Source organism: Bidens hawaiensis, unplaced genomic scaffold, assembly GCF_021521415.1.
Source record: "Bidens hawaiensis isolate Kalapana, Puna unplaced genomic scaffold, B.hawaiensis_p1.1 tig00045421_1, whole genome shotgun sequence".
Lineage (NCBI taxonomy): Eukaryota > Viridiplantae > Streptophyta > Magnoliopsida > Asterales > Asteraceae > Bidens > Bidens hawaiensis.
The window spans coordinates 18,271-90,359 of record NW_027498084.1 but is presented as its reverse complement, the minus strand read 5'-3'; the positions used below and the strand labels follow the sequence as shown (position 1 = coordinate 90,359).

Below are 72,089 nucleotides of genomic sequence, written 5' to 3'. Positions count from 1 at the left end.
CCGCCGACATATTTTGGGTTCTCTTTCAGTTGCTCCAGCGGTAGCCTATCGTTACCGTAAAAACCATACCGGATTAGGCCAATACCAACCGAATTTCTTTCGCACCATTGCCATAGCACCGGTTCACACCCAACCGTTCATATTACTTTTGTAATAATCTAATATTTCTAATTATTTATAAGGTTAAAATTGATTACATTTCCCCTAAAATATTGTATAAATCCATTTAACCCTCTTACTTTTTAGCTTATACTTATAAGAAAAAACTTTGCTCACGCCAATTTTGATCACAAGGTAGAATTAGACAAGGCAAAGATTAATAACGTGTCAAATGCTCATATAATACAGTTTTATATTACAAAACCATATTTCAAAACAATTTGATCATGCCTAAAACTAAATTCTTAAACAAGATTGATGCAACATATAGTTACGGTTCTTAAATGACAGCTTAAAATATCTACGACTCGAGTCTCCTCGGGTCACGGGGAAAGAGTGCTACTTATGTTGTCAAGGCCACAAAAGAGCATCACAACCCGCTCTAATCTAGCGCCAAACCCGCCATGTAGTAGTTTACCATACTCGAACGAATCAATGAATGTTGACATTGTGTTGACATCAATCCCGCAGTCTATAGCCCATGCCTTCAAAAGTTCATATTCGTGCACACGTTGGGTTCCTGAAATGATCTCCTCTCCTGAACATAATGCAACAAATAATTATATATGCATGTACACTACTAAAACTTCAAATAACATGTAATTAACTACACTTTAAAACTTCAAATAACATGTAATTAACTACACGGTAGCTTGCCTCTAATGAAAACATCAAATGAGTTGCTATAAGTATCGTTGTCAGCACAAGGCATTGTATCAAACATCCTGACTGCAAGAGGATATCAGTCAATCGGTGTAGCATGAAAAAATCAGTTTTATACATACAATAAATTAAACATGTTAACAATAAAAACATCATCATCTTCATCATCATTATCGTACTCAGTAAATCTCACCAATAGTGTCACACCCCAGACCACGGCCTAGGTGTGCGACACTTATGTTGGTACCACATTTGTAAATAAATCAGAGTTAGCGGATTAAAAGCGTATAAGTATCGTTGTCAGCACAAGGCATTGTATCAAACATCCTGACTGCAAGAGGATATCGGTCAATCGGTGTAGCATGAAAAAATCAGTTTTATACGTACAATAAATTAAACATTTTAACAATAAAAACATCATCATCTTCATCATCATTATCGTACTCAGTAAATCTCACCAATAGTGTCACACCCCAGACCACGGCCTAGGTGTGCGACACTTATGTTGATGCCACATTTGTAAATAAATCAGAGTTAGCGGATTAAAAGTGGAAGTCTTATATTTATGTGGAATAAAATATTATATTTACATTCAAAAGACGGGATGTAAAACTTCCCGTTTAGTGTTTACAAATTTTTTTTATGTTCCATTACAAAACCACCATTTAAGTTTTTAAAGTTTAACAAAAGATCCGAGCCATCGGATAATATTGAGCACTTCGAGCTTTCAAGCCCTAATCTTGATTACCTGTAAAATGTTTAGAAAATACGTCGGCAACATATGCTGGTAAATATGCTGACGCTAAAATATTTTCTTTTACTAGATTACCCCTCGAGACATAACTTCGGTCCGGCCCATCGTGGCTTAGGAATAATCAAGCTTATTAAACAAACACAATTATAAACTCAAGTCTCTACACAAAACACACTAGCAAACACCGTAGCGTTTGACATTACTTAGGTACCATACGTATGCAAATGGCCATTCTTACTCGGACGTAACTTTGGTCCGGCCCATCGTGGCGGAGGTAATAACCAAGTGTGGCGCGGTGTGCCCACTGACTTTATTACCACATATGTAAGGATCCAAACAAACGTACACGACAGTCTGAGAGCTAGCGCTTACTTTTGTTTATAACCTTTTAGAGACACATAGTCTCATGTAATTTCTTTTTATTTAATTATTTTGACTCGATTAAACAAGTTTGTAAAGTTAGGGCGTATTCACCTTTTTGATTTGGATCAGCTTCAATACACTGTCCGTGGGTCTTTCCCGTTGCTATCTCGCACTTATAGTACGAGTATAACCTTTTTGTTAGTCGGATATACAATTCGGATTAAGACCTTTAGTCTCTTTTATAATCTTTATCTCGATTATATTTTATTTACTTTAAAACCTCTATTAAAAAGTATTCTTTCTTTCTCTTCTTTTATAAATTAAAAGTCTTTCTTTTAACTTATTTACTTTTTTTATAAGATAAACCTTTAAGTAAATTTTATTTTATTTTTCATTAAAATCCTACGTTTCTTCTTCTCTAAGAAACATATTCTTTTTTTTTCTTTATTATTTAAGAATATATTCATAATTACTTAAATAATATTCTATAACAAAATTATATAATATAATCACACACACACACACACATATATATATATATATTCATATTCCTTTATTTTCATTTCTTTGTTATATTTCTTTTATTTATCGAGATATCGAGTATTTCCTCGACTTTGGGTTTTAAGCCTTAATAATTTATTATTATTTCATTCAGGCATTATGCCTACCTTGGTCGGCTTATGAAAAGCCCACACAATCGAGCAACACTTCAATACCGCTTCATCTTCTTTATCTTCTTGATCAACCCTTCCTTTCAACACTTTTTCCTTTGCACGCAAAACGATGCACTCCAATCTTTCCCACACTTTGGCATGCTTTACGAGACGGGTTGTCGGGATGGCAACACCTTCTTTGTTGGAACGCCATCGGTACGTGGCACGAATATCGAGGAAACGGGCACGAAAATCGAGGAAATATGGACACGTTTTACGAGGTGATCAAGGGTATGATATATGAATCTTAGAGAGATGTTAGAGAGATATATGTAGGTGAATTTTGGTGTTCAAAATGAGAGAGCCCGGCCTTGCTATTTATAGGAAATTTCAGAGGGGGCATCGCAATACGCGTTGACTTTAGGCTAGCCTGTTGCGTATCGCGACGTAGGATGTCCTCGTCACCAGTAGTTATGCCACGTGGCGGACGTGGTGCCATGTGGCGACACATAGTGCCACCGGTTGACATGTGGCAACACGTGTCACGACTGTCAGACCACGTCATCGCGATACGCGATGACGTTGGCTCCTCGGCGATCGCGTATCGTCATGAGGCCATATATTGGGTTTGTAACCAAGTCCTTCGCGATACGTGATTGGATTATCTCTTGTTTCGTCGCGTATCGCTATGGAACAGAAAGACAGATTTTCATTTTGAACTTTGGAGTTTATAATTTAACATTTTTGGTCCTTTAACTTTTGAAACTTGGCATTTTAAACCCAAAACTTTCACGATGTTACATCTCCCCATCTTGGAATTAATCTCGTCCGCGAGATTCGCTCTTAGAACAAGTGGGGGTACTTTTTCTTCATTTCGGATTCAAGTTCCCAAGTGCATTCGGGGGCCTCTTCGTGAGTCCCACTTTACTTTCACTATTTTCAACGTTCGTCTCTTCAATTTCTTTGTTTTCGAATCTTCGATTTGAATTGGTCGTTCAACGAATCTTAAGTTTTTATTTATTCCGACGTCTTTTAGAGGCATTGATAAAGATTCATCGGCTAAACACTTTCGCATATTAGAGACGTGGAATACATCGTGTATCCCTAGCATTTCTTCAGGTGGTTGCAAACAATATGGAACAGTCCCGATTCGCTCAAGTATCTCAAATGGTCCTACGAATCGAGGGCTAAGTTTTCCTTTCTTACCGAAGAGAACTAAGCCTTTCCATAGCGAGGCTTTCAATAACACTTTGTCACCGACGGACTTCAGCATAACTCTTTTGGCGATCACGCGAAGTTTTAAGCCGTTCGCGAATTTGTAAGATTTTGTAGGTGGTTTCTTGGACTATCTCGGGTCCAGACAATTGATTGTCTCCGGTTTCATTCCAGCACACGGGCGTTCTACATTTTCGACCATACAACGCTTCGAATGGTGCGGCTTGAATACTCGTGTGATAGCTATTGTTATACGAGAATTCCATTAGGGGAATATGGTCATCCCAACTTCCACCTAAATCTATCACACAAGCGCAGAACATATCTTCAAGTGTTTGAATTGTCCTTTCGCTTTGCTCATCGGTTTGAGGATGATAGGCGGTGCTAAGGTTTAACTTTGTGCCTAACGCTTGTTGGAAGCTTTTCCAGAAGTGAGACGTGAATCGGCTGTCTCGATCAGAAATTATAGACAACGGTACTCCATGCAAAGTAACGATGTTGTTCACATAAATACGCGTTAATCTATCCATTGAGTACGATTCATTGATGGGTATGAAGTGTGAGGATTTCGTTAGTCTATCCACAATAACCCAAATAACATTATGTTGACGAGTTGTTTTCGTGAGTTTTGTGATGAAGTCCATGGTCATTAACTCCCACTTCCAAAACAGGAAGTTCGAGTTGCTGAAGCAATCCAGATGGCTTTTGGTGTTCAACATTAACCTTCAAACAAGTTAAACATTTCGCAACATGTGAAGCGATATCCTTTTTCATCCCATTCCACCAGTAGTTCGGTTTGAGATCTTGGTACATTTTGTCACTACCTGGGTGCATCATGTACTTGGACTTGTGAGCTTCGCTCAGGATCTTTTCACGCAAGTCCCCAACGATTGATACCCAAATCCGGTTTCCCATTCTAAGTATACCATCGTTACCTTTGACTAGCGAGTCAATGGAGCCGTTACGTTTTTCATCGAAGATCTTGTTTTGTTTTCATTAATAGCTTGGAGTTGGGCATATTTAATTTTTCAATAAGATCAACTTGGAGCTCTAGTCGTAGAGCTCGAACTCTTTTTGGTTTTTCATGTTCTTTACGACTCAAGGCATCTGCTACAACGTTGGCCTTACATTCGTGATAGACGATCTCATAGTCGTAGTCATTCAAAGTTTCTATCCAGCGTCTTTGGCGCATGTTAAGCTATTTTTGCTTTAAAATATGCTTAAGACTCTTGTGATCGGTAAACACGACAAACTTGACTCCATAGAGATAGTGCCTCCATATCTTTAATGCAAAGATTATGGCGCCTAATTCTAGATCGTGATTTGTGTAGTTCTTTTCGTGTACTTGAGTTGACGAGAGGCGTAGGCAATTACTTTCTTGCATTGCATTAGTACGCATCCTAATCCGGAATGGGACGCGTCACTAAAGACTACAAAATCCTCAGTACCTTCTGGCAAGGCCAGTATAGGTGCTTGGGTGAGTTTCTGTTTAAGTATATCGAACGCCTCTTGTTGTTTGATTCCCCATTCATACTTGACATTCTTACGAGTCAAAGAGGTTAGGGGAACATCGATTCAAGAGAAGTTTTCAATGAACCTTCGATAATAGCCGGCCAAACCTAAGAAGCTTCGAATCTCGGTTGGCGACTTTGGAATCTCCCAGTTAGAGATAGCTTCAATCTTAGCGGGGTCCACTTGAATACCATTCACGTTTATGATGTGTCCAAGAAATTGTACTTCGGGAAGCCAGAATTCGCATTTCGAGAACTTGGCGTACAACTTCTCGGTTCTTAGTAATTCAAGTAAGGTTCGGAGGTGAGTTTCATGATCATCCTTAGAATTAGAATAAATAAGTATGTCGTCAATTAACACGATAACAAATTTATCCAATTAAGGCTTACAAATTCGATTCATCGTATCCATGAACGCGGCTGGGGCATTAGTGAGACCAAACGGCATGATCGTGAACTCATAATGTGCATACCTTGTTCGGAATGTGGTTTTCGCGATGTCTTCAGATTGAACCTTAAGTTGGTGATAGCCGGAACAAAGATCGATTTTTGAGAAATGGCTTGCGCCTTGAAGTTGGTCGAAAAGAACATCGATTCGAGGTAGTGGATAACGGTTCTTGATGGTGACTTTGTTCAATGCTTGGTAGTCGATGCACATCCTCATGGATCCATCTTTCTTATTGACGAATAGAATTGGTGCTCCCCATGGTGACGAACTTGGTTGGATAAAACCCTTTTCGAGTAGTTCGTCCAATTGTTTCTTGAGTTATTTCATCTCAGTTGGAGCTAGACGGTATGGAGCCTTGGCAATCGGTGCAGTTCCAGTTATATAATTAATCATAAACTCGACTTCTCTATCGGAAGGGATTCCAGGAAGTTCGTCGGGAAAGACATTAGTGAACTCGGAGACAATAGGCACGTCATTTATCTCCTTAGGTTTGGATTCTTCGGTGGCATAGGCCATGAATGCTAAGCATCCTTGATTTAAACATTTGTTAGCCCTAATCATGGAGATTATGCTAACTTGGCCAGCGTCTTTGTCCTCTTCAATTCGAATGGTTTATCATGGGCTCGAAGTTCGACGATTTTGCTATTGCAAATGATACGTGCATGGTTGTCTGATAACCAATCCATACCAAGTACAATGTCAAAACCAACAAGAGTCATTGGCAACAACTGAATGGGCAGAATATAACCAGCTAATAGGATTTTTCTGTTTTCAAGGGCATCGGAGATTTTAACGATTTCACCACTAGCGGTCTCGACGCTTAGAGTTTTATTTAGTTTTGTTAATGGTTCATTTATAAGACTACAAAAACTATATTCTATAAAACTTAAGTTGGCACCAAAATCAAAAAAAACTCTAGCATACATGTCGTTGACTAGGAACGTACCGGCGATGGTTTCCGGCCGCCTTTTTGGCGTCGAGCATGAAGACTCTTGCGTTATTTTTCTTGGCTTGACCACTACCACCCACACCACCACCAGCGGATTTGTTCTTTGGGCATTCAAAGCTTAGATGCCCCATCTCCTCGCAGTTAAAGCAAGTCATTGTCTTTTTCCAACAATCGACCGTTACGTGGCCGGGTTTGTGACATGAGTCACAAACGATTGTGGTTGAGGACGGAGCAAAGTGGCATCGTCCCCTATGGTATTTCTTGCAAGTATAACATTGTAGGATATTGAAATTAGATCCAGACTTGCGTTGATCATTGCATTTTCCCTTGAAGTGGGCATTTCCTCCTTTCTTGGGGTCGTGAAATGGTACGACCGTTTTGTCTTCTTCATTATTGCGGACAAGGCCGCCCATTAGGTAATTAGCCAATTCTATTGCGGAGTCGGTGCTTTGTGGAAGGTGTGGCCTTACCATATCGCGGCTTTCTCGTGGCAGTCCCCATGTATAACGAGTAACCTTGCTGGATTCAGGAGTGACCAGCTGGGGAACTAAACGGCAGTACTCATGGAATTCCGTGTTATACTCAAGGAGGTTGGTTCCTAAGACCCTATGATTTAAGAATTTTGTTTGGATTTGGTCGGTCTCATGCATTGGGCAAAACTTTGCCATCATCATCTCCTTAAATTCTTCCAATGATAAGTTGTACAACATTTGTCTTCCCTTGCTCATTATCGGAGTATTCCACCATTCTAAGACTTCGCTCTTGAACATTTGGGCCGAATATTGAATCTTCTCTTGATTGGAACACTTGCTTATGATTACAATCGACTCCATCTCTTCGAGCCATCTTACAGTCGTAATGGCGCCCTTATTGCCATAGAATTCCTTTGGTCCAAAATACTTAAAATCTTTAAACGAACAACCTTCTATTTTCATTTTCTTAAACTCTTGTCTAATACCATTATTAGCATTTGATTCACGAACACTCTCTTCAACATGGGATGGTCTCGGACGAGATTTGACGGACTTGCGAGAGGGTTCAATAGATTGAGATATCCTAGACTGAGTTCTAGATCGAGATTCATTCCTAACAGCATCTTTTATCATTTGTTGTATTTGATTCATGTATATTTCGGGTATTCTCTCTTCTTGTTCTTTTTCTTTATCTTTCTTATTTTCTGCTTCCTTTCGGGAAGCTTCAGCATTATTTTGGTTTGACATTATTCTGAAATTTAAACAATATTCTTTTCTTAAACACACATTTTATTCATTACATATATAATATATATATATATCATAAATGATATATATTTAACATTACGTTACAAACTTATATACATCTTCATTTGATGTATATACGTTCTTAAGAACGGTTTAACGCTCTTTATTCAATCACAAGACACACACACCATAACACATATTACAAACAACACTACAACACATCATATCTATTCTTGATTCACTTCGGGTTCTCAATTCTTCATGTATTTCTTCACCATCTTAGCCATTTTGTTGCATTTCCGATAAAGCTTATCTCACATCTTCTTCTTCTTTGCTCCTTCGACAGCTACCTTCTTTCTTAAATCATCGGTCTCATGCAAGGATCGGCCCAAATGCTCCTCTTGAGACTGAGGAATCTCATTTGGGTATCCGTATCTGGGCGGCGGATCGCGATACCCCATCATGACTATATCGTAGTGGTTCGTTGGGTTTGGGTATGGCGATGTTGTCACGTCGGATGGATAGTTGAAGAATGCCTCAACAACTTCATTTTGTTCCCTGATCTCGTTCGCTTGTTCTTCGGCTGACAGGATCTCGCCTTGATACGATGGAAAACTTGATGATGCTTTGTTCTTGAGTTCTTGCAAGTATTGTACATAAGCGTCCATGGAGCCATAGCTGGGACTTTTGGTAAAGAAGGGTAGTATGGATCTTTGACCAGGCGGGCAATCACAATCGGTTGGTTCTTCCATAGGTGTTGTTTCCTCTTCAGGTTCTTCCTCAGGATCTTCTTTGGGGTCTTCTAGATCCTCTTCTAGATCCTCTTCATCCTCAGGGGTCATTTCCTCCATCAATTTCGCAGTTCGTGCAATATCGGATGTAGACGATAAGTTTCATACGGCATCATCACCCTCATCCTTGGCTTTCGAGCTGGCCCACCATAGGTGTTGGGTTGGGATTCCACAGCGTCGAAAGTAGATGTTCCGGTATGCCATCTTCTTTGGTCGGAATGGCATTGCATCCAGTCGGATTCCGGTTCCTCCTTGATTTGTTTGTTGGAGAGGAATGCATATGACAGGTGATGATTCGGTGGTTGATACGTTGGGACTTCAGATAGGTGATACTCCGGGAGGTTTGACTTATGGTACGTCAGAATGTTGGACGGATGGTATATCGGAATATCGGATTGGTGGTGCATTGGTATACTTGAGGGATGGTAGCTTGAGTGCCTTAGAGGATCATTCCTTGGTGGGTCATCGGGTATGTTGATTGGCATTTGCTCGGTACTGGGAAAGTGAACTCGTTTTGGTCGGTCAAGTGGATGATCTTGGTAAAATACGTTTTCATAATAGTCTTCACTCATGCCGTCCTTCGTTAAGGGTTCGGGGTTTTCGGCTCTCTTTGCGTTGCTTACAAAGCTTTCCATCATTTTCTTGAAAGACATCTAAGGGTGGTTTAGATTGAGGAAGGGAAAAAAGGTTATCTTATCCCTAATTATAAAGTAAACACATAATAAAAATATTTATCAAGTTTACTTGGATCGAAGCTTAGGTATTATTATTTAATACCTAGTTAGCTAAGATCGATGACTCTGATACCAACACTTGTCACACCCCAGACCATGGCCTAGGTGTGCGACACTTATGTTGGTACCACATTTATAAATAAATCAGAGTTAGTGGATTAAAAGCGGAAGTCTTATATTTATGTGGATTAAAATATTATATTTACATTCAAAAGACGGGATGTAAAACTTCCCGTTTAGTGTTTACAATTTTTTTTATGTTCCATTACAAAACCACCATTTAAGTTTTTAAAGTTTGACAAAAGATCTAAGCCATCTGATAATCTTGAGCACTTCGAGCTTCCAAACCCTAATCTTGATTACCTGCAAAATGTTTAGAAAATATGTCAGCAACATATGCTGGTGAATATGTTGACGCTAAAATATTTTCTTTTACTTGATTACCCCTCGAGACATAACTTCGGTCCGGCCCATCGTGGCTTAGGAATAATCAAGCTTATTAAACAAACACAATTATAAACTCAAGTGTTTACACAAAACACCCCAGCAAACACCGCAACATTCGAGATTACTTAGGTACCATACGTATACAAATGGTCATTCTCACTCGGACATAACTTTGGTCCGGCCCATCGTGGCGGAGGTTATAACGAAGTGTGGCGCGGTGTGCCTACCGATTTTATTACCACATATGTAAGGATCCAAACAAACGTACACGACAGTCTGAGGTCTAGCGCTTACTCTTGTTTATAACGTTTTAGAGACACATAGTCTAATGTAATTTCTTTTTATTTAATTCTTTTGACTCGATTAGACAAGTTTGTAAAGTTAGGGCGTATTCACCTTTGAATCAGCTTCAATACACTGTCCAAGGGTCTTTCTCGTTGCTATCTAGCACCTATAGTACGAGTATAACCTTTTTGTTAGTCGGATATACAATCCGGCTTAAAACCTTTAGTCTCTTTTATAATCTTTACCTCGATTATATTTTCTTCACTTTAAAACATCAGTTAAAAAGTATTCTTTATTTCTTTTCTTTTATAAATTAAAAGTCTTTCTTTTAACTTATTTATTTTTCTTTTTCTTTTATAAGATAAACCTTTTAGTAAATCTTATTTTATTTTTCTTTAAGATCCTACGTTTCTTCTTCTCTAAAAAACGTATTCTTTTATTTTCTTTATTATTTAAGAATATTCATAATTACTTAAATAATATTCTATAACAAAGAATTATATTATATAATATAATCACACACACATATATATATATATATATATATATATATATTCATATTCCTTTCTTTTCCTTTCTTTGTTATATTTTCTTTTATTTATCGAGGTATCGGGTATTTCCTCGACTTTGGGTTTTAAGCCTTGATAATTTATTATTATTTCATTCGGGCATTATGCCTACCTAGGTCGGCTTATGAAAACCCTACACAATCGAGCAGCACTTCAACGCCGCTTCATCTTCTTTATCTTCTTGATCAACCCTTCCTTTCGACACTTTTTCCTTGGCACGCAAAACGATGCACTCCAATCTTTCCCACACGTCGGCACGCTTTATGAGGCGGGTTGTCGGGATGGCAACACCTTCTTGTTGGAACTTCGTCGCTATGTGGCACAAACATCGAGTAAATGGGGCACGGAAATCGAGGAATATGGACACGTTTTACGAGGTGATCGAAGGTATGATTTATGAATCTTAGAGAGATGTTAGAGAGAGATATGTTGGTGAATTTTGGTGTGCAAAATGAGAGAGCCCGACCATGCTATTTATAGGCAATTTCAGAGGTGGCATCGCGATACGTGATGGCTTTAGGCTAGCCCGTCGTGTATCGCGACGTAGGCTGTCCTCGTCACCATTAGCTATGCCATGTGGCGGACGTGGTGCCACGTGGCGACACATAGTGCCACCGGTTGACACGTGTCACGACTGTCAGACAACGTCATCGCAATTCGCGATGACGTTGGCTCCTCGGCGATCGCGTATCGCCATGAGGCCATATATTGGGTTTGTAACCAAGCCCTTCGTGATACGCGATTGGCTTGTCTCTTGTCTCGTCGCGTATCGCTATGGAACAGAAAGACAGATTTTCATTTTAAACCTTGGAGTTTATAATTTGACATTTTTGATCATTTAACTTTTGAAACTTGGCATTTTCAACCCGAAACTTTCACGATGTTAAAAATAGCAAAGCTATGGTGGGATCTGAGGAGGGTAAGATATAGATAGCCTTATCTCTACCCCAATGGAATAGAGAAGCTGCTTCAAGTGAAACCCCGGCTCGATAGTGGTTTTGCATCAAGCCTTGGACATAAGGCATATAACACTCAACCATCGGGATCTGGCCGATTGGTGCATGGACTCTTGTCTTTCGGCTATCAGCACCACCACATGATGCCTGATTAACCTTCCGTCATTTTTAACACTATTTTTTTGAAAGTAGTAAAATAACGTCAAAGTTAGTGCAATTTCATTTTTGTTCAACCAAGAGCACACACATATATACATTATATGCACGCACCGCTAAATATACCGAGTAAAGAATGGGACAAAAATAATAAAAGGACCAAGTCAACTCTCACACACTTTCCGATACGAGTCGTCCTAATGTTCTTTCTGACCCTATGTTGAGGTCCCCCAGAGGATCAACCTCCACGCCTGCTTCCTATTGTCATTTATCAAAAATGAAACAATATAAATGTTATTAAGTAAATAAATCAAGACTACAACATCGAATTATTGTGGCACAAATCAGTTGCTAGATTAATAAAGGGTGTTATTCTTCACCTAACTTCAGCATTTGAATCCCTTCTTCAAATGTAAGTCGTACGGTCTTCTGTAAGTACTGCATACTTAATAACATCAACAAATAAACATATGTATAATATAATATCATCTACACAATTAACATATGTCACACTCCAACCTAACGGTGGTACATGTCGGGGCACAACATAATTTATATCATAGCTTAAAAGACACTAAATAATTATAGTGACAATAACTAATTAATTTATTCAAATCATCATAAGCAAGAGTTCCACAAAACAAAATATTTCAAAACATTACATCAAATTCAAAACCAACATTAATCTTTGTTTTTTCAAAATCCTAAGGTCCATTCTAAGCCTTCAACTTCAATTTATTGCAAACAACTACCTATGATATGCGTAAAAATAGTATAAATTTGTCAACAGCAATGTGTTAAGTGAGTAACCACGATTTAATATATATAATAGATAACCCAAAAATAGACAATTCCTTGCGACATTTAAATCACAACAACTAGTATAGAACACAATAAAACTTCTCATGTCCCTCTTGACACTAGATTCGGTCGTTAAGTTACTCCGACAATTTGAGTTGCAAGATATATAAAGTTTGTCATTTCCCCTTGAAACTAGATTCGGTCAAGTTACTCCGACGACGTATGATCATACTATGAGGATGAAGACGAGGATGAGATACCGACCAACCATAAAAATTGTAAACACATAGTCATTTAGCATTTAGCAACTAATCGAGCAGTATCACAACTACGCAAATATTGGAATTGTGTTTGAGTATGTACTTATGTAATTAATAATAGATAGGGTATTTGTACGCACAAAACCCCCAAAACAAAATTAGGAAAAAATGGGAGTGTCATTACTCACTTAGGATAGTAGGTGAGTTAAAGAAGATTAGAATGTGAAAATATGCTAGCCTAAAAATAGAATGTCCTAAAAATACAATATGATGAAATATATTAAAAATCGAGAACATACAAAATAAAATTACTTTAAAACGCAAATTATAGCTCCCTTTATTGAGAAAACGAGAGTTAAGCGAGCCAACGGACTTGAAAATAAAATATTCTGGAAAAATCAAGAAAATTCACCCTCGAAAACCGAGCTTAACCGAACAAGATTTATTGATTAATTCCTCCCATAACTGTAGTTTACTCCAGTTATTGAGAAAACTATAGTTAAACGAGTGTCGGTTCATTATTGACCCGAATGTCGATATGAGACCGGATTAGGGTCGGTTTGGTTCAAAATTATGAAATAAGACTAAAACATAAAAGGGTTAGAGTCTAGTTTGGGACGGTTTATGGTGAAATCAACAAGTCCCAAACTAACTTTAATATAAACCCCTAAACGGGCCGGAATGTAACTTTAACCATAAACCCTAAATCGAACTTTGATTGAGGGTTTTCGTTTAAAACACAAAAATGAACATTTTTGATGTTCAACAATTACCCGAAAATAGATGGAACAAGCAGAAACTGAAAGTCAAGGTCTTGAATACTTGAAAGTCAAACTTCATAATCTTAAGAAAATAACAACAAATGGCCTGAATTTAGAGTTAATTGTGACATTCGTCATTTTTGGTTTAAATCGTATTTGTGTTTGTATGGAAAACCTGACCCGTTTTGGTATTTTGGATCATTCGTTATTAATAAAATATTGGGTTTTATGTTCATTTATGTTACACAGTTGTTATATCAAGAAATCACCTTTTTCGGTACCTTAAAACACCTTTTTATGGCTAAAAAAGACTTAAAACAAACTTCATGGACCTAAATCGTTTTTTGTTTGTTTTGCACCTTGTTTGACCATTTAAACCAATCAAATGCATGCATAACTCTTATGGATTGCTTTTTCCACTATAAAAACAAGTCCAATGCACCCATTTGGTTTGCTCTTTCTCCTCAAAACTCTCTCAATCTAGATCTAAGTATTCATCTTTCAAACTCTTGATAGTTTGACTTCTCAAGGTTAAACTAATGCTAATATTTGTTTATAGCTAATTCTTGTTAATTAAATCTTGTTATTATAGCTTGTTTAAAACATACTTCCCTTGTTTCTTTGGCTTTCCCTTCTCCGGACATGGTCGGTTTAGGTGTATTGCTAGGCAAGGCTTCATGAAGGACTATTATAGTCCTTGTTAACACCTTAAATTATGTTTAAGCTTACTATTATTGTTTAGTTCCTAGTTATTTTAGTTTCCAAATCATTTTTATAGTTCAATGGTATTTGGGTATGTGGCAACCATCCTCGGTTTCATTCCGAGTCAAGGACCGAACCAAAACCGAAATTTTGTTTAAATATTTTATTATTAACATGTTGTATATAAAACTTGAGTATTATCATTTCTAAGTTTATTAATATGAGTTCTATGGTATTGAGTTTGTGGTAACCATCCTCGGTCTTATTCCAAGTCAAGGACCGAACCAAGACCGAACTAAACCGGGTTCACTCGCTTAAGACACACTAGTTGTGTTGTGGGCCACCAAATCTCATATTTTTCTTTAAAACTATATTATAAACTAATTTTAATTGTTTTCTCAAAATACTTGGTAAGTCGGATCCAACTTGATCTTATAGCAAGTTTGGACCGACAAGGCTTAACACTCGCTTAACGGACGTCGAGGTTCTTCCTAATAGAACTACACACTTTGTTAAGTTTCTTTTGATTTCATTGAGTTATCTCATAAAATTTTTCACTTTGGAATCTCGGCTTCGGGCTTGACCAATTATCAAGACTCGAACCGACAAATCCAAACACTCGTAAAATCTCGTCTTAGTATCTATTAACAAAGGGTCTTGCAATATCATAATTAAACCCAAATATTTACTTAACAAAGGTTAAGTAAAACAAATGAATAGAATGTCGAGACCAGATTTCAAGTAAACTTACTTTTCTGAAACCATTACTTTAATTCTTATGTATTTACACTTTAACCCTCAAACTTTAATTATTTATCTTACTTGTCACGTTATTTTACTTTAAAGCTTTTAAGACGATCTACTAAATCAAGACCCTTTTTAATCTAGGTCTTGCTCGTTGAACTTACCTTTCCATTTTATACCAAACTAATCCTTCAAGTTACTAATTTCACGTGAATACATTTCATCCCCCGTTTTCATTTATATACTTTGGGGGTAACATGCATACTTATTCAAAACAAGAATGATTTATAATACTTGATCCTCAAACCACAAACTCTAGGGTGTATGATACTTAGATTAGTTGCTCTATTGTGTGTTATATGTTTCATATGTTTTAGGTGCATGAGTGTTTATTTTGATGTTGTTGAGCCTCAATAAGTATGATCATACGCACCCCTAACTATCTTAGCCTTGTACTAGTTTAATATGGCCTCATTATCCGAGTATGTCGGTTGTTACCGATTAGAAAGGATCCTCATTTATTTATGATTTATATACCGCAATTGTTGCTTTTATTTATTGTTTCATATACGAGTTATGGATTTTGCCTCATATTATATATACTCAAAACTATGAAATTTCTCACCAACATTCGTGTTGACAAATTATATTTTATGCATTGTTACATGTTTGATTATTGGTTGATTTGAGTTTGAATGCGCTATTTTATTTGAGACCATTTATGTTATTAGAAGAATGAACAATTTAAATTCTTGCATTGGTGTTATTTTATATGAACGATGTTGTGTTACTTTTGATGATTAAATGAAGTGAATGAGTTGTTTAAATATTGTCACATAAATAATGTCTTGTGTTCTTGGGCAATCCGTTGCACCCGGTATGTTCTACCGCCTTTGGTCGGGGTGTGACATTAATCGAGGTGGGGTAAACATTGTGCAGAGGCTAGGGGCCCTTTATATAGGCTAAATTTGGCTTGAAGGATACGAAATCGTTATAACTGTGAATTAATTGGAAATGACTCAAAGATTGAGTAAAATCATCAATAATCATGAAATTAATGAAATTCTTGGATGGGAAGTTAGTGTTTAAGGTTAAAATACATGTCTAGGTTTGTGATTTACAAGATTAGGAAGGTATAATGGCGAAATGGAATCAAAATGGCATATATTGGAATGCTAACAAACCTCCCGCCGACAGTGGGTTCGTCGCGCTACGCGACGTACCAACTATGGCTCTCTTGCGTAGCGCGACGGACCGTGTTAGTAGGTCGTTAACCCCTTCGCCACGCTACGCAACGAAGAAGCTCCCACGCGTCGCATAGCGTGGCACGTTGGGAGGGAAAACTAAAGTTTCTTTTTTGAAATATTAGGCCAAAATACGTGAGTATAGAGTTCGAAAGATGGTTATACAAGTCGTGTAAACATAAAATAAAGATAAACACCATAAATACTTAACAAATGCGCGATTTTATTAATGTGAATAACACGAACAACAAACATGGGTCGGGTACATAACACAAATAGCGAAAAACTGAAATGTTACAATATAAACCGTGATAGGAAATCGGGTTTTAAATTATTTTCAAATGTTTGAAGGGCCAGTGCCTCCCAGAATCTTCTAGCTATTCCCAGCATTAATCATTCAATTTAACAAACATGCTAACAAACAGCCTTCCGACTAGATCCATCACCTGATTATAATCTGTCCATTTGAACTTATGTAATGCCCGGTTTTCAGAGCGCCTCATAACTGTTGGACTTACTTATGAACATAGTTTGAATCAAAGAAATATACTTAGCATTGCAGTGGAAATATGAACTTCCAAAATCATCATCTAGTTGTAAGTACAAAACCTTGTCTTTTAAAAACATAAAAATGTCTCGGATGCCAATTCTTTCAATTAATAGCCTCGAGTGTCTCCAACACCGCATCACTTCAGTCCATTATACGTACTTAATAACTAGGTGTGTTACCATACTTATACATTCATACCTTACTAAGTTATAAACGGTTAAATATTACTTAATCACATACTTGACCATTACGTGAGTATGCATACAAAATGGGTCTATAAACTCACCTGAATTGCTAAGTTATGAATTTAACTTCTTGAACAATTATTTACTTGGACCACTATATAATATATAAGGACTAAGAAATAAAGCTATTACATGCCTTTAAGCTACCCATTTCGCATTTATGGGAATCTCACAAAACTACCCTTCATGCAAAATGCTAGGATCACACAAAAGTCATGATCACGCAAAAATCTTGATCCCTCGAAAGTCATGATCATGCAAAATTCATGATCACGCAAAAATCTTGGATCAGTCATAAACAATACTTTTGTGTAATCCAATATTCCGTGAGATCTCTATTTCGCGTAATCTAAGATTTTGCAAAATCTCTATTTCTGCTTAACCCCTAACTTATGTAAACCCTATTTTGCTTAAAGCCCATAAAATGTGTAATCCATAGATCTAACCCCAAATTGATCAAGTTTCAAACTTTGTCAATCCTTTGGTCCCGGTCTATCATTATCCAACTTTGTAGGTCATTTTAACAACTACATATATTGTTTTATGACCAAAACATACCTTTTTATATCCAAAAACTTAGATCTAAATGCTTTAAGCTTGAAACCGGTTAGATCCTTAGCTTGGTTTGAAAAGATACACAACTTGATGATCTTGGATCTTGATCACAATTATGAAACCATTATGCTAGCTTGAATCCGAAATTCAAAGGAGGGTTTGTTTGTGTTTGTTATGGTGAAGGGATTAAGTATGGGGTATAAGGGTTTTTATACCCTTACAAGCTCATGGACCTTCCGTAAGCCCATTCATTAGTCCAAGCCCGTTCATTTTTTTATTCCTTTATTTTCTTATATTTAATTTAAGACTATCATTCTCTCGAAAGCGGAGTGTCACAATTTCCTGATATCTTAAAATTTGTCATACTATACTTTGTAGGTTACTTGACAACACCTCAAAATAATGCTCCTTAATCACCGTTTCCACATCAAGACATGTGAATTCACTCAAATGCCTGTGTATTAGAGTCTTCGGCTCTAAAAACCATGCCAACCTCAAGCACCTGTGATAGACTACACAAACTGGCATTTTGTTTATATATATTTGAATAAAATAACTTCGTTTGATGTTACGTCAATAAATTAAATAAGGTTGTGTAGTATGCAGTCTCTTAACCACTAGTTGTGGTTTTTTTATGGATCAGAGTAGTTATGGCTATATAATTAAAAAAATGAAATTTTGTTAAGGGGTTTTGTAAGTGTTTTTAGTTTGTTAATATTCTTCAACTTTTTGAAAACGAAAGCAAGTTCTTGAAAGCACTATTTTTTAGAGTTATTTCTTTAAAAAGTGTTTTTAAAAGAGGTATTTGATTTTAATAATCTCAATTATATGTAATTGGTCGATAATAATCTCAAATGAGTTTATTACCATTGATGGTTTCAAATTAAAAAAAAACATATTATTTAAAAAAAAAAACTAGTTATTTGGAGTACCCATTCGAGCTAAGTTTTACACCAATCGACTTGTATCCACATTTTCATAAAAACCCTGAAAATTCAGTTTGAAAATTCAAAAAAAAAATTAACGCCGTTAAGAAATTTTTAACGAGGGCCACTTATAGCCAATATTTTTAAATTTGAGACTATCGGTTCCGATAAACTCAGTTGAGATTATTATCGGTCAATAACATTTAGCTAAGATTATTAAAATCCAATACCCCTTTAAAAAATTCTACTTAAAACCCGGTTTCTCTTTAGAAAATGTATTTTCTTAAAGGTTTTTTTTATAATTTACAACATGTTATTAAATTAGCTTTTCTAATAAAAACGATTTTCTTTTAAACTTCAAAAAAGTGTTTTCGTTAAAAAACAAAAACAAAAAACAAACGATTATCTTTTTTTTTTTCTAATTTAACCATTTTGGAGCTTGTCTTTATCCAGCGAAAGGTTTTATCAAATACACTATATAAAAAACCTATTAAATGCATTTTAATAGGAAAAATGGTTCTCTGATAGAAAGAAGAAATTTTAATATAAACTTTTTATTTATGATGTGTTTTTAAATGAAAAAACTTTTAAAATGTACTTTTAAAAGAAAATTCGTTTAAAAACAAGAAGTTACGAAATGTAAAAGAACTTAAAACATTTAAAAAAAGACCTTTAACTTTTTCTAAAGAACATTTTTAAATTAAAAAGTTACTCCTTCATCTAATGAAAATAAGAGTGAGAACAAAAAAAAAGTTATCAAAACATTATTTTGATTAGTGCTTTTTTAAAAACAACTATTTGGTAATTATCTTTTCCATCAAAAGAGTATTTGGGAAAAAAAATTCCATACCTTCAATTTTCAAATTACTTAGATCATTTTTAACCATCTTGAGCCCTGCTTGCGGTGCGCACATATGATGTATATATGTGTGAACCTTCGGGTGGGCAAAAGTGAAATTGCACTAATTTTGACGTTATTTTACTAATCTCGTGAAAATAACGTTAAAAGTGACGGACGGTTAATCAGGCATCATGTAGTGGTGTTGATAGCTGAAAGATAAGGGTACATACACCGATCAGCCGGTGTCCCGATGATTGAGTGCTATGTGCCTTATGTCTAGGGCTTGATGCAAAACTACTATCGAGCCGGGGGTCTCACCGGAAGCAGCCTCTCTATCCCTATGGGGTAGAGGTAAGGCTGCCTACATCTTACCCTCCTCAGACCCTACCATAGCTTTACTATTGGTGGGATATACTGAGTACGATGATGATGATGATGATTTTTAACCGTCTTACATCCTCACCTTTATAATTATACTAAAAAATATTATATTTATTTCTTATGTTTAATTAAATAATATTTTTTATATTTTTATCCCTACAGTTTATCTCTTCTCTATTCACAATCAATGTCAACAAATATTAAAAAATAAATATAGGCAAACAAACTTTCCCTAAATTTCAAAAAATCACTAGTGGATAAATTGTGTTTTTTTATAATGTGATAGGTAAAACATGTTTTTTTGATGTTTTTGAACATCCTTATTTTGGATGCTCTAAATCTACACAGCCCAACATTGTATGATCTATAACATGGTCTAAGCCCAACATTGTATGATCTATAACATGGTCTATGTGTGAGAGAATGAGAAAAATAATAATGAATATAAAATCTCAGCATAACCCAAAGTTGTATGAATTACGAAATAAATTATGTTTGAAAGAATGAAGACAAAAACAATGAGACTTACCTTATGATTATATGATCGAACTCTAAAAGCAATTTACGCTGATAACGTGTTTTGAAACAAAGCCCAATTAGCAACCGGCATTCATAGTACATAAACATGAGAACATGATATATAGAGAGATAATATAGAATGGTAAATTGAAGGAGTATTTTCATTGAGTATGTAAAGATCAAATACAATAAACTCTTTGTTTATATGGTCATATATTAATACAAACTTAATGGTACTAATGGAGTTTGAATATGGATAGTCACATGACCGTATAATAAATGTTCATAACAGGTTTGAATTTGTTAGATTATTTTATTTGTTCAGTTTATATTGTAACTTGTAGTGTGAGATGAATCTACTACTCTAATAAAAGAATACTACTTTGTGTCGCTTGTCACTCTCTTAGCCATCCTCACATTTTTTAACCATTTTGTTATTAACTCAAAATAGCCTTATTCTTATGTATATATAAAGCAAGTGCTAATGTTTATTTATTTCTTTTTTTATTCTTTTAATATTTTAACATAAATTTATCCTTAAGTAATAAAATGAAGCAATTTAGCTATAGAAAAAGAACATGCCAAATGGGATTGAAGTGGTCGGAATATTGTTTTACTGTTATTTTTTAAGGATTTTCATGTATATAAAATAAAAGTCAATTAAAATACTTGCTTTCATAAAAAATTACATTATATACATTGACTACATTCTCATAAATTTGTTTATCGACATACTAACCATTTAAATTTATTCTTTTAGTTTATTTTGAAAAGCTAGAATCAAGAAGTTCTTTTCTTAGCTATCATATATATAACTAGCTATTATTCCCTGTAATACGGAGTTGTTTTATGTTATTCGTTTATAATATTCAATATATTTTTTTGGTTTTTATAATATTATTTATTGTAAGGAAGTTATTAATATACTTAGGATTTGATGATTAAAGGGTTTCACAAATAAATGAGATGTTATAACCCAATTTGAAAGTTATATGGGTTTGGTGAGACCCATGACCCGTTTTTTTTACTATAAAATTGTTTATTAATTATAAATATTATCTTAAAAAAAAGATACTAATTTTTAATATATATAGGATTTTCATATTAAAAATTAATCTCATCAAATATTTGATGAGATTAATTTTTAATATAATGAGATGAAATAACTCGTTTAAGAGATTATCTGGGTTTGGTGAGACCCACACCCGTGAAATCGGTTTAAATGCATGAGAAACCTTCATATACAAATATAGCAATCTGGTAGCTTGAGAGAATTTAAGAAGGTTTCGTTTTTATATATTTAAGATTAAGATTTAATACATAATCTTGTTTTATTATTTATGGTTGGCTTGTACTTGAAAGAACTCGTGCTTTCACACAGACAATTTATAGGTCGCTTTGTCAAGATTTACAGGCAGGCATTGACTAAAAATTTTGATTATTTATAAACTAGGGGGTGCTCGGGATTCCTTATTTTACCTCCTTATAATTTTTTATTAAGTTAATAAGTTACAACATTGTAACTTATAAAATTTTTCCTCTCACAATATAAGCAATCCCAAACACCTTATTATTTTTCAAAAAGTTTATAAGTTGGTCAGTTGGTGAAAATAAACAATCTCAAACACCCCCTATGTATATTGACCAACACAACTGCAAGGAATTTTTTTCTTATTAGTAAATATTTGCGTAGTGTTTCTTTAGTTTATAATTTTATTAACAATATATGATAATTGTGTTACCGATTGTATTTTGATTAATGTTCAAATTTCAAAATTTTCATCAATTCCCCGTGTAATACACGGGGCTCAAACTAGTATTTAGATAAAATATTTGGTGACAATTAATTCACGGATGGATCTTCTCAAGTAGTTCGACAATCACGTAACCTAAATTTTCATGTTCGGTTAAACATCACTTAACTTTGTTATTTACATTAAAATTCTCATAATAGATTTTTTTTGGTTTAAATCTTAGGTGGGCTGAGTTCCTAATAGACTAGTTAGTGTGATATATCATATATGTGGTAATCGTTAAGTGTTACGTTTGTTGGTAATATGAAAATAATTAAACCTTGAAAAGTTATGAACCAAATAAAAAATTCTATGAATTCACGAATTGAATTAAAAACCTTACATCTAAACTAAAGAAAAGCCTAAATATATCGATGGCATAACTCAAATCTGGTAAAAAAATAACTTCAATGGCACGACAAAACCCGGAAAGAGAACTCAATGGCCCAGTCCTACAATAATTTTGTTATGATAAACATCCAAACATCTATAGAATAACTTTCACGATGGTTGATTATGCTTATGCGGCTCTAACTTGTACCGAATGTCGACTCTAATCTAGGAATATTGTCATCAATAATCATTGGAATGAACTATGAATGAACTAGGGATGAGCATGGTACCGGACCGGTACCGACCGGTCCCGATCCCGAAAATCCCTAATTCTTGGTACCGGTACCGGTACCGAAATATTCGGTTCGGTACCGGGATTATACCGGTACCGGAGGTAAAAAATCGGGAAATACCGGTACCGTACCGGTACCGTACCGATCCCGAAACTTAAAACTTTGGTACCGATTCGGTACCGATTTCGCTCATCCCTGGAATGAACTATGAAAGAAAAACAAAATATGCTTGAAAAGTACACATCAGTTATATTATCAATGCGTGGCAGGTAACGTTTCGTTTTAGTTTTAATGTTTTATATTTAATGACAAAATAAAAAAGAAAATAACTACAAAGGAAACAGGCAATTAGTTGTGCATAAGTGGTGGAAATTTTTCTTACAATAAAGAAGAACAAAACGGCTTTTACAATATAAAAATAAAATAAAGCCGTAAATTACAAAATAAATACAACTAAAAAACAAGAGCACAAAAGTATATCCCATGTTCTCCTTCCACGGTAATCAAGTTCAGTCATGGTGCGCAAAACAAGCTACTGGGATAAACCGGTTCCGGATGTGGTCAACAAAATTGTAAAACTAGGATTTCAAAAGAGAGTGTTTGGGTAGGGTAGGTTTTGGTTCAAGGATCTTTTCGAGTGGAACCAGGTAAAGAACACTGGTTTGTTGATACTAGGTTTCAGGTTTGTCCTAACTTCTAAGTACCCGGTTATCTTTTTGTGTACGTCTATCCCTCCAGGCTCCGGTCAACTTTGCTGACTAAAACATTCTTTTCAAGAGTGCCGTACGTAGTCTACCCTTATGAAATAGTGCAATACTCTTATTCTTATCAGCTATTTCACATATCAAATAAACAATTTCATCACTATGAGATAAAATAGGTCACCTCAAATTTGACAAATTTTGCAGATATACTTAAAACTTTGTGTTAGACTATGCCTCGATAAGTGTATTATTCAGAGATGCAAAAACAGTAGGTTTCACCATCAAAACGACATAGCATAAACGTACAAGAGACCAATAAAAGGTTTCCGCAGTAGCCTTCTAATGCGCAAAATGGTTAAAGAAAAGGTATAGAATTATTTTGTTTTACATTAAAAGCCAAAAAAACAATATAACGCCAGCTTTCCTATGGCTCAAGCCTCCTCGGGTCACGGGGAAAGAGAGATGTTTTCCTTATGTTGTCGAGAGCGCAAAAGAGCATAACAACCCGCTCTAACCCGACTCCAAACCCACCATGTGGTGGTGCACCATACCTGTAATATTATTATCAGCAACAGCATATATAAATTACTTTCAAAAGTGTAGTGTCTTATATAAAAACTAATATACAGTAATACATACCTGAAGGAATCAATATAAGTTGAGATAGTTTTGACATCAATTCCGCATTGCGTTGCTCGTGATTCCAAAAGTTCAGGTATGTGCACACGTTGGGCCCCCGAAATTATCTCCTCTCCTGAAGAAATGACAAAAAGTAAAGTTTAAAATATATTAGACAGAATTACAAATTTTGTCCTTTAAAATAAGACGAATTACGGTTCGTGTCCTTTTCTAAGTTTCCTTGCAGGCGGTGTACTTTAAACTTTTTTTTCCTACAACTTTTGTCCTTTACGCTAACTGGGTTAGAAAAAGTCAGTTAAATGCCCTCACGTGAGACGCATGTGAGGGCATTTTTGTCTTTTCGCCTGTACCTGCAAAAAGTTTATCATCTTCTTCTTCTTCATTTTGCAACCACCACCAAACCCACCAACAACCCATTTGCAGTACACCGTTTCTATTTGACACCGTTTCTGCAGAAGCCACAGACAACCTCCAGCAACCTTCACCCCACCATTCAACCTCCAGCAACCACCACCAAACCCACCAACCTCCCCTCCCAAACCCAATTACATCTTCCAGACCAAACCAAAAACCCCAATTCCATCACCGGATCATAATAATAACTCAATCCGGAGCTTCCAATTCCGTCAACTCGCCGGAGCTTCCATCACAACTCGCCGGAGCTTCCATTTTCTCACAATCAGAGCATAATAATAACTCAATCCACCCACAAACCCACCAACACAATGGTCAACAACAAACGCAAAGCCCGACGAAAATGAATTCCACAAATCGGTTCCTTGTTCGTTGAAATTGACTTAGGGGTTTTGATTATTGGTTAATGACGATCAAAAATCATATACAAATTACCTGAAAATGTGTTGGGATGACGGCGAACGGACTCGCCGGAAAACGGTTCTTAGGTTAAGAATCACGATATCCAGAGGGAGTTTTAGAGTAATCAGAGGTTAGGAGTGGGTTTAGACGACAAGATATGGCCTACCGTTAAAGAAGATAGGTGTTACGGTCCTTTAATTTGATGTTAAAACGCGTTTGGATTGTCGCCGGGGTTTGCGTTTGTTGTTGACCATTGTGTTGGTGGGTTTGTGGGTGGATTGAGTTATTATTATGCTCTGATTGTGAGAAAATGGAAGCTCCGGCGAGTTGTGATGGAAGCTCCGGCGAGTTGATGGTGGGTTTGGTGGTGGTGGATGAGTTATCAACTAATTGAAGGTTAATTAGTGTTTAATTTAAGAAATTGTTGGTGGGTTTTTGTAATCAAGGCTTGCTGAGAAATCTTCATCACCAAGTTTTGATATTTTTAGTTGATTTAGGGGGAATTAATAATCAAGATTTGAATCTGGGCTAATTAGTGTTTATCATTTGATTGGAAGTAGTTGCTGCTGTTTCTGAGGGTTAAAGGCACGGGAGGTGTTAAAAGGAAGATCACATAACATTGACCTTATATTGACCGAAGTCGAGTTGCCATCGATTTCCGGTTTTGCCCTTCTCACCTTGATCATGGAGCATCAAGTCTGCAAAAACATTCCTGTTATAAGTACGCTTTCGGTTAATGATTTATTTTCTGTTTTTATTGTTTTAATTATGTGAAGAAATACCGATATCATTTTCTCATTCTACAGTGATGTCTGCACATGATTCAGGTGGCCGGAATTTCGGAGGTGGTGGTTCAGGTGGCCGGAATTTCGGAGGAGATGGTTCAGGTGGCCAAAAAGAAGATGATAAACTTTTTGCAGGTACAGGCGAAAAGACAAAAATGCCCTCACATGCGTCTCACGTGAGGGCATTTAACTGACTTTTTCTAACCCAGTTAGCGTAAAGGACAAAAGTTGTAGGAAAAAAAAGTTTAAAGTACACCGCCTGCAAGGAAACTTAGAAAAGGACACGAACCGTAATTCGTCTTATTTTAAAGGACAAAATTTGTAATTCTGTCAATATATTATATATTGTTAATGTTGGCGGCTAAACTTAAAAGCAAAATGTAAAAGCATTGTAGCTTGCCTCTGATGAAAACATCAAAGGAGTTGCTATAAGCCTCGTTATCGGGACATGGCATTGTGTAGAAAGGCCTGACTGCCAGAGGGTATCGGTGTAGAATATAGAACTCTGTTCCATACCTACAATCAGTTAAATATATTATTAATAAAAAATAATAATAATAATAATAACAACAACAACAACAACAATAATAATAACAAAAGCAAGTCCAGGAACAATAATAAAAATAATAATAATAAGCAAGTGTAAGTTGTAGAATTTCACGTACTTTTCCAATACTAGCTTTCCTAAAGTTCTTTCTGTTTCCGTGTTAAGGTCCCCGAGTGGATCTGCCTCGACGCCAGCATCCTATAACATCATTAATAAAAAATGAAACGATTAAGATTATATCAAACATGCAATGCAACTTGTTACCAAACACAGACGAGGTTTGTTGCTGTCTGTTTGCTTAACTTTAAAACATGAACATTTAATGAATGAAGTTTATTGTTCATGTTTGTTCGTTAAAAAATGAGTGTGTTCGTGTTTGATAGACAAACAAACAGGTAACTAAAAGCAAAAGTGAGTATCCAAATAAAAATAAATGTGAATATCCCACTGAACGTTTCACTAAATGTTCGATCCTTTTAACACACTTATTTAATGGGACAAAAGACAGTTCAAAGGGTATTGTGTCATACTGAACCGACCCGTGTTTTATAGTATTTTATAAAATAACTAGTGTTAAATATGATAAAGAAGAGAATACTATCACAATACTATCTTTTTTAACAAAGTATCCAAAAGGCTTCAAAATATCTTTTTACTAACCTTAAGCATTTGAATCCCCTCTTCAAATGTGAGACGTAAAGTCTTCCTTAAGTACTGCATATTCAATAACACCAACACAGAAACATAAGTATAATTGCATATCATATATAAAGTAATAGACCCAACATAAACAAGAGAAGAAATTTAAATTACTTTTAGAGGTTTAAAAGGATACTGCTTCCCAATAGCTTCAAGATGTTTCTGGCACTTTTCATTCAGCTTATCGAACATTTCAACAAATAAGCGGTCCACAATATCCATCACCTATACATGAATGAAATCATCAAAACTTTTGAAATCTTGCAAATAATATACTATACTTTATAAGTTACTTGTCTATACCTCAGAATAATGCTCCTTTATCTCCATTTCCACATCAAGGCCTGTGAATTCACACAAATGCCTATGTGTAAACGAGTCTTCAGCTCTGAAAACAGGACCCACAACAAAAACACGCCCAAAATCACCACAAATTGCCATCTGTTTGTGAAGCTGGGGTGACTGTGCAAGACATGCAGGCTGTTTTTTGTATTCAAGTTTAAAAACCGCGGCACCGCCTTCACTAGCGCCTACAGTTAACTTTGGAGTCCAGATCTCAACAAAATCTTCATCCAACAGAAACTGGCTAAAGAACTGCACAAAACAATAACAAGTTTGATAATTGGATCTTTACACTTACTAGAACACATAAATGATAAACAGGCATACAAAACAATATAAAAACAATGATAAATAGAAATACAAAAGCATATAAAAACAAACATGATGTCATACATTTGATACTTGACATTCAAGACGATAAATCCCTTGATTTGCTGGCGTTCGCAGGTCCAGAACCCTGTAGTTCAAACGAGTATCCTGATTGACACGAACAAGTTGTTCTCCAGCCTGCATAGCAGAAATAACCATTTGATCATATAAAATTGGGATAAGTTCTTAGTGACAGTTATATAAATCAAAATCTATCAAACACTGAGAAAGATGCACAACAATATACCTCCAAAGCCTTCTCAATTTCGACCTCACTCCTCGCCGCATCCTCAACATTTATCGGAAGCACAGATGCAGCCCTGTTTACACAATGAATCTTCCTAACTTGGACTTCAACCTGCAAATGTTGAATTACATGTTCCCTTTCAATAACACAGAATTCAAATATGAATTAAGAACATAATATAAATCAAGACACCACAACTATCAATCTATGAATATACAAATAACCAAAACCTATTAATTAGTTACAAATCTAAAAGTTAGATGTTGGTTCATCGTATAGAAAAGTAGTTAACATAAAAAACTACAAATCACCAAAACCTAATTCATAAGAGTCAGTAACAGTTACAATCATTCATATAATTCAAAAACACCACAATTATCAATCTAAAAATCTACAAATCACAAAACCTAACTTGCGGAACTCACAATCAGATTTGCACACATTTATATGAATCAAAACACCACAATTATCAATCTAAGCATCTACAAATACTGACAATCTAATTTGCAAACATCTATAAAATTCATAATAGGGGCGTGCATGAGTCGGTTCAATCAGGTTTTGTTTTTTCGGTTTAACTAACAACTACGCAGTCAATATCGCCGATAAATCACTAATGTATCGTTTTATAATTCAAATCACCATGTGTATCTAACTAACAACTACGCAGTCGATATATCACCTACTTTCCCGATATCAGTTTTCTTAGGTCTTAATTGTCAATTTCTAGTGTTTAATGTTAGTGTTTTAGGTCATAATCAGTTCCTAGCATAGTTGTCAATAGCGAATAGCGAACAAAAGCGACAAGCTACCCATACGCTACGTAGCGATATATAAATTCTGTATGAAATTACCAATATCCCACCGCGATAACCGGTATCTCAAATATCGGTCCTTGACCGACATCCAATATTTTTCAGCATTAACCACACCGCCCATAATTCAAAACATCACAATTATCAAAGTATCTCCAAATCACAAAACCTAATATGCAAAACTCTCAATCTAATTTGCAAATATTTATACAAATCAAAGCACACCACAATTATCATTTATCAGCCTAACAATCTACTAATCACCAAACCTAAAAATGCAATTTACCTGCTGAGATGCACCTTTAATTTCCTCTTGAGGAACCGTAATGATTCCTTCAATATCAACAAACAATTTTTTGTTTCAGTTCAGTTTTTTTAAGTTTGGTTTTTTCGGTTTCATGTACACCTCTACAGAAAGTAATTAACATAAGAATCTACAACTTATCAAAACCTAGCTTGCAGAACTCTCAAATCAAATTTGCAAACATTCACACAAAACAAACAATCTAAGCATCTACAGATCACTAAAACCTAATATGCAGAATTCACAATCTAACTTGCGAACATTTATATGATTCAAAAAAACACAGTTATCGATTTACACATCTACAGATCACTAAAACCACATATGCAAAATTCACAAACTAATTTGTAAACATTTATATATGCAGAATTCACAACCTAATTTGCAAGCATTTATAATTTTATATCATTTAAAACATCAAAATTATCTATCAAACAATCTACAATTCACTAAAACCTAACTTCCTAACATTTAGATCACCACAGTTATCAACCTAACAATCTACAAATCACCACGATTATCAATCAAATAACCTACAAATCACCAAAACCTACAATTAACAACATACCTGCTGAGATGCACCTTTAAGCTCCTCCGGAGGAACAGTAACGGCTCCTTCGATATCGACAAACGACTCTTTACTTATCGCAGCCGCAAACTTAACCATCCGAGCACTCACAACATCCGGAACCACCGTCAACACACATTGCACCGTATATCCTCTCTCTCTCACCATCAGAAACGCCATCTTATTCCCCACGGCACGAATCGCCTGAACTCGTCCTCGAATCAACACCGTACGGTCCTTCAATTCGTCCGTTAGAGCACTAACAGGAGTCCATACGCGACCGGAAACCTCCTTTGATTGAAGATCTGCGATCGGAACATCGCCGTAGTTAGCGGCGAGTGGATCTGGACCATCGATTGAGACGCCAGAGACTCCTGACGCGGCGGCGGTTGCCATGGCGGCTTCCTGACGGCGGCGGAGCTTTTCGGCTTTGGCGGCTTCTTTCTTTGCTGCTTTTTTGCTTAGTTCTTGTGGTGGCTGCGATTGCTCTGGTTCCATTGGAAGACGGTTAGGGTTAGGGTTTTAGTTTAATGGATGCGTGAAGGAGAACAACAGGGGGAATGGTTTAGGGTTTTGGGTGAATCGTTCTTTTGTTTCCGTGTGAGTATTATCTATTCATTTAATATTCCGTATTACCCAAGTAAACAACTCCAATTTGAATTAACCAATTAATTATAAGATAAAATTCTACTTTGATTAAAAGACTTAAAACTGTGGGTTTTATGGTTGTTAGAAATGCATTAATCAAATGATACTTGATCAAAACTATGGATTTTGTGGATGTTGGTAGTTTAAAAAAAATACATGTATTGGATCTTCATACATTATTTGGGATCTTTATTCATTTTTTGCTTATACGAGTCGTATAGGCTCTGGGTTGTGTCAGTTTGTATGAGGTTCATATGAGCTGTTGAAGACATATATAAGGCTATATATGTCGTATATGTTGCACAAAGTAGTCCCTTTCGTACACTTGTCAGTCATGTATGACATGTATTGCTTGTATATCCTTATACGGATCGTATATAACCATGGGGGTGGTGTATGAATATTGCATCTCATTCATTCAACAATATGTTATATATGTGACATTGGTTTCCTAAATTATGAGCTAGTGTTTACCCGGAACATTGTGTCGGGGTATGACGGTAAAACCTGACGGTGGTAAAACCCAAGCGTTGAGGCAGTAAGTCGACGCAAATTTGGTCTGTTTTGTTACGTTCGTTAATGTACTGAAACTAAAACAAAACACGGTGTCTATGGGAATTCAGTTGGTTTTCGCCATGTTCGTTACAGTACCGAAACTAAAACAACACAAAAACAAAATGTCTTACACCTATAAGGTGCCGCAAAGTGTCCAAAGGAGTCCTGGCGACACCAAGACTCTTATCGTTGATGTTGGTTAGAGAATTATGATACATTTCAATGTACCAACATGTTTGTTGTTGGTATCTTAATCTTTCTCTTATTACTTGGGCTTGGCTTTCTTGAATTCATGACCCTTATCCCACGCTAGAGCCGTTTATCTGTTGCATTATGGTCGCACATGTCTTAATCCGTGTGTTGATTCACAAAGTGAGAGCATAATATATGGTGATATGTTACATATATAGGCATATAGCTATATTATATTAACTTTATCATACCAAAGGGCATGTAAACTTTAAGGATAAATGTGATAACAATGGTATCAAAGTAAAAGTAAATTTAAAGATTATGTGAGGTAATGGTCAAAAATACAACATCATTATCAAAATATATATATTATTTTGGCATGTCTACACCAATGCACGTACTTACGACATCTGGATATACCACAACTTAAACGACGGGTTTTGAGTTATGTGCAATTGATGGATTTCAAGTTGGTATATTGAAAATTTCAACCCAAACACGACCTATTTATTAAATGATATCATTTTTGTTAAATAAAAATCATTAGAAAATATATTATGGTTAAATGTTCCAAGTGTTGAAATGTACGTGTATAATCTTTAGTGTAATACTACATAGATTTGTTTCTAATAATTGGTTTTATGTTTACTTTACATGTTGGACTAATTGTGTGGGCTGCTGAGGTTACGGGCTTGGAACTAAAGATTTGGACTTGGGCTTGAAGCTGTAATTGTTCATATGTTGCATTCCGAAGACTTAGCCCATGATGGCTGTTGTTATGTTGATGAGATCAAAGTGAGTAGCCAGTTTTACATGTTGTATTGGTGTTAGAAATCTGAAATAATTTTGTTGAGATTTAATCTAGGTTAAAGAGTGTTCTATTGATGTGTTATCTAAGTTCTTGATTTGATTCTGATATGTTGAAGATTTATGTGTTTGATATAAAGCTATTATAGGTTTACAAAATTTTATTTCTCCAACTACTCTTTTAATTTTAGGAGAGCCTTAGTTGTTTAAATGGCCACCCAAATCAAAGTCATATCCAAATGTGGCGAAGAAGGCTATACACATACACTACATGACTAGTTAATTACACTTAGCCATCGACGGTGGTGCGTGATGATAAAGGTGGCGGCGTATTGTGTTGTGGCCTTGTGGGCGGAGATGGTGGTGCTATACTAATGGCAGAGATGCATTATTAGGGGTAGAAAAAGGAGTGGAAATGACTATAATGTCCTCACAAGCAAAATATATTAGCTCATTTAATTAATGGCCATCTTACATCTTGCTTGGAGGAATCACAATTATGGGTGTTCAATGAGAAGAGTTGCTCGTGAGTTACTCAAGATCGACTCGCTATAAACTCAAATCAAGCCGAGCTTAAACAAACTCGAGCCTAAAAGTAACTTCATTTATTTAATGAGCTCGAGCATGAGTTTCACTTATCAAGCTTGAGTATGCTCACAAATCTAAACGAGCCTATTATTTTTTTAATGATCAAACAATTTTTTTTTAAAAAAGTAATGCAAATATGTTTTAGACCAAAAAAAACATTGGCGGTTTTTAGGGAAAGAATATAAGTGACAAGTTAAAAACAAACTAAAAATGGAGCCAATGTTTATGTTTTAGTATCAATGTATCATGGCATCTTAATTTGGTTATCCCCTTAAAGCTTTTATTAACGTACACCCCCCTCCCCTTATAACTTTTTATTAGTGAGGGTAGTGGGTTGTTTATTGATTATACCAGTTTCATACCCGATTATAAAATCATTTTTCATACCCCAGCCTTATACAGTCATTACATGCCACTCGATACTTATATGATTTATGAGTATTAGGTATGCCACTTTATAAATTACGCGGTTAAGGTTAAATTTACCATTAGGATTTCCGTTTATATAATCCAACCTTAAACCCGCCTAAAAATTAACATAATGGATAAAATCATAAAATATACAAACTTGTACGCGTAAAACTCCGTTATACACTTGGGATGGGCCTAGGCCAACCTCCCAATCCAATATTTCAGTTAGTGTACGGGTACCACAGCCCACGGATTACCCTAACGGCCTAACTAAATGTATCAAATTACACCATCTAGTTATTTTGACAAAAATCACTTGCAAGTTTAATAAAGGGTATTATAGTTTTACTACCTTTAGCATTTATATTCCTTCTTCAAATGTAAGTCGTAAGGTATTCCACAAGTAATGCATATTTGATAGCATCAACACATAAGCATAAGCATAAGCATAAGCATAACCATATATAATATTGTTGGCTCAATTGCCGCGGGGCCTGAGCAAGGAGCACAACCTGTGAGCTAGGGGATTTTGGTTAGGCCAAGTGGCTTCAACAATTTGGTTGTGCGCTTATGGGGTTTTCTTAATGATTAAGTTAAGGACTTGGGATTAATGAAATTACTTGTTAACTAAGTTGTGTTAACATTATCATATAACTGAGTCTACTATAACGAGATGATATGTTGTTTGTAATCATATTTCCCATGGTAATGATTTCCAAAGAAACCATCATTTTTGGACAAAAGGTGTTATCGGACAACCGGACCAGTTTCGATCCAAACTTAATTTTTTAACCATTAACTAAGCTCTCGACATGTTCCAATAATTTATCTCCTATAGGCAATAGTTCATTTTAAGCTTACATGACCAGAGAATATGATATCGACATAATATCAATACAACATACACGGGTGATAATTATTTACCCGTCCTATTGTTGATATGGCTCGACTCATTAAAGGGGACTCCGCCCCATTTTTAATGACATTGAAAAGTGATTCCCGCACGTTGGGGCTGAATATCATGCTTACCTTTCATGAATATCTCCATGATATGTACTTTATACCCAAAAAAAAAAAGTTTGCAAAAATATGACTATTTTGTAAGTTGTTAGAATTTTATCATCATGCTCATCTTTTGTCACTTGTCTACAAAGCATAAATTTATGAGCTTTAGGTTAAAACGACTGTATTACGAAAAAAAATTGAGTTAAATTTTATTTTAACATGCAAAATAAGGTAATTTACCTTGAAATATAACATTTTGAATCAAGTGTTTACCGCATTATAACAAGTTTGTTTATTAGAAAAAAAAACTGTTTTTTTTAATGATAAAAATGAATTATGAAACATTAATTACAGATTACATGAAAAGTTCATTGGTGATTTTCCTGACCAATTTATCTTAAAATTTAGGTCGTTTTGAGTTTTGACTATATTGTTTAGGTTTTCATATATGGGTCAATTGTGTTGTATTTTATCTTTGGTCAATTCGAAACTTTAGCTAGAAAGTAGAAAGAGACAAAGGGTAATAATTCAAAATAAAAAAAAATCGGTCAAAATGTATTCTTTTAAGCTTATAACGTACATTCTAACTTGTCACAATTCGTCTTTGACCCATTATGAAAAAAGATATTGATATTGGCTCATCGAGTTTAAAGATGTGTCAAAATTATCATATATATCCAAGCTTTAGGCAACTAATTATCATATTTTATATCATAGTAATCACTTTTAATTAGGCGCATCCAAAAACTAACTAAAACATGTATTCTTTATGCGAAACAGGATCAAATACATTTTATTCTTAACATGAAAACGGTGAGAATCAATTTGTTGTTATGATTAGGTGTATTTTTATAGGTGTTTGCTATTATTTTCTGTTCTTATCTGCTAATTTTCGATTATGAGACGTTATAAGTATTTGCTTATTTATATTTTGTTGTTATTATTAGATGTTTTCTTTTGTTGTTATAAGTATTTGTTGGTATATGCTGTTATTATTTTGTTCTTGATTTTGATTTTTTTGTTGTAGTTTTTTGGTTCTTTTCTTTGTTATTATAAGTCATTGTTTATGTATATTGGTATTGTTTCTTACGTTCGCAATTTTAAATAAATTGGCATTATTTCCTACGTACTCATGTTAAGATCAAAATGTACATGAACCTCTTCTTTATGCATAGTTATTATGATTTAACTAACTAGCTATTAATAATTGTGATTTGATTTTCAGACACATTAAAATTTTATAGTGTAGATACGTAAAAAAGTAAATAATTAATTAGAACTCAGTTACATGGATCGTATTTATGTTAGTGCACAAAAACTCATGTAGTGTATAGGTGCACCGTGCACGCTTTTGATAAGATTTTGCATTGAGTATATGTGATTTTTAACTTTTTAGGATTAGAGATCGAGTATGAACATAATAGAATAGATGGTCGTAAAACCAAACCCTACAATAATAATACACCTAATAAAAGAGCCAACTTCTTCCCACTCATACACGTAGTCACATTTAAGATCCATTGACTAAATTTTCAAGGCGAACAGTGTTGTTGAGGATATGCAATATCATAATGTATACTACAAAGCATGCACTGCATTAATAAATGTTAATTTCTGTTATAAAATTCCTTTTCATAGATACGTACAAGCACACATTCACTTTAATGTACCAAATTTCTTCCCGTTGACATAAGTTTTCACACTTGGAAACCACTTAACATATGAAATCAATAACTTTAGACAAGTCGCATATGACATAAAAAAATGAATCATAGACGTGCATTTGAATCTTGAATTGTACATGAACTTGAGTAGGTTTGTAGTTTGTATATCCATGGATGATGTACGTTTATGAACCGTGTATGATTAGTATCGGATTAAATTATGTCGATTATACTCTTGAAATCTTAATTAGTGAGTTTCAAAAAGAAGCAAGAATATGTGTTTTTATGTTGTAGAAAACATGTACCAAAACTTTAGTTTTATAGCTACGGAACCATCACAAAAGTTTCATTGAACGTCAAAGAGTATGTCAGTCGGTGGTTACAACGGCTGGCTTGTTAATTCAGTTGCCATTAGTATTTAGTAGTGTCTCTACCATTAAAAAACCGATACTAATCATTGGCTTCTATCATCGGTAACTTGGTTATTGTTGATGGTCTATTTGGTGACGACCACCCGTTATTGATGATCTCATGGCAGTTGTTGTGATCGTACTTGATGTTGGTCAAGTAGTTGTTGATCTTATTTGGTCGACCAAACCATTTGACTTATTTCGTTATTTTTCAATTTATTTATATATAAAACTTTATATTTAGCTTATTAATTATATATATAATATTATTTTTGGCAAGAGAATTTATGATTTTGTTGGCATCGTACAACCTGGCAATGATACCATAGAAGGAATTAGTCAATTGGATGTATGTTGTGATGAATCAACGGCTGGGATAGGCGCCAATCACTCCGCATCAAGTGCATGACATTTATTCCAGATAATGAAGTAGTGGATACGTAATTAGTTGCCGGTGATTTAGGCCAAAATGCTTATGCTGCCTTTTCAAGCCACTTCATGTGCATCTATCTCACATCAAGATTCTTTATCTTTATCAAATAATATAATATGACTTTTAATAAAAGAGTTTAGTGTGAACCATACGAAATATCCCTCATGTGATATATATGCATCCATTCGATTGAATACGGTTTTAGACGCGTTATTGCAATAGTTTGAATGCACCATTATAATCGCAAAGTTTGTTCATATGCCGTAGTTTAGAATTGGACATCTTGAATGCGTACATTTTAACATAGTGTTGTAGTAAATGATGTAAACGTGTTGATGTAACTAGTTTAGTGAAAATAACTACTTCATATACTATTCTATCATCCTCTAGTTCTAAAACTCTAAATATCTTAAAGATGTCATTGACTCGTGAACTCCTAAATCATAATATACTGTGTAAATCGTAGATTCGTACATCCCAACTACGGAAGACCATAAAATGACCCTATACATCCCTACATTCAAGAAGTACAAAATGTATAGATGGTTGTATCTATACCCAAGTGTTAATTTTTTGTTTAATTAGGATTATTTTTTTTTCGATACTAACAAGTTGGTTTTGGTGTAACACAGCTATCATAAGAAAAACGAATCACTTTATGACATATTCAAATAAATCAACAGTGATATGACTTATGATGACCCGATGAGGTAATGAATATGGTTTGCTTTGTTATTTTCTCGATTATTAATGGTATTTAAACATTTGTTCTAATTATGTTGACCGCTAACTCTAAACAAAATAACTTTGTAACTTGATATATTAATCACTCATATTGTAACATATATTATTTTTATTAGTCAATTGATAAAGCCTTGGTATTTAAACACAATCTAATATTTTATTTTATATAAATGTTACTACTTGGCCATTAACTAATATCTTTAGTATATTTATTTATAGGCTAAGTAGTATTAGATGTGTATAGGTTTAGAAAATCATGGTTCAAGTCTTTTTTTGTTATAATCGTCATGTATTCAATGCGACTTCATATTTACGGCATCTTTGTATGTTAATTAGTTTCATTTTAAAAGGTGATGAATGTATGGGTTTGACGTGTTGATTAAACTTTCTTAAATTAGTTACAAATTATTGAAATGATCTACAAATATTAAATCAAGTGGTACTTATATGAAAATGCAAAATAAATAGATGTGGTAATTACTAACATTGATGTAAATAAACGGGTATGTTGCATACAACAAGTTCTAAAATACATATATTTTATGGCAATGCAATAGTAGTTTTGTGGTTTGTTATAGTATGATAATTTAAGTATGAAAAATGATTAGAATTACCTCTTATATATAAAGTTTAAACACCTTCAAGTGACTATACTGAAGCATTGTTAAAACATAACTAGTAACTAGGTAAAACATCTGGCACGTTATGCCGGGCAAATGGCGTAGTCAATGAAAAAATAAATTGTCAACACCCAGCTATAATAAATTAACAAACTAAAAAAAATTGCGTGTTGCAGTGACGAACTGACATAAATTTGGTTGGTACTGGGTTACAACAACAAAACTAAACTAAAAAATAAATTCACCAACAAAACCATATTTCACCTTGAATAGGAATCGTGGAGTAATTACAATTTTAGCGACGTAGTATGAATTGCATTCGATGCCTCTCTGTAAATGCTTGTTTTGTGATTTTTGTAAGTTTTCTAGAATCTAGCTTCATGCTAGTGATTTTAATAAAATATTTCACCTTTATTCAAGTATTAATAAATAAAAAAAACATGTTTGACTCTTACCATAGTATTATCTCAATTTGTTAATAGAGTTCTGAAATGAAATAAGGTGGGGAAACATGCTAAAACCTGCGAATAGAACCAACATGTTTTTGTTCCTCTGGCTTTTGATACCTTTGGCTCTTTGGCACCGGAAGCTACCCGTTTCCCAACCAGGGTCTAACGGGTTGTGCATAGCAATGTGTCGACTCCAAAGGGGCAGGGGTATGTCTTTAGCAGGTTAGGGTTTGCAATTCATAAAGGGGTAGCGGCGCAGCTTGTTGCCCGCCTACCTGCTATGTTAGTGTAATATCTTTGTTTCTATATAAAAAATAATATAATTATTGTTAAAAAAAATTAAAAAAAATTGGCTCTATTATATTTTATTAAATACATAAATATGCAAATCTATAACTTTTCCATAATCTTGTCATATTTCACAAAACAATCTTAGGATTAAAGTGAATAAAAAGGTTTTGATCATCTAGATCCATGGTTAGAATGGAGATGTGAAGTCAATGACAAGTCCATATCTTGATTAGGACATAGACACAGTCTTGATTTTTTATATATAACTTTTGTTGACAATCACACTTTACAGTTTATCTTAAGTTTGAAAAAAAAAAACAAAAAAACCAATCATTTCTTTGTAAACCAGGTTGATTTGTGTACATCAACAAAATTATTTTGTTATAGTATAAGTATGTTATGATTGTATTATACATCAAGGGTATACAAAGTATGTTTATAATGTATGCATCATTTTCTTTATAGAAACAATATATTTTTTTATTAAAAGAAGTGCTTTTAACAACTTCTTTTCAAAGTAATTTTGATATATTTTATGATGTAAACTATAACTCAATAATATTTACAACCTTCATTTTTTCTAGCCATCATTTTCTCTCTCTTACCTCGTTTTCACAACACGTAACCTAAGTCCCTTCCCGTTTCAAACTAATTTGTATGTGTTTGTGTTTGCATATATAATTGTCTACTCGATGCGGACTATTTGATAAAAAGAATATGTTAATTTTATATAGTTGTGACAACATTAAAATTATCTTCTTTTTGGTAACCTTTTATATGGATATGGGCTAGACCATATTGTTTGACTTGACTGATTTTGTTTTTCTCTTTAACTAAAGGTAAAAACGAAACAAGACCCGCCAAATTTGTTTGTTACCAAACCTCACCCTACAAGATCCATGCTTTTCACTTTTCATTATGTAGAAGATGCAATTGAGTACAAGGTACCACAACTCATGCATAACGTACAATATAACAATCATGCCCCACTCCTCTCTCTCCAACCAAGCCATTTGTTGCTTCAATTTAAAGGTATCATGAAAAAAGCCACTTCCAATCAACAAAACCAAATAATGCAAACTCATGGGTTGTTGTTAATCAAAAGCAAAAGCTTAGGAAGCTTGTACCTTTTCATCATTTACGGCCACAAGCATAATTAAGTTTTTTTACTCTTTAACTTTGAATAATTAATTGCAAGTGGAGTTGCTAATATTGGCAATGTAACTATGTATGTAATGGGGTTGCACTAATGTACCTATTGTAGTTCGGTTTTCGTTTTATGTTCAATGGTTGTAATTATTTCCAGCTTTTCGCTAGATGCGTTTTAAATTTACATAGTTTTTGTATGAATAGATTATTAAGCGAAAAATAATATTAACAAATGATATGTCTTTACTATTTAGTGACAAACTTTTTGAATAAAAGATTTAAAAGTTTGTTATCATTCAACTCAAGACTTTAGACTTATTTACTCATTTGGCGGGTGGCATTTTTAACTAGACTTTTAATGGATCTCTGTTTGACACTATTTATTTTCGAGCTAAGTTGATTCATTAGTATCTTTTGAGCCTAATGGTAATGGGTTTGCCGTTTGAAACACCCTGTTTGTTTTTCATGTGCATGTTTTGAGTGTTTATACAGTTTAGACACGGAGACATGCAACCAAAAAAATACTCAAAAACAATTTCAATCTTAAAAACTATTATATAATTAAACGTTTTCAAAGAAAAGAACAAAGTGGAGAAAAATTGTAACATATAACTAACCAGACCCTGGTGCACACACATATATAATTGGTCAAGATTGAACAAAATGTTTTTCCCTTAGCTATGTTTCGGTTTATTGGATTATGAAGGCATCATAATATGATATATGATAATATGATGACTATCCACATATATAACTATGATCTCTTCATTAAATTTGTATTATTATAAAAACACTATAAATAATGGCATCGCTATTTGATCTTTATCACAATGAATAAGGATTCTCCGTTCTATCTTTCTCTGTTTTATCATAAACTCTATAAGCTCGTTGTTTTACAACAATGCTGTGAATTTTGTTTAATTTTTTACACAAGTCTAATTTTGTCGATATTAGTTTTGTATTTTCCGGATAGTTTTAGTTTTTTTTTCAATCTATATAACTCGAATGTGTAACATAATTGTTTATAGTGGTGGGAAATGAGAGTTTTTTAAACAGAGTATATGATCCATCACATATATATAGGATCTTTGAGACATTTCATATGTTTACCTCTAAATACATTTTATTGCATTGTATGATAATTTGTGTAAATTTTGCTTCTCTACCCCCAACCTTGTTATCATGATCTTGAAAATAAGTGAGTATTGCTTTGTTGAGGTAGAATCAGGGTCGTCTTTAGGATAACAAAATGTTGTTAAGGCTTTCGGTCCCCACCTCTTAAGGCCTCTAATTTCCAAAACAAAACTAATTATACATTTGTAATTTGGTATTTGGTATCTATACTATATATAATGCATGAAACATGGGCAAATTAAGACACCTATATTTTAAGTAATTTACAACTTGTAAAGCTTAAGGTATACATTTAATAGCATGTAAAATAGGGACAAACTTGTCCATTATAAAATATACATGAAAAAAGTTACAACATTGCCCCATCATCTTTACTCAACTTTTGTAAATTTAAAAAATTATTACAACTTTGAACCTTCATCTTTACCTATATATTCTTTTTTATTTTAATTGTAACCAACTTCCCACCAACGATTTTCCAATGGCCGTAACTTTTTCATACGCTAATACATTTTTTTTAAATTACACCATAGAAACGAGCATTTTATTGTCTTTAATTTGGGTATGGTATTGCTATAGTTTTTTTCAATTAAAAAAATTAACATGTTACATATATGAGTTCACAATTCAGTTTTAACGGTTTCTAAGTTAAATAGTGAGCTAAACCGTTGGTTTGATTTTTTTTCATTGAAAACGAAAACTAAAGCATCGAAAATTTAAACTGAATCGTTACTAATGGTTTGGTTTCACGCATTGAGTTTCAATAATAAGTTTACAGTCCGGTTTGGTTTTATATGGCCTATTTTTGGTATAAACCGTAAACCGAACTGCTTTCTATGGTTTGAACATTCAGAAACCAGCTAATCAAAAGTGGCGATTGGTTTAAACGTTCTCAAGATTTCAAACGAATTTTCAACATCCGTAATTGTTACATGATTACTAAGATTTTGGTTTCCCACAGCATCACGCGGGCACCCGTCTAGTTTGAATTAATGTGTGTGATTTGAGCGATGCTTAAATGAATTAGGTCTAGGAACGTGTGAGGAACTGCATTATATATCTATTTGCAAAACAATGAAGGCAACATATTGATTTTATTGGAGTGATAGCAAGATGACTTCTTTACAATAAGACCTCTTTTTAGATATTGTTTTAGACCACCAAAAAGGTTAAGCCGGCCCTAGGTAGAATTGGAATGATCTTCTATTATTAGGGCTATAAAATCAGTGAAAAAAAATTCTTATTGATTCACCAAACATTCAATAATGTTGGTTTTAGAAAGAGGTTATCCTTATTATCAGGGTCGGTCCCAAGGATTTAAATATCTCGATCGAATCAAAATAAAAACGTCTATAGCTAAAATGGATTATGAATAATAAAGGGAATTTGGGTCCAACATATTTAAGATCATTAAGATCCATACATATACTATAAAAAAAATTAAATATATATACAAAAATAATATATAAAAACAAAGAGATAACCCGAAGGCTTCGGGACCGAGGTCTCAATTTTAGCCCCCGGAGGTTATGGGCCTCGACTGGCTGTCCAGGTCGCACTACCTTAGGTACGGCCCTGCTCACCATAAATTACAGAAAAGGATGTAAGCAATTTTATTCAATTTAATATCATGAAACATAAAACATTTAGATATAAAATAAATCAAATGCTCGACCTAATTTTACTATTTATGGGCAAACAATGAATTAATATTGGGCGTGTGAAATGAGCGAGCATGAAATGCTATTAATGATGGGGTCGATTAATATTGGGACCGGTTGTTAACCGATTATGCATCAAAATCAATTTTAGGAATTCATTATTGATCAAATTCATTTTTTTTATTATTGCAATTTATTATAGAACTTTTAATTTAATTCCTGTGTAATATAGGGGCCTCATTTGGTAAACACACGCACACACTTAAAAGGATATAACTGTTGTTTAAAAAAACTTATTTAAAAGTTATATCTAGATTTCTAGTTTTTAACAGATAAAACAATACAATACTTTTTAGTTGAGATATGATCTATATTTTTTAATGCTTTCTATCATTATAAGACAGATGGCATAAACACATATTAATCATCTTCTTTAGTTTTCTTAATCTACTATTTTGTTCATCTTCTTTAGTTAAAATTTGGGTAGAATAAAAATATTAATAGATGTTTTAAAAAAGTATATTTAGTACGAAGTAAATAAAATCTAAAACATAAAGTAGTAAAAGAGAGATATTTGAAGGAACTTTTTTAAAATACAAAAAATTTAAAAGTTGGTCCAACCACCTGGCTGGTTCGTTGATTCAACCGACCAACGTCATAAACCGATTAATCCAAATGAAGGTATCAACAATACTCATCGAAACATGCTTATTAAACGGTTTTAGGTTCTTATTGTCCAAGAAAACGGTGTAAATATTAAATAGCATTGGTAAAAAGAAATTTGTGCACATGGAATATTTTGTATTATATGTGATAAACTTAAAAAGGGGCTGTTATATCTTTTGCTTACATTGTTTTTTATAACATGCTTAATATCAACCACAACAAATACTTTTTAAAACGTGACATGTTTCTAAGTACTTGTGGTTGTAAAATAACTCATATGGTAATAAAAACTTATATATAGAGGCATCTTACACTGAACAATATTTTACTGGTAGTTATTGATCACAGTCTTCACACCATTAAAAAAAACTACATTTTTTTCAAACTATAGACACCAAATATAAAAGCTATGAGAAATATTAACGGATTACAAAAAGCAAGCCACGTGGGTGCCGGTGACGCGGTTACATTCTCAGTTAAATAAATAACTTAACCATGGTCAATAATTAACGGCCGTTAAGTTTTAACAACTTCCACTTTTGGGCTATAAATCAGGCGGTTATACTAACACTGCTTCTCTGACTTCCCGCTTGCTCTCAGCCCACCACAGTGTCCCTACGTCCTCACAACACACAAACACACACATTGCGTGATAATATTATTATTATTATTGTCTTCAAACTGTGATGACAATGGCGACACCTAAGAAGTGGTTCCTTGTTACCTCCTTTCTGTTCCTTACACTGTTGCTTGCCACGGCGGTCTCCGCCGCCGTCGTGAACAACTCCGGCGACTCCTCAAACCCTAGGTATATTAATTCCTCTTTATAATTAGTTTTTTTATAGTGTTACTGTCCGAGTGCCGGAATTGCTGATTTCAGCTCAGTTTTTCAAATTTTATGAAAAAAATGTTGCAAAATTGGCGTATATTTGGTGAAAATTGACTGTTTAGTTTCATTTTTGTGTATTCGGAACGTATAATTTCGTATTTCGTGAAAAATTTGTGCATAATTGAAGCATATTTTGTGGAAATTGACATTACAGAGCTAGTTTAGCATCAAATTTGTGTTTTCGGAACGTGTAGTTTCAAATTTCATGAATATTTTTTGCAAAATTGGAGCATGTTTGGTGTAAACTGACATCACAGAGCTAATTTAGCGTCAAATTTGTGTTTTCGGAACGTATAGTTTCAAATTTCATGAATAATTGTTGCAAAAATAGACGCAAATCTGGTGTAAATTGACATTTCAGAGCTAGTTTAGCTTCGGATTTGTATTTAAATTCAAACTTCATGAAAAAATGTTTCAAAATTGGCGCATATTTGGTGAAAATTCAAAATTGTTACAATAGAGCTAATTTAGCGTCTAATTTGTGTATTCGGAAAGTATAATTTCAAATTTCATGAAAAAATGTTGCACAATTGACTATTCATAGATAGTTTAGCTTCGAATTACTGATTATTTCGTTAGTTAGAAGTGATTATTAAGCTCAAAGTTATTATTAACATGAATTTAAAGCTTACATTAGCATTTATTTAAATATTATTGTTACAGTACTGCGGAAACAGAGGAGTTTCAGAACCAGAGCTCTTACAATGCATCAATGGAAGCCAGGTAAAAACTAAAATCAGTCAACACTGACTCACTGATTCGAGTTAGTCTCTTAATTTGAATGTACTTTATAGCAATATCTGAGCCGTTAATCTGAGCTAAATAGAGTAATAAACCCTAGATCTATTTATTTATCAGTATTTTTTAAAACACGAACGAAACAAAATCACAACCGTTGAGATTCTGAATTTAAGATCTGGACGGTTAATTTGGTTGTTAATCTCCGGATTCCTCTAAATCGTTATATCATTGGTTGATACATTGCGTTACTCTTTATTCGGATTCCAAAATCTGTTTTCAGTTGATTTTGTTTTTGATTTCTTTTTCACTTTTTGACGATTATAACTGTATAAAAGTAACACCATTGTGTTTCTCTCTCACACACTAAAAACACACACATCCTCATCAAACTGTTTTTTACATTTTTGCCATTTTCACTCAAAATATGAAATATGTAAAAATAACTAAAATTTAACGTTAAAAAAATAACGGGGTTAGAGATTTTGGTTTTAACGGTTTACTCTTGTTTTCATTTGTGAATTTCAAAAGAATAAGTTTTTTTTGTTAATATGAATTTGCAGAGCAAAGGAGATTGAGGCTTTGAATGACAATGCAGTGCAAGATCCAGAAGAGATTGTCTCACTCGTTGAAATGTAAGGATTTTTTATAGATTACTTGTATAAATTTAGTGATTATTGGCATAAATGAATTTAGGGATTAAAAAATTAAAAAAAATCACAACAAATTAGCCAGGATTCACTCGACAGCATTATTAAAAGTATTTAAATTGGGTTTTTAGTGACATGGGGATGGTAGCGGACCTAAGCAAATGATTTGAGAATTTGTCTTACTATTTTCGGCGTCACACAAAACAAGATCTTTTTATTAACTTTATTTGTTAAACTATTTTTATATAGTGTTTGTGTTAAACAAAAATTTACTTTATGATAATAAAACGGTTACAAATTTCTGGTTTACATTTTTCGTGAGAGATGTACAAATCTAATATATTGTTCTTAAGAAAATAAAGTAGACACGTAAAAATAATAAAACAACACTTAAAAATGATCGATAGAAAGCATAGGTATAGATTAAAAAAAAAGATAAAAATATTATAAATTTTTGATGAGGCCAAAAAAAAATGTTTCACAAATTTCATTGATGCATTGATGAAAACTTTTTGACTAAAAAATAAAGGGGTTATTTCTTCTGAAATATGTTTGATTGGTTTTTACCTTATTTCCTAACCATATTTCTTCAATAGGGTATTTTTCTAAAACCAACCACTACTTTACCCCTTTGTCAAGTTTGCCATAACAAAGGAATCAACCCATGTGACCCTACTCTTTACAAACGAAAATCAGTCTACATAACTTTACACATGGTTTTCTGATTGATTTGACATCTTTACAACCGGAGGTCCGAATAACAAACAATATTATTACCTTATTCCGGTTAAACTTTTGGCGTGTTAGCAACTGATTTTACTTTTATCTAGTTTCCAATATATTCTTTTCGTATGATATATGCATACATGATACATCCATGTGAAATGTTTTCTTTTAAGTTATCCAAAATCTCATATAATTTTGGTACAAAATAACTAAATAAATTCATCTTGTCATGTGACACACCATCCCCCATGTGCTTGTAACAAGAGATTGCAGGGAAACAATACATATGATTGTTTTCATATAATTAGTGTTATAAAAATAATATTATTTTAATAAAAAAAATGATGTTTTTTAGGAGCATGAGAAACAGTACTGAGAGGAGGAAACTTGGATACTTCTCGTGTGGGACCGGTAACCCAATTGACGACTGCTGGCGGTGTGACCCGAACTGGCATCGAAACCGCAAGCGTCTTGCTGACTGTGGTATCGGTTTTGGGCGTAACGCGATCGGAGGTAGTCATGGTCGGTTTTACGTGGTGACTGATTCCCGAGACGATGACCCGGTCAACCCACGACCGGGTACCCTTCGCCATGCCGTCATACAAACAAAGCCGCTCTGGATCGTGTTCAAACGTGACATGGTGATTCAGTTAAAACAAGAACTTATTATGAACAGCTTTAAAACTATTGATGCTCGTGGAGTCAATGTGCACATTGCTAATGGGGCTTGCTTAACTCTTCAGTACATTACTAATGTTATTATTCATGGTTTGCACATTCATGACTGTAAACCAACCGGTAACGCCTTGGTTAGAAGCTCCCCGTCACACTACGGGTGGAGATCAATGGCTGATGGTGATGCCATTTCAATATTCGGTTCGAGCCACATTTGGATCGATCACAACTCGCTTTCTAACTGTGCTGATGGACTCGTTGACGCGGTTATGGGTTCAACCGCCATCACCATTTCAAACAACCACTTTGCTCATCACAACGAGGTTCGTAAATCTTGATTTCATATTTATTTAGTAAATCACTATATCAATATAAAAAGTTGTAACACTTAGTTTTGTGAAACAGGTTATGTTGTTGGGCCATAGCGACTCGTATGTTAGAGACAAGATGATGCAAGTAACGATCGCGTATAACCATTTTGGTAAAGGTTTAATTCAGAGAATGCCAAGGTATTATTATACACTTAATACTATTAATACCGAATTAATTAACTCTTAGCAATTAGCATTGTCCTAACTATTAAAACATTTAATAATATTGCAGATGCAGACATGGGTATTTCCATGTAGTTAACAATGACTACACTCACTGGGAGATGTATGCAATTGGTGGCAGCGCAAATCCCACCATCAACAGCCAAGGAAACCGATATCTTGCCCCGGTTAATCCATTTGCAAAAGAGGTTACTAAGAGGGTGAATACAGATTCAAGTAAATGGCACGGATGGAACTGGAGATCAGAAGGTGATTTACTCCTCAACGGGGCTTATTTCACACCATCGGGGGCTGGTGCATCGGCTAGCTATGCCAGAGCCTCGAGTTTAGGGGCTAAGTCTTCTAATATGGTTGGTTCGATTACTGCTAATGCGGGTGTTCTTGGCTGTCGTAGGGGCCGCCAATGCTAGCGTATCCTATCTTTATTCTACTTTCATTTTTACTGTCTTTAGTGTGTTGGTTTCGCTTTCCACATATGCGTCGGTTTTGGTCCATTTTTCTTGCTGTATTCTGGCAAGTGTGTGTGTGCGGGTGTGTGTGTTTTATTCACACACTCCTTTGTTGTTGTGTCGTGCAACCTCGGCCAAGATCGAAGTGTTGTTCACAGTGTGGCTTGTGTTTTAGATCTAACTGGCTATATTGGTTTTAGGTCACAAAATTGGATTTCTTTTTTAAATTTCTAAATGTAATTTTGATTTCTTGAGTCAGATACAAGTTGTAATGTCGAAAATACTCGGGTTATGAAATGAAAAATGCAGGTTTTATTTTATATTTTTATGATATGAAAAGTGATGGAAAATGCAGATTATTACATTATGTATCACATTTATATATATTCTGTATTTAATTTAAATTGGTTTGCTATTGATTCGTTTGTCGTGTGGCTGAGACAAGAATCATCTTGTTCCAGCTTTTCCTCTTGTAAACAGAGGTTGGTGTGGTCATGATTTTGGTTTCTTAAATAATCATGTTTTCTTCAGTACCACCAAAAGGTTACAAAGACTTGTTAATTTGTTTATTATTATTTTCCATCGTCAAAGCTTGTAATGATCCTGTCTCAAAAACATTAAAGGCATTGGATCCATTTTCACAAGTTTTTTTAAATTAAAAGAAATCCACTTTATACAAAGTTTCTCCCACCAAAAATCTTAAGTGGGTCAACCACAAATTTGAACCCAAACCCATTTAACTCGTTAATCAAGGGGCCAGTGGACTCGTGTCACTTCTCCACATGGATCTTGAATCATGAAGAAACACTAACCGGACCCCGGACAGATTACTAGTAACCTGGGGGTTAGATAGATGTTTCCCACGAGGGGTTAGACCCTTTGAAGATGGTTCTTCTGATAACCTGCAAAACAGACACCGTGAGCTCGTCACTGAGAAGGGGGGTTCCTCCTTGTGACCACCCTCCGGCGTGAGAATCAGACTAGATTGCTCTTTAAATATAGAAGTATATTAAGAGATTGCTAGAGCAGATATCAGGTATAATATGATGATAATGTAATAAGATATGATGATGATAGATGGTCATACAATTTGTGGTATTTATAGCCGAAGGTAGGTTTCCAGGGAGGTATGGCCGGCTGCAACAGTGTTCCTGTTCCACCAACAGTAGCCTACGCACGTGCCCTGCTGGTAGTTGGTGGGTAGGTAGCGGCTGATAGAGACCAGGCCTGCTGTATACTATTCCTTTTCCACCAACTGCCGGCTACGCACGTGGTATGACAAGAGTTGGTGAGTAGGCAGCGGCTAATAGTGACATACAGTGTTGGAGCATGCTGCTCGCCATACTGTTGTCCATAAGCTGTCGTATCTTTAGTAAGATCTTTTTCCCATACCTCGTCAGGTACAGTACAGAAGATCTTCCCGTATCGTACGGACTGGCTTATTTGGGCGGGAGTATTCCCCCTCCCGCCCTTATGCGGGATTGTTCCCGGCTTCGCTCATTCCTTCAGGTGACACTGAGAGCTAAGTGCCTTGTGCGTGTAGCCTTGCTGCGCGGGTGGCCTTCCCTAATGGCTTGTATCCGAGGCTGCGGGGACAGGCGGAGTCCTTCACCATTGGGAGGCATTTCCTGTGGGACCAGCTTGCGTACTGCGCGTAAGGACGTCACGTCTCTGAGCATGGTTGGTCCTGCGGATCCAGTTGGTTTCTGCGCAGACGTCCCTGTTTAAGGTGAGTCTTGCGGGTCCAACTGGGCTCTGCTGGGACCTACCTCTTCAAGTCCCCCCAGTCCAATGTTCTTCTCATGCGTGTTTAATAAAGTGAGGTGAACTTTTGGACTTAAGCAAAGGGTTTTGAAAAGGGTTTTTTAAGGTTTTCCATGGGGATTCTTCCCGCGGAAGTCCTTGTCACTTGCAGAAATTCCCGAGTTTCCTGCTTGGTCTTTGGGTATGATGCGGGTAGGTCTGTAACCTCCTCGCAAGTCAGGAGCGTTGAGTCCCACTTGTGTGGACTCTCCATGAGGTTTTGGTAGTTTTGAACATAGTGATCAATTATGTTAAAACCACCAATTCCATCCTGGAGCTTCAAACAACGTAGTTCTCGACGTTCCCGCTATGCGGGGATGTTATTTCCGTTTCTGCAAGCATTGCCCAGAAGATCCTTCTTGGTTTCAATTCCCAGCGGAGCGCTAGGTATGTGAAGGGTTTTGCCTTAACACTGTACCAGCGCTCGTCTTACGGTTACTTTACTTCCAAGGTATTCCTGGCGTCAATTCCCTGCGGGTGCTATGTATGTGAAGGGTTTTGCCTTTGCACTGTACCCGCACCCGTCTTATAGTTACTTGGTTGCCGAGGAATATTTGGCTTCAATTCCCTGCGGGTGCTAGGTATGTGAAGGGTTTTGCCTTTACACTGTACCCGCATCCGTCTTACGGTTACTTGTTCGCCAAAATTTACTTGGCTTCAATTCCCTGCGGGTGCTAGGTATGTGAAGGGTTTTGCCTTTACACTGTACCCGCATCCGTCTTACGGTTACTTGTTTGCCAAGGTTTTACTTGGCTTCAATTCCCTGCGGGTGCTAGGTATGTGAAGGGTTTTGCCTTTACACTGTACCCGCATCCGTCTCACGGTTACTTGTTTGCCAAGGTTTTACTTGGCTTCAATTCCCTGCGGGTGCTAGGTACGTGAAGGGTTTTGCCTTTACACTGTACCCGCATCCGTCTTACGGTTACTTGTTTGCCAAGGTAAGGGGTATTTTCCCGCTTACTTTTTAATGTTTTCAAATTTTGAATTTTGAAATTCGAAAGGTTGGTGGAAAGATAGGAACAGTCCAAACCTCTGAAACGTCGTGCGACGGTCTCTTCTGACTGTGTCAGGACGTGCAGGAAGTTATGGTGACGTGACATTATATGGTCATTCCAGACGCTTTTTCAGGCGCGTGGGCGCGATTTTTCGGGCGCGTGGCCGCGAAATTGCTGGCACACGTCCTGTCAACAGCTGTTGCCAGCCTGCTCTTTGCCACGTGTCATAGTTTCATTGCACCTTCGATTTCTCTCTCCTTCGCATTAAATTCACCGCATTAATTGCGATCACTATATAAAGGGGAAGAGGGTCATTTGTAATTCACATCTTCACTTCTTCTCTTTCATCTCCTAAGGCGATTTCTGGTGAATACTCTCTTATTCAGTTGAGCATTCCTCCGAAATCGTTTCTTCTTCCCTTGCAATATGTCTTCCCATGATGCTGAAGCTGTAGCCGACGATAGGAGTACTGCTGGCGAGTGCCAGTGTGCTCTACCTGTCGATCAGTACCAGTATGTCGTCAGGAAATTCATGCTTGAGTCTCTTGAGCCTGAGTTTCCTGAACCCCACCAGACTGTGTACGATGCCCCCAGTGGCAAGATCGGGGTATATGCTGCATTCTTTGTTTATGGGAACCTTAGGTTCCCATTGACAAAGTTTATGTACCGTGTCTTGGAGAGGCACGGTGTGCACCTGACCGAGGTGCATCCGATGGCGATTGCCAAGATCCGGCACTTCGAGTGGGTGTGCCGGATTCTGGGTATTGAGCCCTATGTGGACCGCCTGATGACCTTCTATACTTGGAGGTGCATCCAGGGGTGGTACACCCTGACAACCCGTATTAAGGGTTTGAAGATCTGCGTGACTGAGCGCAGTCTCCGATCGCGGAAGCGGGAGTTCTTCTACATTTCTGCCCGCGCCATCCCTATTGCCATGAAGTTTAAGAAGGGACAAGCGCTTCCGAGCCTTCACGCTTCCAGCTACCAGGAGGCGGAATGGTTCGCGAAGATATCCCGGGTCCAATCTCCGGTTTACCGGTTTGCGGAGTCCGGGATGGTGATGCTGGGGATGAGCCGGGTATGGAAGGATGCGTCCCGGTTTCCCATCCTTCTCGAATACGGTTTGAACTCTATTCCTTATGGTATGTCTTGTCTTTCTTGCTGATTTGAGTTTGTCTTCTAACTGTTTCTTTTCTTTCAGAGGGGAACAATTTGGAGTCGCTCCTGTACCCGCGGGAAGCTGACGGTCCCGTGCGGGTGGGTACTCGTGCTCTTGACGAGAACGAGTTGCCCATCCTGGAGCAAACAGCGGATCGGTTTGTGGAGGTCTATCCGCTGGGCCACGAGATCCTGGGCCACCGGCGGCCAGGTAAGGCGTTATTCTCTCCTCCACCCCTCAGTGCTGTACCCGCTGCTGGAATTCCTGACATCCTGTCTTCTTCTGAGGAATCCGCAGATGGTCCTCCGTTAGTGCGGAAGAAGAGGGCTGCCGGCGGGAAAGGGAAGGAGAAGGCGGCCTCCACAGCCGATCCAGTGCTCCTATCTGACACTGAGTCAGATAGTGAAGAGGTGGCGGGGAACCCCGGTGGTGAGAAGACCACTGTTCCGGAGGCTACGACTGTTACCTCCGGAGAACCAATGGCGACGACGGTGACCGGCATCAAGAGACCGGCTCCATCGGGTTCGTCCCCGCCCGTCCGTACGTTCAAGCTCAAGAAAACCCGTAAGTACAACTCTTGGCTTTTATCTTCGTAGTTTAATCTTCCAAGTCTTTTAACACTTTTCTTCTTTACGCAGGTGTGGATGTTGGCGCATTCCAGGGTGGAGCGCAGAGGAGTACCTCTCCGCCGATGATGGTAGGCTCGGTCAGCCTATCTGAGGCGACGACCCAGGCGCCTGCGCCTGCTTCCGCTGGATCAGTTGCTCAGTCCCTTGAGCCGACTGTTCCAGCCGAGATGACGTCACCGCCGGTGGTAAGTGCGATTTTTACAGCATCTTTCACCGAGCCGACGGTTACGATTGCTGCGGATTCTGCGGCAGCGACTGCGGCGGCTGCCACCATGCCCCCGCCACCGGCACCGACGGCCGGCCCATCAGGTACGCATGGGAGTACTCGCCAATCTTTGCCACCTTCCCATCTGCCTGACCTTTTGGATGGGTTTCCTTTGGGTTCAGGTGATGGTTTCGGCGGCTATCGGCCTGTTATAGACCCTACAGGTGCGTAGGGTTCCTTTGGCCCTTTTTTACTTATATTTTTTATCATCTTTTTCCTAACTGCTTTTTTGTTTTTTGCAGTGTCGGATTCCAATGAAGTGTATGTTCCGCGATGGAACATACGCCGAGGAACAACCCTTCGTACCCCTGTGGAGTGCGTGGAATGGGCTCGCCACGCTGCTCCCCATGGTGCGTTGGGGGAAGCCATGGCTAGCTACCAGGAGGGTAGGCTAACCAATGAGCTTCGGGTTCTCCAGGCCCGGATGCAGCCGCGCGTCGAGCTGCTTTGTCGTGAAAACGACAAGTTAAAAGCAGCTCGCGCCAAGGAAGTATCTCAAGCGCGGGCTCTTCGGGAGGAGAACCAAAAGTTGGCCGCAGCTGCTGCGGAGAAGGAGAAGGCCTTCAAGGCCCTCGAGGTTGAGGTTCAAGCGCGACTCGAGGCCCGCTCCAAGGCTGCCCAAGCTGTTAACGAACAGCTTCGGCTGGCTAAGGAGACTGCGAGGGACGCAACCGAGAGGGCCACCAAGGCTGAAGCCGTTGCTGAGCCTTTACGCGTGGAGAACGAGGAGCTCAATGCCAAATTGGAGGCTCTCCAACGTGCTCATGATGCCTTGGCGATGGAGGATGCCAAGAAGCTTCAAGAGATCCTGGACCAGAGGGGCGTGCTTGATCACACCGAGCGGAAACTTAAGGGCGTTGAAGAGGCTGCTGCAAAGGAAGTGCTACTTGCCAACCTTAACAAAAGCGAAGCCGAACGCGCCTGCACCCAAGCTCAAGCCGCCCTCCAAGAAGCTCTGGTTGCCAAGGAATGGCTTCTTCGAGAAGCGTTGCCTCAGGTATGTTTGGCTTTACGTCTTCATGCTTTCCTTTGTACATAGAAAAGGTGTTTGACACTTGTATTTTCTTTGTAGGTTGTGCATCGGGTCTTCTCAGAGACTACTTACGATGATGCCATGAGCGCAGCCCTCAACGCTTCTCATGAGGATGGGGAAAAGGCCGGCTTCCTACTTGGTCTAGGGTTCGTTGAGAAAGGCGTCCCGCCTTCCAACTTCCCTTTGTTCGATGCGGACACCGAAGCTGCATATGACCAAGCGGTGAACCAATACGCCGCCTTCCCGCATCCGGTGGTGGAGAAGGTAAACGAAGTTGCTGCTGCTGATGATGGGCTAGCTATCCTCAAAGCTTTCCTTGAACTGCCACGCTCTACTGATGGGGCTGGTCCAAGTGGAAGTGGCCCTGAAGCCTGATCCTGAAGATCCCTTCCCATTGCTAGGATAGTCTTGTACAGATGTATTTATTTTCTTTTCGTAGGCGGGTAGTTACCCGGCCATTCTTGTAATAATTCGTTTGTGAAATATTAATCTTTTTGCGTATAAGATTGTTATTTCCTTCTTTGGGTTTCTTGCTTTATAAACTTATGACTTGCATACTTAGTTTAAATTAGCAATTTTCCAAGTGTAGAATAAGTTAACCTGTTGAAAGTGGTTGATAATGGGTTAAAGTTTTGCTTCCTCTTTCGTGATTGTGCGGGTAGAACCGTCACTTGCACTTAGTAGGATGTCTAAACTTTAACCTTCATCTGACCTGCGTGTAGGTTTTCCTCATCTTTTGAGGATAAGTTAACCTTTGAACGTGGTTGATAATAGGTGTGAAGTTTTGCTTCCCCTTTCGTGATTGTGCGGGTAGAACCGTCACTTGCACTTAGTAGGATGGCAAAACTTTCCCCATATCTGACCTGCGTGTAGGTTTTCCTCATCCTTTGAGGATAAGTTAACCTTTGAACGTGGTTGATAATAGGTGTGAAGTTTTGCTTCCTCTTTCGTGATTGTGCGGGTAGAACCGTCACTTGCACTTGGTAGGATGGCAAAACTTTACCCGTATCTCACCTGCGTGTAGGTTTTCCTCATCCTTTTAAGAATTTTGTTTTGAACCGTTCGACGCGCGGTTGTCAATAGGTAGTGTTCAGATTCCTTTCATGATTCATGCGGATCGACCGGCACTTTCATTTAATGGGATAATTGAACTCTTCCCCTTCAACTGACCTGCGTGAAGGTTTGTCACGTTATTGGGTTTGTGCGGGTAGGACCGCCTTCCCACGCAACGACTTCACGTAATGTGAATGCCGTCACCAGTGTTGCATAGTTTAACCGTTCGACGCGCGGTTGTTGATAGGTTATTGTTCAGTTTCCTCATTATGATTCGTGCGGATAGACCGGCACTTTCATTTTTGGGTGCTGAACCTTTCCCCTTCAACTGACCTGCGTGAAGGTTTTTTCACATTATTGGGTTTGTGCGGGTAGAACCGCCTTCCCACGCAACGACTTCACATAATGTGAATATCGTCATATTAGTGTTCAGAAAAGTAAAATCATCAGCTTCGATGTTCTAAAGAGAATTATTTCCATTAGAAGTGGCTCTTGGCCTTTTCTTTACAAATTGGAATTGATTTACATGCAAACTGTGTAAATGAGCTCCCTTCCATGTTGTTGGGATGGGAGTGCCATCGAGCCGATACGCACCTGGTTCGGGATCTCGTTCTTTACGCAGCATGTAGTCTCGACATTGAAGCTGGAATTTTTATTCGTGTTTTCCCCAGCTGGGGTTCTACACGCACCCGCCTGCTCAGCCTTTATTGCGCCACGAGGTGCGCGAGCGTCCCATCTCTGACAAATGCTTCAACCATGTCTTTTACGTCTATGCATTCTTCAGTGTTGTGGCCTTTTGTCTTGTGAAAGTCACAGTATTTGCTCCGATCAGCATCGTGACGATGTCGGATTATTGGAGGCTTTGGCCACGGGAGCTCTTCAGTGGCGAATATCTCAGTGACGCTTTTGGTGAGTGGCGTCCATCTGGAGTTCCGGTGCGGCTGTACATTATCCCTTCCGCCCAATCGATGTTGCAAGCCTGATGAGGTGTCAAAGTTTACCCTTGACTGCCAAATGCCTAGCTTCCGCTTTTTATTTTGTCGGGCGGTGAGGACATTGTCTTCTCTCGTCTTCTGAGTGTAGAGGTTTGTGCTCTGTGGGAGATCTCTACCCAGTTGCTTCTCCGTTTCCGCATAGCGTTTTGCTGCTGTCATGATGGCATCCCATGTGGATGGCATGCCATCCTTACCCGTTAGGGTGCGGATGAGCTCTGGGTCATGCGCGCCCTGGATGAAGGCAGCGAGAACAAGATCTTCGCTGATATTGCCCAAACTTAGCTTCTTTGAGTTGAAGCGAGTGATGAAGTTTGGCAGAGATTCATCTTCTTCTCGTATGCATTTGAGGATTGTCCATTGCTCCTCGGTATACTTCCGTTGCTGGCTGAAGTGTTGGCTAAACTTCTGCTGGAAGTCTGCCCAGTCGTAGATGTGGTTAACCGGTAGACGATCAAACCAAGCTCTAGCAGCCCCAACGAGCGTCATTTGGAACATGTAACACCACGTGGGTTCCGTCCAATTGCTGACGGTTGCCCCCGCTATGAACCTGTTCAAATGATCGTCTGGATCAGATATACCGTCATATGTGCCTATGTTAGGCATTTGTTTGGCACTCTTTGGGGCGATTGCTTCCGCAATGTCCCTTGCAAACTTGGACGTTCCTGCATTTGCAATGTTTGGTCTGAACGTTTTGGAGAAGTCTCGTGGACTTCCACCTGTGCTTTTTGGTTTGAAGGCTTGTCCAAAATGCCTTTTCGGTTGGGATTCCATTTCCTTACGCTTCCCTTTTGCCCTATGGCGAGGGTTCGCGTCGGAGTCGGATTCCTCCGAGTCATCCTCCCAGTATTCGAATTCGTCGGCCTGTTGTACGGAACGCAAGCGTTCGTTCAACTCGGCCTGGAATTCCTTTTGTCGTGCCTCCGCCCATGCCTTGACTTCATTGAGAGTTTGGCGGGGGAGTCTTCGTTTCTCAACCTGGGTATTCGTGGATCCCAGTAGGCGATCATTTACTGCACTTGCCCCAGCATGAGTAACTGGGGTAGTGTTCGTAAAATTTACTTCACTTGCCCCGGCTTGGGTAACCGGGGTAGTGTTTGTAAAAACTGTGTTACCGGTATTCCCCCCAGTAGCTGGGGTTGTGGTTACCGGAATTTCTCTAACCATCTTTGTAGAAGTTTGAAAAAACTGGAGAAAAATGTAGTTCTAGCTTTATGCACGGATGGCGCCAATGAAAAAACACTAACCGGACCCCGGACAGATTACTGGTAACCTGGGGGTTAGATAGATGTTTCCCACGAGGGGTTAGACCCTTTGAAGATGGTTCTTCTGATAACCTGCAAAACAGACACCGTGAGCTCGTCACTGAGAAGGGGGGGTTCCTCCTTGTGACCACCCTCCGGCGTGAGAATCAGACTAGATTGCTCTTTAAATATAGAAGTATATTAAGAGATTACTAGAGCAGATATCAGGTATAATATGATGATAATGTAATAAGATATGATGATGATAGATGGTCATACAATTTGTGGTATTTATAGCCGAAGGTAGGTTTCCAGGGAGGTATGGCCGGCTGCAACAGTGTTCCTGTTCCACCAACAGTAGCCTACGCACGTGCCCTGCTGGTAGTTGGTGGGTAGGTAGCGGCTGATAGAGACCAGGCCTGCTGTATACTATTCCTTTTCCACCAACTGCCGGCTACGCACGTGGTATAACAAGAGTTGGTGAGTAGGCAGCGGCTAATAGTGACATACAGTGTAGAAGCATGCTGCTCGCCATACTGTTGTCCATAAGCTGTCGTATCTTTAGTCAGATCTTTTTCCCATACCTCGTCAGGTACAGTACAGAAGATCTTCCCGTATCGTACGGACTGGCTTATTTGGGCGGGAGTATTCCCCCTCCCGCCCTTATGCGGGATTGTTCCCGGCTTCGCTCATTCCTTCAGGTGACACTGAATGAGAGCTAAGTGCCTTGTGCGTGTAGCCTTGCTGCGCGGGTGGCCTTCCCTAATGGCTTGTATCCGAGGCTGCGGGGACAGGCGGAGTCCTTCACCATTGGGAGGCATTTCCTGCGGGACCAGCTTGCGTACTGCGCGTAAGGACGTCACGTCTCTGAGCATGGTTGGTCCTGCGGATCCAGTTGGTTTCTGCGCAGACGTCCTTGTTTAAGGTGAGTCTTGCGGGTCCAACTGGGCTCTGCTGGGACCTACCTCTTCAAATCATGAACAAAATTTCCTAAAAAGATATCTCAAATTGTGGTACTTGATTTTCCAGACTTCTTGTGTTTTTGAATATTAAACCACTTATATTGTAATAGTGTCACATAAAAACTAAACAAACAAAAGTATCAAGAAAAGTTGAACTTATAGCAGTGTTTGAGGGCGAGACACTAAACAAGGGTGGGGGACAAGCGGGGCGAGATGGAAGTAGCGATCGTGTGGCTGAGGTGGATGACATGGAGGGGGTTTCCCGATTTGAGGAAGCAAAGAAGAAAATTGGTTGATGTGGAAGAGAGAAGCGTGAGAGAGCGAGAGCACGAAGCATTGTCCCACCATTTCAATATTAGAGGTGCCAAAAAGCGTTTCGTTCAGGGCTCTAGACCTATTGTCCACCCTAGGGCAAACATTACTACTTTTCCCCTTGCGCATTGAGATTCTCGTCTCAAAATAACTCCCTTTTTTACATATAACGTAATAAATATACAAGTATCAAAAAATGTATATCAGTATATGTGAAAAACAAAAGTGCTAATATTACTAATAATAAATTACTAATAACAAGTAGTGATAAAACAAGCAAGGTATATAAAACCAACATAAGACTAATGAAGGAAAAGACCAAAGAAAACCCATAACATTTTACCTGAACACCGAAACCAATACCATCAATTTACCAGTTTGAAATCGAATATACTATAGTATATGGTCAAAATATGTTTAAATTACAGAATATAATAATTTAATTTTGTTAAAAAGTTGTTAGAAACTGGAAAGTATTGAAATGATTTGACTTAATATTTAATATTTAATGTAAAGAAAATTACAAAAGATAACTTTAACCATCTAAAATCAATTTATAATCCCAAATACACCCACAAATCCAACTGACTTAAATAATCAGATACCTGACGCGTATTACATATAAACTTAATAAACACATCCCTAAATTGACGAGTATTCCTACATTCTAAAGTAGTCATTCTTGGCAACAAACCAAACATCATATGCTCACATGCGTTTCCAATGAGTTGATAGATGCACGAAATAGGGTGTGGCCCTCCATGTGAGGTCTCCCTTGAATTGAATACACATAATTTAGACCTTTTGACTCTAGGCTGCCTAAAATTCTTGAATTGACATATAAACAGTCTAACTGCCCCGTGCACACTTTGATCTTACCTTTGTACAACACCCTTTCCACAAGGTACTACTCAAACTCACCCAAATGTCAATCCCAGCCACTCAAACATTAGGCATCTTCTGTAATCTGTACAACACTTAATGTTGGTCCTATTCGGTGGGAGCCTACACTTCTATAGATGATATCACGAGACACTTAAAACTTTGTCCTGCCAATAGACAACTCACCGACGGTAAGGTGTCACCAAAAACACCGACGCGTAGGCAAAACCGACACTCAATTGAGTACTACAAGCAAACTCACTAAAAAAGATCTTAGCTCCGGACACAAGTCTGTAAATACTCATCTTAATAAAATATAAATGGCTTTAATTAACTAGAGAATAATTTATTTCTTAAAATAACTTTTCCACTATTTTTTGCTCCACTAGGGGTGTAAAAGAGTTAGCCGCTTGTGAGTTACTTGAAAATGGCTCGTTATAGCTTGAATCAAGCCAGGTGTAAACAAGGGCCTAAACTAGAGTAGGAGTTCATTTTATAAACTAGCTTGAGTCAACCTTCCTTAATTGGGCTTGCAAGCCTAGTATTTATATTATATTATTTGTACAATAAAATATATTATAATTTTAGAATACATGATTACAATTAAATGCTATTATATAATTAATACTCGTATATTTATACACAAAAAACAGAGTTAATTACACGGAATCTTCCTGAGGCATACCCATAGTTTACTCTCCAATTTTCTAAATGATAAGTCGGATCTAAATAGTTAACACTAATGCACCATGGCGTGAATGACCGTTAAATTATCAGCTTACGTTATTATAAAATTACTAAAACACCCATTTAACCTTTTTATGTTTGAACACTGGCTTGACTCTTGAACATGTCTAACTTATGGTATCCTTTTGACCGTGTCAGATCAAATAGATCATACAGAAACAGTTGGCTACAAAAAAAGTGCATCAAAAGTCATCCAAAGTATAGTCAAAATGCATTAAACCTAATTGCAATGTGTATTGCATAGACATGATTAACATTGTAATAATATGGTTACTTTCTTATTATACATTAAACTGACATCAACTATTTCTGAAATTCAAGAAAACAAAGGCAAACTTAGTAATGTAAATTGAGAAAATAATACCCACAAAATACCATTTAGAGTTACCTTGTTATAAGTACAATATGAGTCTAAAATAACATGCACCCATACAAATAGTTTCCGACCTATGTATCAAATACATACCCGGCCTCCGCAAAGTGGGATTTTACCAATGCAAGAGCTCTCGATCGGTGAGAAATCTTGTTCTTTTCTTCCTTAGGCATTTCAGCGTAACTGTAACAAAAAAAATATAAAATTAACTCAATATTTTTGTCGCATGATCAAGAATTAATTTAATAAACATGGAAATGGGATTACGTTTGTTCATAGCCATCTGGTTGGAAGACTGGATCCCATCCAAAGTCATTCGGTCCTCTTGCAGGAACAATCTTCCCCTAAAAGATAACATTTTGTGTTAAATTATTTCAAATCCAAATCAGTTTGACAACACCAAAGAAAATTTAAAACCGCCTGATATAAAATAAAGCATACCGGGGTCTTTCCCACAAACGTTATGGGTTCAGAATTCGGTCCTATAGCAAGAGAAAATATACACATAGCATATGCAGATTTATCCTCATAAGCCATCAACATATTGTTTAGACCTACAAAAGTTATTCAAGTTATAAACAAACATGATAGTTATAGAGTTCAGGAACAAGATTAAACTTGGAGTTTAAACTATTTCATGTACCTTCGTGACCAAGCTTTTGGAGAAACCATTTGCTATGAGTCGGCAAAAACACCAGCAACAAAGTATAAACGTTAGTGTAAGAATGGTCCAGATTTATCAAAATGTACAGATTTTTGTTCAGATATTTGCAAAATCACTTATCATGTTACCAAAAAAAATTAAAAATATAATTTCCATTATTATTTAAATCTAAAAATGGCTTTTTTATTTATCACCCTTGCAACAAAGTTTTCAAACAAAATTCTCTTATGAAAGAAATCCCACAATGTCCTTCCAACAAAGTTTTCTTACAAAACTTCTTTATAAGGTCAAGGGTAGCTAACTCATAACTTTTCCATCCTTATTTGTTGGGCCATTGGTTGATAAACCAAAACGAAGGCGATGTCTAAATTCTTTTTAAAGACCAAACTGTTTTAGACCTTTAGTCCACGCTAAATTTTTTGCAATTTTCAGTTATTCACCAAAAACCAAATCAGTCCTAGTCCCATAACAGATAACGAAACTGTAGCGTGAATGGAACCAATTGATATAAGTATATATAGTTCTATATAAACATGACACGTAGGTGGCGTTTGGGGTCCATACCCTCCACCTTAATAGATATAAGTGTATAAGATCAATATATACAAGATTTTGATAAACTATGAATAGTTTAACTTGTAATATGAATTTAATATTTTTTGTTGTTGCATTGCATATAAATGATACTTAAAATTACATAACTAAAAAGATTTACTCATATTTCAAATGGACCCAGAAATTATGAGGTATACATTATTTACATTATAGATCAACTATAAGTCGATTACAATTAATTATTATACATCATGTTTATGCATGATTTAGATAGTTCAAGATTTCCAACATGGGCAAGTACAGATTTGCCATTGTTGTGATTGGCGCATGGCTTACGCGCGTTTACAAACAAGCTTGGGGTTAGTCATACTTTGTTTTAGCCAATGCACTGCAACCGTGTATTGGCTTTATTGGGACAATATCAAGGATTGGAGATTTTTTATGCTTATTGTAAGAAGCTGCTTTTAAGGGATTATCTTCTCCAGAAAATAGAAGGCATTTATTACACAGCCATGGTAAATTGGTTTGTTTTTACCATCATATTTTAAGCATCGGTTCATGTTAACTGTTATATACCTAAGTTTTGACATGCAACAGTTAAGCTTCGTTTTAAGAATCACTTGGATTGAGAGCATCCTACAATTAAAGGCAATTCTAAATAAACCAGTCGTTAATTGCACAACGCTCTCAATCCATGTGATCCTCAAAACAAAGTATAAAAACTGCATATGAAAAACTTAGGTATATTGATCCGCCAGTTAAAGTATGAGGATTAAAACAAAACAGCATGCAATGGTCGTATAATAAAAACCTTTTCTTATATAGAAATAAAATACTCACCTAGAAAAAGCATCAAAAGTCCCTGATCTTTAACACACTCCCGGTAGAGTTGATAGATGCTAACAACGCATCAAGGAAAACAAAGTAAGACTTAAATAAGCTACGCGCCAACCGCAACAATGGCGGGTCAATACTTGCCCATGTTATTAAGCGATTTACAAACAATATTTGTATAAATTATGAACAGTTTAACTTGCGATTGATGCTTTTATATAAAAAAACAATTTGACAGTAAGCCATAAAACATCACCTTAAGAAGAAGCAAAAGAAACAAAGAAATGAAGACTTACATGTAAGGCCCTGCAAACAAAACAATGAAGATATGAGAACAAAAACAGTAGAACTAACATATATACATTATTATTTAATTGTAACTAAAAGAATTTGATTGTAACTAACCAGGAAGTCCCTTTAGAGCATTGAAACAGAGACACGTGTCCTCAACTAGCACAGGGCCCTTCACCTACACACAAACACATTCAATATCAATGTCAATAGAACCATTATAAGAATTGACTGTCAAGAACGAATTGATATAGCTTACCAAAACGTAAAACACACGAAGAATTAGAATTAAATAACTCTAAACCTATAACCAGAAAGATATAATTCTAAAACTGATAGCAAACTCATCTAACCATAACCACAACGTTGATTAGGTTATATACTTATATAGACCGTGACTCGGTAAAATTAGAGATGAACTCGAACTCCTAATTAAACAATAAATAAAACCTGCATATTTATCTACAAATCGAATTAGCGATCATAAATTAAACACCAACTCATTTAGTTTATCCCTGATTGATTTAATTAATTAACCCAATTCCGAAACTCAAAATCGGCCCACTTGACCCGACCCAACCCGACACCATCTTGTGTTCAAGAAGAGATTACGTCCAACAGATTGTACCTAGGTGTGCAAAAGCCACTCACTAGCTACTCGTGTAATAGATACTCCGAGCTTCTTTGGGCTCAAGCAGAGCCCGAGCTTCAAATAAAGTCCGTTTAATTATCAAGCCCGGGCTTGTAAATATTAAATTTTAAAACTTTACTTCCTTTGAACGTCTATGTATTAATTTCACACCCCTTAGGTTTAACATACTATACGAGCTCGAGCCGAGATTGAGCCATTTAAAAACAAATACAAATAAATTAATTACTATACATAAAAAAGAACTTTGGTGCCGCAAGTGGCCTATTGGGTCACTTGGCGGCACCGTATTGGTTGGTAAATTTGGTTTAACTAGTTCAATTATCATAATAATTAATAAACGTAATGGAAACCGACCAAATATCATTTTTTTTGTTTTGTCCGGTACCATAACAAACCTTAAACAAACCTACCGAGTTCGCGTAGACTCGCGGCCTTATTTAAAGCCCATGACCGGCAACGTTTGGATTTTACCAATGCGCAAGTTTACCGACTCCCCCCCCCCCTTTCCCAAATTGGTCGTTGGCCCACCTAAATTTTTATATGTTTTCGTTTTTAACTTCCGGTACCGTAACGTACGTAATCAAAACCGAACGAATTCATGTCAAGTTACCGCCTCAAAGCTCGGGACCGACAACGCTTGGGTTTTACCACCGCCCAGGTTTGCCAACCAAATAAACATCGTCTTAAATATCTTATTTTCTTATATGTTAATGTTTTTATATGTTAAATTTACGAATTAAATTTTTGGGTAGCTCAAATTTTACCAATGGTATCAATATTGTAACAAACGCAGCCAGTACTGCCCGAATTCGTGTCAACTCATTGTCGTAACGCTTGGGTTTTACCAATGCCCAGGTTTCAACTTTCAACGATGAGGTTTTGTCAGTTGCCCCGGGTAGAAAAACTAGTTAATTAATAAATTATAAACAAGCAGATCCGGGGCCCAGTTTAAAAAAATTACTCACTAGCTCGAGCTTTAGACCCAGCTCAAGCTCTCGTAAGTTAAAACGAGCGGAGCTCGGGTATTATACACTCCTAAATAAATTATTGCCAACCATTGTACCTGATTAGCGGCCAAACGAGCTTTCTCTTTTGCGATATCTTCCGGATCGCCTTGCAACTCCGGCACTGTGAATTAAACAATCATGACGTCACAAAAACTTATTATTTGGGTTTTGTAATTAAGTAATATTATACTTACACTTACAGTCGAGTTTAAGTGACTGAAATGGAATCGATTGGCCTAATATAACTTTCACTTCTTCAAGCTTCTTCGCGTTTCCGGTCACGAACGTCACCGGGGGTAGCTTCACCAGTCCGGTTCCCGCCACCACACGCGCCGCGGCCATTTTCAGGTGTTGGTTTTTCACTGTGAAGTTTTGCTGTTACCGTCACTCGGCCAAGTTATAAAAGGTTTTATGATTGCGAATTATGGGCCTGGGATTATTGTTTGGGCTAAGCCTGTTTTGTGTGTTTGGTAAAGTTGAAACATGGGTGTTGGTAAAAACCCGAGTGTTGGTAAAGACAGAGCGTTGCGTCGGTGAGTTGACGTGAATTCAATTAGTATCGTTTATGTTCTTTACGTTATGGACATTATTGGTAAAACATTGGCGTCCAAAAAAAATATATTCGTCAAATTAACATATAAAAAAATAAATTATTAAAACGAAGTTTGTTTGGTTGGTAAACCCGGGCGGTGATAAGTGTCGTTCTCGCGCACTGAGGCGGTAACTGGACACAAATTCGGTCGGTTTCAGATACGGTTTTACGGCACTGGAGCTAAAAAAGGAAAAAATATAAAAATTGAGTGGATCAATGGGGTGATGGAAGAGGTATGTACCCGCCTCAACACCGAGCGAGGCGGGTCAACCCACAAGATATAGACAAGAGGCTTGAAATCAAGACATTATGAAGGCACAAAGCCAAAACCTATGCGCATGGCGCATATCACATATGCTCACGCATATCACATATGCTCATGCATCACATGCTCAGGCATCATATGCCCAGGCACCACAGATGCTCAGGCATCACATATGCTCACGCATCACATATGCTCACGCATCACATATGCTCACGCATATCACATATGCGCGTAGCGCATCAGCGCGTGGCGCATATCACATGCTCGTGCATATCACATCTGCGCATGAAACATCTGCGCGTGAGAATAAAGAGAAGACCTCGCGCATCCTCAGGATTGGCGCATACCACACATGCACATAATCAACCTCGTCCTTATCCAAATCAGGATTAGGGCAACCTTGATTGTGCACGTCAGACAACCTTCCAGAAGGTATCTTTTTAAGGAATAAGAATATGCTGATGTTGACAGCTGCCAATGAAAGGTGGACAACTCAGCAAAAACCATGTGCTACCACGTGATTATAACCAATGAAAAAGCACCAGGTGTCCCCAAGGACACGTGGCGCAAAGCAATTGGAGGAGGCCAGCAAGGCCCTGATTAGGTCTGAGCCCAATCATTGGAAACCCTAGCACTATAAATACCACATCAACTCCATAAGGAAAGATCCTCCAAAAAAAAACATTCAACAACATCCAATCACACACAATTACAGAGTATTCAGCTATTAAGCAATACATTCTATTTCCTTACTCTCATATCATTTTCTTCTCCTACAAATACTTATTCTCACACCGGAGGGTTACCCCAAAGAGGACCCCTCTGTCCCTTTCTGAGGGGTAAGTTTACGGTGCTGTTCATTTTGTAGGTGGAAGAGTCCAGATCCAAGAGAACCATCGATGAAATAGCGTAATCACACCCGAGGAAAGTAGATCGTCTACCAGTGAGTCGATCCACGTTTCTTCATTGGCGCCATCCGTGGGATAAGCAAAGTACCTCGTGTGGACAGGAGGTCTGCCCACTTTTTGAGGCAGGGAAGACAAGGGAAACTTGGAGGGAAACTCCTGGGTTTTCTCAAAATCCCCTCGCCTGAGTAGGAGGATCCTGAGCAACAGGGGCAACATCTTTCTTCTGTTTCTTACTGGCCCCTGCGCCAGTTTTCCCCTTAGCCTTACGCTTTAGTTGGGGCGCCTCCTCCTCCTCCTCCTCTTCCGCGAGCTCCAGCTCGTAGTTTTCAAGCGCATCTACAATACGTGCAAAAGAAGTGTTAGCCAAATTTGGTATTATAAAGGCAAATGCATAAGTACAAAGGCTTACCAGGCGCATCGCTGTCAAAGAGAAATCCCAGATCAACAGGGATGAACATGTCATCAAAGCGATCGGGGAAGCCAACCTCCCCAGCGCCCAGCGCGACGGAGCCACCCTCCATATGCTCATCATAGGCGGCGTGGACATACTCCTTGCTGACTGCACAAAACAAGTCAAATGATATCAGCAAAACGAATTATATTCGCGCAGAAGTAAGGCAATGAGATTAACTTACACAAGCCGTCAACTTGGATCACGGGCTCAGTCGCGCTGTCGGCCCACCTCCTGCTCATACCAACCCCCACCAGCGCCTCCTCGCAAATCTTCTTGGCGGGGGACGGTTCGGCAGTCAACTTTTTCACCCAGGCGCCAGTTGGGTTTTTGAAGACATCCACATCCGCAGGCGCAGAAGAGATCTCGCGCATGGTCATGCGGATGGGGATCACACCAGCCCTGATATAGAAAAATCTCTCTGACCAGTCATGAAGGCTTTTGAATGAAACAGTGCAGCACTTGACCTTCTGACTGCGAGGAATAAATGAGAACCAAGAATCTTGGATCTTGGGCTTATAAAAAAACTGAAAGCGCCGAGGGGTGGGCTCCTCGCGCTGAGATTTGCACATGAACTCAAAATGAGTCATGCGCACAAGTCCAAACGGATGGACTTGGGATATATGAATCCCATAAAACCTAAGCACCGCACCCACAAACCTTGTCATCGGGAGACGAAGGTTGCAGTGGGTGAAAAAATGACAGTAGAGGGATATATAGCCGGCAGGCGGGTCTGCCGCCGTTTGCCCGGCCCCAGGCAACATGCAGCCAAACTCAGGGAGAAAACCCTGAGAGGCGATAAGGCTGTCAAAATCGGACTGCCTAAGTTTGCAGGGGATCTCATCCCACTTCTTCACGGCCTTGGTCCTCCCTACCTCCTCCGATGAGGCCTCAGCAGCCCTCTTCCCCTTGTCGGTCTTCTTCAACGTAGACATCACTAACGATTTAACACGGCGATTGATGGGGGAGATTGTGTTGTCTGAGCTATCAGACATACAACTGTGAAGACGGACAAAGGATGCTTCTGAAGAACAAAGATCTGGAAGCAGAACAAAGGTAATCGGAATAGAATGAAAGAAAGAAAAGAGCTTTGAATAAAACAGCAAAGAAGATGAAGAATAAAAACTCTAAGGGGCTGGCTTTTATAGGCCCAGGAGAGAGAAAAATTGGTGCTGATCGGACTTCACGCTCCCCCACTCGCAGGTGTAAGCCAACGCGAGCGCGACACGTGTCACTGACACTGTGTGAGGGGACACGAAAAGAAACGATACAGCTGCTGCCAGAATTCACGCGCCACCACTCGCAGGAACGGACCAACGCGAGCGCGACACGTGTCCCTGACACTATGTGAGGGGACACGAAAGGCAACTGTAGCACCTCGAGCACACGAAAGGTCTGACACGTCTCCATCACTGACGCATGTCAGCAACAACCAACCACGTACAGGGACGATTCGTTTTCAACCAAAAGGATAGAATTTCGCGCAACGATGAATAATAAGAAGAAAAAGACAAACCCCTACTAAAAGAGCAAACTATTAAGTCTAATATCTATCTTACCTCGCTCGCGCGAGACAAGACACACATTAGACTGGGGGGCTTGAAGAGGTATGTACCCGCCTCAACACCGAGCGAGGCGGGTCAACCCACAAGATATAGACAAGAGGCTTGAAATCAAGACATTATGAAGGCACAAAGCCAAAACCTATGCGCATGGCGCATATCACATATGCTCACGCATATCACATATGCTCATGCATCACATGCTCAGGCATCATATGCCCATGCACCACAGATGCTCAGGCATCACATATGCTCACGCATCACATATGCTCACGCATCACATATGCTCACGCATATCACATATGCGCGTAGCGCAACAGCGCGTGGCGCATATCACATGCTCGTGCATATCACATCTGCGCATGAAACATCTGCGCGTGAGAATAAAGAGAAGACCTCGCGCATCCTCAGGATTGGCGCATACCACACATGCACATAATCAACCTCGTCCTTATCCAAATCAGGATTAGGGCAACCTTGATTGTGCACGTCAGACAACCTTCCAGAAGGTATCTTTTTAAGGAATAAGAATATGCTGATGTTGACAACTGCCAATGAAAGGTGGACAACTCAGCAAAAACCATGTGCTACCACGTGATTATAACCAATGAAAAAGCACCATGTGTCCCCAAGGACACGTGGCGCAAAGCAATTGGAGGAGGCCAGCAAGGCCCTGATTAGGTCTGAGCCCAATCATTGGAAACCCTAGCACTATAAATACCACATCAACTCCATAAGGAAAGATCCTCCAAAAAAAAACATTCAACAACATCCAATCACACACAATTACAGAGTATTCAGCTATTAAGCAATACATTCCATTTCCTTACTCTCATATCATTATCTTCTCCTACAAATACTTATTCTCACACCGGAGGGTTACCCCAAAGAGGACCCCTCTGTCCCTTTCTGAGGGGTAAGTTTACGGTGCTGTTCATTTTGTAGGTGGAAGAGTCCAGATCCAAGAGAACCATCGGTGAAATAGCGTAATCACACCCGAGGAAAGTAGATCGTCTACCAGTGAGTCGATCCACGTTTCTTCAGTGATGTCGGTTGGTAAACTCGGACATTGGTATAACTGAAAATTGTCGGTCCCGGGCATTGAGACTTGAGTCTATGTGAATTCGTCTGGTTTTCGTCACATTCGTTATTGTATCGAAATTAAAACAAACAAAAGAAGAAACAAAATTGTCATTCGGTTAGTTGCCATTATGTTCGTTACGGTAGCAAACAGAAAAAAAAAATGACATGTGCAAGTAAGTGTCGCCAAGTGGCCCAATGGCTGCTTCGTGACACCAAACTTTCCATTTATATATATTAGATAATGTTTTTGATGTTTGGAAATGTGCTTCTTCTGGGAGTACTTGTAATAACCACAATTTGTCAGTAGATCCAAAATTGAAATTGGTTCATTTGTAGCGTGACTTTTGAAACCGAGATCAATTTCATCCTCAACCTCTACGAATTCGTTTGAAAACATGATCATGTGAACTAAGAATTGAACAAAAAAAGGTTAGATATTTAATAGAATCGGTTGTTTCAAATAATACAAAACCTTTGTGAAGTACCATGATCACTCTATCATAAACCAATAATCAAATAAAAGAAATTGAATAAAACTCTTCATTGTTTGTAGATTGTTAAACTTATTTCATTTCTACAACTACCCATGAACTAGACTTCTCATTTTTTATGATCTTTCGTCCCGTTTTAAGACCCATCACAATTATGACAGTGAAGAGGTAGGTCCCAGCAGAGCCCAGTTGGACCCGCAAGACTCACCTTGAAGAGGGACGTCTGCGCAGAAACCAACTGGATCCGCAGGACCAACCATGCTCAGAGACGTGACGTCCTTACGCGCAGTACGCAAGCTGGTCCCGCAGGAAATGCCTCCCGATGGTGAAGGACTCCGCCTGTTCCCGCAGCTTCGGATACAAGCCATCAGGGAATGCCACCCGCGCAGCATGGCTACACGCACAAGGCACTTAGCTCTCAATCACTCAGTGTCACCTGAGGGAATGAGCAAAGCCGGGAACAATCCCGCACAAGGGCGGGAGGGGGAATACTCCCGCCGAAATAAGCCAGTCCGTACGATACGGGAAGATCTTCTGTACTGTACCTGACGAGGTATGGGAAAAAGATCTGACTAAAGGTACGACAGCTTATTGACAACAGTATGGCGAGCAGCATGCTCCTGTACTATGTCACTATTAGCCGTTGCCTACTCACCAACTACTGTCATACCACGTGCGTAGCCGGCAGTTGGTGGAAAAGGAATAGTACACAGCAGGCCTGGTCACTATCAGCCGCTGCCTACCCACCAACTACCAGCAGGGCACGTGCGTAGGCCACTGTTGGTGGAACAGGAACACTGTTGCAGCCGGCCACACCTCCTTGGAAACCTACCTTCGGCTATAAATACCACAAATGGTATGACCATCTGATCTTATCATATTATCATCATATTATACCTGATATCTGCTCTAGCAATCTCTTAATATACTTTTATATTTAAAGAGCAATCTAGTCTGATTCTCACGCCGGAGGGTGGTCACAAGGAGGAACCCCCCCCCCCCCCCCGTCTCAGTGACAAGCTCACGGTCTGTTTTGCAGGTTATCAGAAGAACCATCTTCAAAGGGTCTAACCCCTCGTGGGAAACATCTATCTAACCCCCAGGTTATCAGTAATCTGCCCGGGGTCAGGTTAGTGTTTCTTCAGACAGAATGATGCTTTGTACTAGATTATTGATTGTGAATATATTGTTACAAATGAGATATCAAATGAGAGGATTTTAGGTAAAATGGCCGGTCATGGAAACCTTGAGAACGATGAACAAAGAAGTGAACCAAACTGTGTGGGGGGGGGGGTGGGGGTTAATGTTTCTATGTGTTAATTTTTTTAAATTGTAACAATAATTGCATATGTGATATCTTTTAACATTCAACAAAAAAGAATAATAGCAGACATCCCCTCTAGGGATCACATGTGTTACCTGTTAAGAATAGTTGAACTACCTATCAGAGGTGCATAAATCGGGTTTTTCTAATACCCGGGTTCGGGTATGAAACCGGTTTCGGGTATGATCGGGTGTTGGAAAATCGGGTATTGAGAGAAATTGGGTAGGGTTCGGGTAGGGTATTGACGAGAAAAACTTAACCCTATGTACCCGGGTAGAGCATAATCGGGTTCGGGTATTGGAACCGGGTACGACCGGGTATTAATACCCGGTTTTGAATTTGTAAACTATTTATTCATTTTTAAATTTGTTTAAAATTTAAATTTGCTTTGTAATTTATAAAATAATTAAACTATATCACAAAAACCATAAATCCACTTAAGTACAAATTATTTACTTAATAATATGCATTTTAAAAAAAATTAAACATAAAAGTTGTGAAGTAAACATAAAAAATATACTATAAAAACTCATGTATTATTTCGGGCATTAGAAAACTGTTATCGGGTATCGGGTATAACCGGGTATGGGTATAGGGTATGACCGGTTTCGGGTATAAATCGGGTATGGTTTCGGGTACGGGTATTGAGCTCAAAAAGCATACCCTATCCATACCCTACGGGTAGGGTCGGTTCCGGTTTCGGGTATAGAATACCCGGGTATAAAAAAAACCGGTTTCTGGTATTTTTTACGGGTCCGGTTCTAGGTACGGGTTTTTTGTGCACCTCTACTACCAATGCAAATTTTTAAATGTTAGGGGTTAAATTTGCAATATGATTAAACTACATTGTAGTCAGGGTAATTAATTTGTGTTATTATCTGAGTTAAGCCTGTATAATGTATTGGGTCAAGGCCCATGTACAAGTTATATAGTAAATTACATGAACAAGTATGACGAATTAGTAAGTAAAACAGTTTTCTTTATTTCAAACCTATGAATCTATGATCATGCAATCAAGTATTACTATCTAGGCTAGTCTCGTATATTGTATTCGGTCTATAGGTCGTTTAAACATAGTGGAACCAAGGTCCAAATTATTATTATTATTATTATTATTATTATTATTATTATTATTATTATTATTATTATTATTATTATTATTATTATTATTTTAGCGACGACTCATACATATATCTAC

At 37.5% G+C, this 72,089-nt stretch overlaps 3 protein-coding genes across 3 annotated transcripts; 1 reads left to right on the top strand and 2 right to left on the bottom strand.

The window, feature by feature from the left end:
- Positions 1–23,671: 23,671 nt before the first annotated feature.
- Positions 23,672–30,775, bottom strand: LOC143595661 (aspartate--tRNA ligase 2, cytoplasmic-like). Its single transcript, XM_077074627.1, has 10 exons — positions 29,657–30,775; positions 27,970–28,080; positions 27,747–27,860; positions 27,315–27,605; positions 27,126–27,236; positions 26,973–27,026; positions 26,431–26,510; positions 26,166–26,281; positions 24,165–24,279; positions 23,672–24,076 (listed from the first exon to the last, which is right to left on the bottom strand). The coding sequence occupies exons 1-10, from the start codon at positions 30,152–30,154 to the stop codon at positions 23,950–23,952; spliced, it is 1,617 nt and encodes a 538-aa protein (XP_076930742.1). The 5' UTR covers positions 30,155–30,775; the 3' UTR covers positions 23,672–23,949.
- A 12,869-nt stretch (positions 30,776–43,644) lies between these two features.
- LOC143595660 (putative pectate lyase 8) lies at positions 43,645–48,083 on the top strand. Its single transcript, XM_077074626.1, has 6 exons — positions 43,645–43,891; positions 44,636–44,695; positions 45,274–45,345; positions 46,442–47,084; positions 47,167–47,270; positions 47,365–48,083. Exons 1-6 carry the CDS (start codon positions 43,770–43,772, stop codon positions 47,723–47,725), a joined length of 1,362 nt encoding a protein of 453 aa, XP_076930741.1. The 5' UTR covers positions 43,645–43,769; the 3' UTR covers positions 47,726–48,083.
- Positions 48,084–60,165: 12,082 nt separating this feature from the next.
- Positions 60,166–64,591, bottom strand: LOC143595658 (inosine triphosphate pyrophosphatase-like). The gene is made up of 8 exons (XM_077074624.1): positions 64,416–64,591; positions 64,272–64,336; positions 62,671–62,734; positions 62,562–62,571; positions 60,856–60,887; positions 60,654–60,766; positions 60,480–60,556; positions 60,166–60,395 (listed from the first exon to the last, which is right to left on the bottom strand). The coding sequence occupies exons 1-8, from the start codon at positions 64,555–64,557 to the stop codon at positions 60,287–60,289; spliced, it is 612 nt and encodes a 203-aa protein (XP_076930739.1). The 5' UTR covers positions 64,558–64,591; the 3' UTR covers positions 60,166–60,286.
- Positions 64,592–72,089: the final 7,498 nt, after the last annotated feature.

Coding starts and splice junctions, on each gene's coding strand:
- LOC143595661 (XM_077074627.1), bottom strand. CDS start 30,154: ATGGAACCAGAGCAATCGCAGCCACCACAAGAACTAAGCAAAAAAGCA. Junction 28,081..29,656: donor TTAAAGGTGCATCTCAGCAG/GTATGTTGTTAA, acceptor CAACATTTGCAG/GTTGAAGTCCAAGTTAGGAA. Junction 26,282..26,430: donor GGAAAGCTAGTATTGGAAAA/GTACGTGAAATT, acceptor AACTGATTGTAG/GTATGGAACAGAGTTCTATA.
- LOC143595660 (XM_077074626.1), top strand. CDS start 43,770: ATGACAATGGCGACACCTAAGAAGTGGTTCCTTGTTACCTCCTTTCTG. Junction 45,346..46,441: donor ATTGTCTCACTCGTTGAAAT/GTAAGGATTTTT, acceptor GATGTTTTTTAG/GAGCATGAGAAACAGTACTG. Junction 47,085..47,166: donor ACTTTGCTCATCACAACGAG/GTTCGTAAATCT, acceptor TTTGTGAAACAG/GTTATGTTGTTGGGCCATAG.
- LOC143595658 (XM_077074624.1), bottom strand. CDS start 64,557: ATGGCCGCGGCGCGTGTGGTGGCGGGAACCGGACTGGTGAAGCTACCC. Junction 64,337..64,415: donor TCAGTCACTTAAACTCGACT/GTAAGTGTAAGT, acceptor TTTAATTCACAG/TGCCGGAGTTGCAAGGCGAT. Junction 60,396..60,479: donor CCAGATGGCTATGAACAAAC/GTAATCCCATTT, acceptor TTTTTGTTACAG/TTACGCTGAAATGCCTAAGG.